At 43.0% G+C, this 69,749-nt stretch overlaps 7 protein-coding genes across 9 annotated transcripts in view; 2 read left to right on the top strand and 5 right to left on the bottom strand.

Annotated features, from left to right (window-relative positions):
* The window catches only part of LOC133447650 (transmembrane protein 182-like), a 12,141-nt gene extending 6,124 nt beyond the window's left edge, over positions 1-6,017 (bottom strand). The window contains exon 1 of the mRNA XM_061726375.1: positions 5,696-6,017. Within this exon, the coding sequence (XP_061582359.1) occupies positions 5,696-5,869 (174 nt within the window). The 5' untranslated portion in view covers positions 5,870-6,017. The remainder of the gene's footprint in view (positions 1-5,695) is intronic.
* Positions 6,018-6,248: 231 nt separating this feature from the next.
* On the bottom strand, positions 6,249-15,720 carry LOC133447649 (sodium/hydrogen exchanger 2-like). Of its 2 annotated transcripts, none has more exons than XM_061726373.1 (13): positions 15,433-15,720; positions 11,386-11,608; positions 10,441-10,681; positions 10,104-10,354; positions 9,795-10,012; positions 9,505-9,701; positions 9,324-9,413; positions 9,041-9,111; positions 8,731-8,865; positions 7,439-7,535; positions 7,192-7,317; positions 6,805-6,868; positions 6,249-6,662 (listed from the first exon to the last, which is right to left on the bottom strand). In XM_061726373.1, the coding sequence occupies exons 1-13, from the start codon at positions 15,677-15,679 to the stop codon at positions 6,499-6,501; spliced, it is 2,124 nt and encodes a 707-aa protein (XP_061582357.1). In that variant the 5' UTR covers positions 15,680-15,720; the 3' UTR covers positions 6,249-6,498. The 2 variants fall into 2 exon arrangements, with proteins under 2 accessions (XP_061582357.1, XP_061582356.1); XM_061726372.1 differs by having other exon boundaries at positions 6,251-6,662; positions 7,192-7,320.
* Positions 15,721-19,831: 4,111 nt separating this feature from the next.
* si:dkey-237j10.2 (uncharacterized protein LOC568721 homolog) lies at positions 19,832-21,657 on the bottom strand. The gene is made up of 2 exons (XM_061726371.1): positions 21,375-21,657; positions 19,832-20,749 (listed from the first exon to the last, which is right to left on the bottom strand). The coding sequence occupies exons 1-2, from the start codon at positions 21,532-21,534 to the stop codon at positions 20,040-20,042; spliced, it is 870 nt and encodes a 289-aa protein (XP_061582355.1). The 5' UTR covers positions 21,535-21,657; the 3' UTR covers positions 19,832-20,039.
* Positions 21,658-23,668: 2,011 nt separating this feature from the next.
* On the bottom strand, positions 23,669-38,759 carry sh3bgrl (SH3 domain binding glutamate-rich protein like). The gene is made up of 4 exons (XM_061725751.1): positions 38,493-38,759; positions 30,572-30,757; positions 26,753-26,833; positions 23,669-24,500 (listed from the first exon to the last, which is right to left on the bottom strand). The coding sequence occupies exons 1-4, from the start codon at positions 38,535-38,537 to the stop codon at positions 24,465-24,467; spliced, it is 348 nt and encodes a 115-aa protein (XP_061581735.1). The 5' UTR covers positions 38,538-38,759; the 3' UTR covers positions 23,669-24,464.
* A 939-nt stretch (positions 38,760-39,698) lies between these two features.
* LOC133447206 (non-histone chromosomal protein HMG-14A-like) lies at positions 39,699-43,065 on the top strand. Of its 2 annotated transcripts, none has more exons than XM_061725749.1 (6): positions 39,699-39,856; positions 40,813-40,845; positions 41,020-41,049; positions 41,724-41,768; positions 41,858-41,977; positions 42,066-43,065. In XM_061725749.1, exons 1-6 carry the CDS (start codon positions 39,842-39,844, stop codon positions 42,111-42,113), a joined length of 291 nt encoding a protein of 96 aa, XP_061581733.1. In that variant the 5' UTR covers positions 39,699-39,841; the 3' UTR covers positions 42,114-43,065. The 2 variants fall into 2 exon arrangements, with proteins under 2 accessions (XP_061581733.1, XP_061581731.1); XM_061725747.1 differs by having other exon boundaries at positions 41,721-41,768.
* Positions 43,066-51,496: 8,431 nt separating this feature from the next.
* On the bottom strand, positions 51,497-61,032 carry LOC133447205 (proteoglycan 4). Its single transcript, XM_061725746.1, has 3 exons — positions 60,804-61,032; positions 58,289-58,603; positions 51,497-56,142 (listed from the first exon to the last, which is right to left on the bottom strand). Exons 1-3 carry the CDS (start codon positions 60,816-60,818, stop codon positions 52,810-52,812), a joined length of 3,663 nt encoding a protein of 1,220 aa, XP_061581730.1. The 5' UTR covers positions 60,819-61,032; the 3' UTR covers positions 51,497-52,809.
* Positions 61,033-62,963: 1,931 nt separating this feature from the next.
* Positions 62,964-68,139, top strand: LOC133447392 (charged multivesicular body protein 1b-like). The gene is made up of 8 exons (XM_061726064.1): positions 62,964-63,078; positions 63,270-63,367; positions 64,085-64,231; positions 65,433-65,501; positions 65,603-65,710; positions 65,797-65,840; positions 67,263-67,335; positions 68,003-68,139. The coding sequence occupies exons 1-8, from the start codon at positions 62,964-62,966 to the stop codon at positions 68,048-68,050; spliced, it is 702 nt and encodes a 233-aa protein (XP_061582048.1). The 3' UTR covers positions 68,051-68,139.
* The last annotated feature ends 1,610 nt before the right edge of the window (positions 68,140-69,749 follow it).

Raw genomic sequence — 69,749 nt, 5'->3', positions numbered from 1 at the left:
TGTTAACTTTACATGTTCTGACTGGCTTTTACGTTAACTGTTTTCTGCTTTTATGTTTGCTTTGTTCCTTAGATATATGTTAGTGTTTCCCATCACAATTATTTAGCCTGTTCTCGTCACTTAATTGAGCTTTTCTGCATTTATTTCAACTTGTTCTGAGCATTTCAGTTATCTTCTTCTTTCCAACTGTGTTGGCATGCTGTTATGTTATGTTGAATTTATGTTAGACATTTTCTTAGCTTGTTGTCGGCACTTATGTTCTTGATCTTACTTAATTTATTCATAGCTCGTTTATGTATAGCCCCCACCCCCTACAGTTATGTTAGCATGTGGTCTGCATCTATGTTAGTTTGTTCTGTCCATTTCATTTAGATTGTTATCTGAATTTCTGTTAGCTTATTTCTTGAGATGGTGTTAGTTTGTTTCCTGCATTTATGTTGTCTGTGTTTATTTTAGCTTATTTTACAGATTTCTGTCAGCTTATTTCCTCCAATTATCATAACTTGTTCGCTGCATTTAAGTAGCCTATTCCTCCATTTACATTAAGTTGTTCTCTGAATTAATATATTTTTCCTTTAACTTATTTTAACATTTCACTCACAATTATGTTAGTGTCTGCCTTTACTTTAGCTTGTTCATTACATTCCTTAGCTTATTCCTTGCACTTTTGTTAGCTATTTTTCTTGCATTTATCTTAGGTTTTAAGTTAAATTAAGTAAATAAAGTTTTGAATTTATACCTTTTTTCCTTTGCATTCATGTCAGCAGTTTTCTTAAAATCATTTTAGCACGCTGCCTGCATTTATGTTAGTATGTTCCTCCCACTTATTTTTGCTCATTCTCTTTATTTAATTTAGCTTAATATTAATCTGGGTTGTCTCCATTTGTGTGAGTTTGTTCCCACAAACTGTAATAAATGTTTGATACATCAGTCATGTGACCACAGGTTTTATGAAAAGCTGCTTTGAAGCCTCTTTTTTCCTGATGCTGCTCCTACGGTAACACACCCACCTGATGTCAGTCAAAGTTAGCTGTTGTTACCAGCGGCCCCAAAAAACTAAACAAAATTAAAGCTGCAAGCAGCGATGAACGGGCCCTCGCACCCTTGTGCACGTTCAGGCTGCAGTGGAAGCTTGTATGACGTGCATGTAGATTTCTTCAGGCCTGGACATTTAGCGGATGACACCACCCACGACTCTCTATATAAAACCATTCAAAAGTTATGGCAGAAAGTAGGAACTATCAGATATCGACCAATCAGAAGAGGGGGCGGGGCTAATTTGCACCAATTATGTTCAAGGACTCAAATTCGAGTCCGATGACACCACCCACGACTCTTTATGTCAAACCATTCAAAAGTTATGGCAGAAAGTAGGATCTATCAGATATCGACCAATCAGATGAAGGGTGGGTGCGCTTTTTGCCGTCTATCGTCGCCACGGTAACGCTTTTGACTGAGAAAAGTAATGCGCGTCGTCGCAGGATCGAGACTCACATTTTGATGTACAGTATAACAAACCTGGGTGCACGTTGCGGTTTGGGCGAAGAAGCGGCCGAAGAAATGGCATAAATTGCGCCCAAATTACACGATTAATTCAAAATGACCGACTTCCTGTTCGGTTTCGGCCATGGCGCCAAGAGACTTTTCTTTAAGTTGCGACATGATACAGGTGTGTACCGATTTTCGTGCATGTACGTCAAACCGTATTGTGGGGCTTGAGGCACAACGTTTTCTAGGGGGCCTGGCTAGGCCTGGCTTGCATGCAACATTTGGTGACTTTTGGGGCACATTTAGGGGGGCAAAAAGGCCCTCATTTTGTCGGAAAAATAAAAATGAGAAAAACAAGGAAAAAAAAATTAATCCTACAGATACAATAGGGCCTTCGCACTGTAAGTGCTCGGGCCCTAAAAACAGCATCATAGGTGGAACCAGCACAACGTCTGCCGGTGCTTTGGTGCTGGTATCAAGTTGGTGAGTGGTTGCTGATAAATGGATGCTGGTCCATACTGGTGACCCCCCAGCATACCATACTGCTGGTCACCAATAATAACAACGTAGGTTGTATTGTGGCGCCATCATGACCAGCAACACCAGCAACCAAAACACAACACATGCTGGTGTGTCCAGACTACCATGCTGATGTCTGGATGCTGTTCACCAGGGAGGGGATGATGTGGACTAAATGTTATGATAATGAAAGCTTCTTTGTGTCTTTCATGCCTGTAACCAAAAAATGTAATGTAGGGGTTTCATAATAGCTTGTTCATTTAAGAATGTATTATATATATATATATATATATATATATATATATATATATATATATATATATATATATATATATATATATATATATATATATATATACAGATAATAAATAACAGTAATATAAATGTTTGAATAGCGACAAGCTAATTACAGTAATAGAGTATATTAATATGAATTAACCATATCATTTAAACTGACCTTGAATATAACAGATAATGGCCCAATTAGACCATTTGATGAGCCTATAAAATATGTTTTTCAATATTAAATTATAGACATATTAACACACTGTAAAACAAGCTCTCTACAAATAAGCTTAATATTCCTAAATCTGATCAAAAGTGTCTTATTTTAAACTAAAACTAGCAAAATAGTCTGAAGTAGTTTTCTAATTTTCTTTAAAAAAGACGTTTTTACTTTCTCAGAAATGAGTTTCACAGTGCAGAGCAGAACTGACCAGATGTAAATTACGTCACATTACCATGACACATGTCCACATTTTCTGCCTTTCGAATTGTCGAATCTTTTTATCTGTCTATGTGCCGCCCAGCCTTTTCCCATCTGGCCTGCAATCTCTTCCTGATTTTTTCTCCACAGGCCATTCCTTGAAGTAGAATAAAATAAAAACTACAGACAAAACAGTAACTGAGGATCAAGGATGACCTAAAAAAATGTATCCGTCCGAACATAACCAGAGCTATGATGGTATGTTCTCTTCTACAGCTGATCCAAGATGCAGCAGCGTTCGTGCTGACAGGAATCAGGAAGAGACATCACGTCTCTCATGTGTTGGCCTCCCTCCATTGGCTCCCCATAAAAGTCAGAATCTAGTTCAAGAGTCTGTTACTTGTGTATAAACTCATAAAAGAGACTCGATGGCACCTTATGTTCCTGATAGAGCTCTCTGCTCTGATATGTAATTTTGTACCAATGACCATATATCTCTGAATCTCCTCTCTCTGTTCTTTACTCTCTCTTTCTGGTCTCCCTTTTCCTGCTCTACACGGGTGTCTTCAGCAGGAGGGTTTCTTCCCTCCTAAAATGTTTGGCTTAAGGTTTTTCTCCCACTAGGGAGTTTTTACCTGCCAGTGTTTATGTTATGTTTATGTAATAATTGCTCGGGGGTCATGTTCTGGTCTCTGGAAAGCGTCTAGAGACAACTTCTGTTTTAATAGACGCTATATAAATAAAATTGAATTGAACTGAATTGCATTGGACCATATGTCCCCATTAATCACCTTAAATCACCTGTTTAAATTGAGGAATCAGTCTCATCAATACTGCATGAAGTAATTTTGGTATGAAGTGATTACATCTGCTAATGTAGTCTTGTCATGTAAATCATGTTTTTTTTAGGGTTATTTCTTTGACATTTCGGTGTAATAACATGACAGTTTATTGTTGTTTTTTTATAATCAATAATACTCAATTTGAACAGGAATTGTAACAATAATTTACTAAAATTGTCAGACTAGTTAAAACCTGTCAACTGTGCTTCAAATGATAAACAACACCGACAGGCAGGGATGACATTTTGTCGTTTTTAGGGCCTCATAACTGCAGGGCTTGGCTGTGCTTCCCCGTGATCTCATGTTTTTATACGTTCTCTCTCTTTTATAGATATAACATCTAAAACTTTATACTAAGTTTGGATAAGTGGCTGGAAAAGTTCAGCAACAACTGAAACAAATTAGGGGCAGACATTCTGACCTAGAAAACCGCTGTCATTGTTCAATCTGCTTTCATCAGAGTTAGACAAAGACAAATGTTACTCTTCAACTAAAAATGAAGCTAATCAGCAAACAAGCGTACGCCAAAGCAGGACGGGGAACACTGTATGTCTGCGTTAGCGTCCAGCTCCCATCACACCTGCACTGACCAGCAGTTTCACAGAGGCCCTGCAGCTCCATACAATGACATACTTTTCAAGAAGGGGGGGGTTTAGTGAGAGGACAGTTTTAGTTGCACTGCACAGGTCCAAATCTGTAGGTCCAAGCTCCTGTATTTTGAAGTGGGAACTTTAAATCAGGATGTCTCAGCTCCTACTGCAAGACTCCTAGGGCCTGATTTACTAAAGGTTTGCGTGCGTAAAAACGTGTGCAAACTTGACATCACCCGCAAACCAATGTGCAAGCTGATCTACTAACAGCGTGCAAAGAGGACTGCGCCTCTCAAATGAGCAAAATAGCACACGCTATTCATTTAGAACTTTTGCCCTGATGAATAATCAATATGGGGCGTACCCGCCAGAAATCGCTAAATACTGGGAGGGGAAAATGCAAATATGTCCATTTACCACACGCAATGAGATTTACCAAGCCTGAAAGTTTTTGCGGGGATTGTGATTGCGTCTGTATTTAATACGTTCGAAAGGAAGGTGCTAATCTGCCCAGCATTACGCAGGGATGCTTGTTGGTGCCTGATTTGAGGACTGGGGTGGGGATGGCTCAACTTGTGGTGAGGATTCTCCACATGCAAAAGGAGAAATATTTTATTTGAATGTTAAATCGAGTATTATTCAGCAAAAGGTTGCCACAGGAGGCACATTCAGTTTTTTATTTGTGATAATAAATAAATCACGTGTTTTCATGGAGAAAAAAGTGTTTCTCATTGTGCGCCTATACTTGTTCTGCAGTTGTCATACCCCGGTGTTGTGCCGTATTCAGCACCCCTGCCGTGAAAAGCACCCCCTCGTCTGACAAAAATTATATTCTCATTCCGTGTCACGTTCTGTTTAGCGTCCAGTTTTGTGTTAATGATTCATGTTTAAATGCGCTCATGGATTCCACAATAGTCATACTTTCCCACAATCACAGTCACAGATAACAAAAATCGGGTAAATGGTTATTGATGTCATTAATTAATAGCCTGCTTACTGTGTTGTCTTCGATAATATTTGTAAATATATATAATACAAACTCCTAAGTATGTGTTTGTGTGAGTGTGTATATATAAATATATTGAAGTGTCAGTGTGTTGTTTTTTTTCTTGGTCTACTTATCATTGAATATACGAGGGGGTGCTTTTCACGGCAGGGGTGCTGAATACGGCACAACAATTTGCCTCTTCCACTAATATCTCTAACTCCAACTCGTCAAATTTCCTTTTGCGCTCGCAAACCGTAAGACACGCAACACCTCATTTAAATACTGCGGTTTGCACCTGTTATCAATTGCGCACGCAATCTTAGTTGATCACCCGCAAAACACACAACAGCTCGTGCAAACTTTTTCAGTGCACACGCAATTTAGTACTCTTTATTTAGGATCTTAGTAAATCGGGCCCCTAGTCTTTTATTATATTTTATTTTAGCGTTTTCATGAATGTACAAAACTAGAAGTGTTCATTCTTTGTTTTGGCAGCGAGTGGGATTCATAGTCACTGTGTGCCTTTGCGTTAGTGAACACACACCACTCATATCTGTCCTACCTTTGTGCCGTTGGCATCTTTGTCTCTGTCCAATGTGGCTTGAGTGGGCCAAAAATGCACTCCACAATTCTCACTGGCTACCAGCCAGTAATCTGTACCGAAGGCCACGAGGAAACACAGGGTTCCCAGAACCCCGAAGATCCCCCCGGCCAAGGATGCAGCCCCTACTCTCATATCTCCAGCCTTAACCCTTCTTTAATGAATCCTCGTCCCGAGTGTCCAGCTCCTCTCTGGTGTCCACTGTGAAACCCTCTGCCGTCCTAAAGCGCAGTCCTAAAGGAACCCGTCAGGCGGTCCCAGCCACTCCCTGGCATGCTGGGAGCCGTAGGGACGAGAGGCTTCAGTAACCGAGGAGCTCAGACGTGGGGACAGGAGTTATTTTGGGAGGCAGTAAGTCTGTCCTCTTCAAATTACCAGCGGGTGTGCTGCACATTTGTAAAGGGGAGCAACACGCTCATTTGTGAATGAGCAGGCTTAAAATGTGTGCAGCATGTATCAGAATTGTTGACCCTGGATATTTTTAAAATTTAATACAGATTTAACTGAAGCTGCAAATGACAACCCAAAAAAGTCCCGTTGGAAATGTGAAACATGGTGCCAAGGAAAGCTTTATTTATGGGCAAACACTCAACCATTTCATTCATCTTAGCAGTTTTAGTAGATGTTCATGAGACTGATGAAACTCTTTATCAGGCCTGTTGTGCAATTCACCACTCCCAGGTTCAAAGGTCAGGAGTATTTTTAGTTTTTGGCAACGTATTATTTGACCCTCAATGTCTCATTGTCAAAGTCTGACTTCATTGCTACTTGTCGTTCTCCAGAATAAAGCTGATCTGTTTCTTTGGGGTTTTCTCTGCAGGTGCCTGGCGGTGTGGAAGGACTTCCTTTGGATCCCCTGGCCGAGTCCCAGCTGAGGCGGCGAGGACTGCAGGGTCCGAGAGGGCCGGTCTCGGACTGATGGAGCACACTGCCACAAGGGGAAAGGGAAGAATGCTGAATTTGTTGTACCGTCTTGTGTGAAAGTTGTCATTTTAACAGGGAAGACACGTTATTCTGATTATTCGACATATGATATCTCATCGGATACGATTAATTGCACACTACAGTACCTGTGTGAGACCTGCTGAGTCCTGCTCTCATTCGCTGACAGTCACTGAATTTTCCATCCTCCCCCTATCATAATGAAAATAAAGGGAAACGCAGCAAAGAAGACAGTTCTCCGATATGAGTCCTTATCTTTGTCTTTCCATCAGTTCATAGTGAACTCACTTTAGCTCAATGATAATTATGTCACTTAATTTCACTGTCATTAACAGAAACTCCCTCGCTTTCAAGATAAGTCGGCTCTGACAGTTTTTTTTTTTTTTACTTTTTTTAACTAGCATGGATGTATCATGTATCATCTTAAAATGACATCACTCAAAATCAAGGATTATTTGGGGGTTTCTCAAAAGAAAATGCACCTGATCTGCAAAATGTGGGTTTGCACTCAGTACCTGTGGCTGCTGTGCACCAGTGTTGTAGCTGCATCTCTCTCCGAGACTCTGGTGTCTGTGGAGGGGCCTCCTGGTCCTGTCCATGGTGACCTGCTGGTGCAGGGTGTGCCGGCTGTATGCTGGTGTCTGCTGGAGTCAAATTGTGCACACTGTGTGGAGCACGCTCAACAGTCTTATATGTGACTTTGGTACTGTGTACTTCTTAGCTGTTAGCAGGAATAATAAAGGAGATTTTTTTTAAATGTACCTTGTTGTCAAAGTTTTGAAGGTTTCTGGAGAGGATGCGCCTGATGCTGTCCATCTCCTCTGGCAGGAGCGGGCGGCTGTGGGGACGAGTGTCCACGCTGGAAGCAATGTTGGAATATTCAGGTTTATGTCATTTTAGAAGTTATTTTTTAGGTTTCAGACACAGTTTACTTAGTTTTACTTAGTTTATGTAGATGAGGCTATTGTTTTTATGTGTTCAGTATGTGTTGCAGAGTATCCAAGACAAGGAGCCACAAGGAGCGTGGTTTTGGACTCTTTCATGTCAATATGCACTGAAAATTATCACTAGTTTAGCAACCTCAGATTGGTTGTTTATATCTCTGCATTATTTGTCTATTTTTTTTGGCTAAATTACGGTATTACCATGTGAGGCCACGCTCGCCACCCATCCCTTGAAATACGGAATTGTTCCGTAATTGGGAATTAAAAGTTGCGTTCCGTATTGAACCAATACAGACACATATTATGCTCTTATTTATTTATGTAATAATATACAGGTGGAGGTCAGAAAATTTGAATATAGTGCAAAACAAAAATGAAACAGATATATATTATTTTCCACTACATTCAAAGTGAGATATTTCAAGCTTTTATTTGTTATAATTTTGGTGATTATGACTCAGTTTATGACAACCCCAAATAAAAAATCTCAAAAAATTTGAATATATTATGAAATCAATAAACAATTCAATCATCAAAATTATAACAAATAAAGGCTTAACATATCTTGCTTTGCTTTGTAATAAGACTATAATATTCATGTATTAGTTTCACCTTTTAAGTTGAATTATTGAAATAAATGAGCTTTTACACCATATTCTTCACCTGTAGTCTATATTCTACATCTGGGCTGATGGACTTACACATCATAGGAGGTTATTTCAGTTGCTAGTATGGTTGTCTGTGTGTACAGTCGGGCAAATTCAATGTTATTAAGGCACTTTAAACTTTAAATCAAAGTGTTTTTGTTTTTTCATATAAAATAAATACATTTCTATGCAGTTTAGAAGTTTTGGGGACGTCCCTTTTTTTTGGCGCCTGCGCTGCTGAAATCGGGGCATCCCTTATTTCTATTTCTGAAAGGTGGCAACCCTAGGTGAGGCCTTAAGCCACCCTCTTGTATAGCACTTTATAATTTATAATCTGTATATACTGTATTTACTACAATACTTTCTGTTGCACTTCTGGTTGGATGCCAAACTGCATTTCGTTGCTCTGTACTTGTACATGTGTGATGACAATAAAGTTGAATGTAATCTAATGTAATGTTACACTGCAGAGGCCTCGTCCTCTCCTCTCTGCTCCCTCCTCTCCAGCTCCTGGTAGACCCTGAGGATGCTGGAGTGGGCCTGGTGGTCCTCCCGGATCAGGAACCGGCGGAGATACTTCTTGTTGAACTGTTCAAACCTCACGTACACACGAGGTACACAAAAACACAACACGAGTGATGATATTATGATAACTTTGCCGCCACCTACTGGATGGTCCATGTCATTGTATTTAATATTTTTTTTATTTTATGAATACAAACTGCAACACACAAACACTCTCTCACACGCACACACGCACAAACACAGCTAACTTGTCTTTCCAGTAGTGCTGTCCCCAGTATCCAACCACGTCTTCTAGTCCTGCCATCAGGTGATCTATGAGCTGAGAGCAAACAATTTTACCAACATTTTATATCTGTTCGCCATGGTTTAGATTCTGTATGCAAACAAATGAATAAACTAAGTGCATTTTTTTTAGATATCTCTTTGCTGATGTTATTTGACTTACAAAATAAACAATAGGAAAATGAGGAAAATAAAACGTCTATAATGGGATAATTAAGTTAATTTCACTACATGTCGAGTCCTACTGACCCTGCTGTGGATCTCCTCACTGACAGTGGGCAGACTCCTCTTCTTCCTCTTCACATCCAGTAGCTCCACCAGTGGCTTAATGGTCATCCCCTACAAACCAAGCTCACCAAATAAAATAAAATATACTTAATGAAGTGAATAAACTACCTATATCACAGTCCACGTGACACAAATCCCCCACCTGCACAAAGACAGTGAAGAGGATGACCACAATGGTAGTTGTGATGAAGAGCCTTTTCTTTGGGAAGTCGTCGATTAGGAAGACCAAGGAGAAGCAGATCGCTCCTCTCAGGCCACCATAAGCGATGATGAACTGGTCTCTGAAGGTTACGGCATTCCTCCGAAGTTTGTTCACCACAGCAGTCAGCAGGAGAACCCCTTAGAGGCGGTCAACACGTTTGCATCAATGATCGATTAACGCTGAGACGCCATGTGGTTAAAGGTTCAACGACAGAAACTCCTCAAAGCTACCTGTGGCCCTCCAGACGAGGCAGAGGATCAATGTGGAGCAGACAAAGGGCCAGCTCCACATATGGACATCCTGTATGGTGGATACACCCAGGAAGATGAAGATTAAGGTTTCGCTCACGCTGCTCCACATCTTCAGGAAGTACTGGATGCTGGTGTTGCTGCGCTCTGAAACGTTCGCTTCTACGTACTGCTTCATGGTGACGGCAGAGGTGACGATACTACACGACGGAGGACAAACAAAAACCATAAGACAAGTTCCCCTACACTGAGCAAAATAACAGTTACGCTTGTCTTTAGATGAGCACTTACGCCATGATACCGGAGAGGTGAAGCATTTCTGAGGTCAGGTAAGACAAGTAGGAATATAGGAAGACAAAGAGCGGAGCAATGACTTGGGCTTTAGAGGTGAACCTTGAGGTGAGGGCGGCCAACAGGCCAAAGAAAAGGCCTACAAACAGACCTCCCAGGCCCACCACCATCACCCGGCACACCCCCAGCAACACATCCAGCCCGGACACTGCTGGCAAGCGCAGGAAGGACTCAAACAGCTTGTAAAGCACCTGGAATAGGAAAAAGTGTTTTCAATAACTTCTAATTTCATCAATGGGACAGCCTAACTGGACACATGTACTACTTCTGCTCTCACCACTGTAACGGCATCGTTGAGCAGCGACTCGCCAAACACCAAGATGTGCAGCTGATCGTTGACGTGCATCTCTTGAAACACGGAGAGCACGGCGACGGGGTCAACGGCGGCGATCAGCGAGCCAAACAGCAGGCAGTGGAGCAGGGACACGCCTCCCAGAGAGCTCGGAGCTACCAGGCAAACCCCGTAGAGAGAGAGGCCGATGCCCAGGACGTTCCAGAAGGTTCCCAGCACTGCATACCTGGAGTTGTACGGCACAAAATTGTCTGTTCACGACATGAAATGTCTGATTGATTATCCGTAAATCTAGGGAAATAAAAAACATAGATAAATACTTAAAAAGAAACAAAAACAATCTGCACATTCGTAACGGAGGCCGTCTGTGAGACAGCTAAAATGTCACGCAACAGGACAATGATCCCAACGACACCAGCAGGTCCACACCACAATAGCTGAAAAAGAGAATAACCAAAGATGTTTCAACGTCCACACCTCCACCCGTTTGAAACGTTGCAGCAGGATGTTAAGAGATCTGCGCATAAATCAGTCTCCACGAATCTTAATGAACAGAAGCAACATTCTAGAGAAGAATGTGAAAACATTCCTCCATGATGAGAAAAATATCACTTTTCCACACACTACTTATGTATTTTGATTTTGTTTTGTTAAATAAGTAACAACTCTTTATAATACACCAAATATTAGTTTATTATTCAAGTCTGTATTTACCAAATGTTAAAATGTGCCAAAGACTGTAGGCTGTTTTTTTTTTGGTTTTGTTTTAATATATCTTTGATGGCGTTGGTCATGTCAGGTCATTGTATTTGCAGCTTATTGCCATATGCATGACCCAACGTTCAAATCTAAATACTCTTTCTTAATCTAAATAAGAAAACACACACAAATACACCAAAAGAAATAGTGAAAGATCCAAAAGCAACCAACCAGAGAATGGTGCCAAGGTTTTCAAAGAACAGCCTCCCCGGCAGGAAGTATCCTGCATCCAAGACAATAGGGGGCAGCAGAAAGAGGAAGAAGGCGTCAGCACTCAGAGTAGGGGGAGCAGAGTGGCGGACCCCGTAGATAACCCCTCCAACCAGGAGGCCCACCATGATGAGGACACAGCTCTCTGGGACCACTGCTGGGATACGACCGGACCAGTGGAAACCTGGGAGGATGAGACCCAGACGGGTTGATAAGGATCAGTAAACAAGGATAAAAGGCGTGACCTTTCTAATTGATTTGTGGGCGAGCTACTCCTGAGCAGTTCGGGTGTGTTGTGGTTGTAAACTTTACGTTGTGTAGAGGGTTTTATTTAGCTCTAGAGAAAGTTTTGCATCTTTATTTACGTTCCTCATGTACTGGTTAATGTTTTGGCCCTCAGGCCTTGTGTTTTTTTGGTCATTTTTTTTGCGTATTCATTTTGACACAGTCCAAATGGTTGTGGTACTCATCTCAACACCATCATCTAACCGCCATCATCTAACCACCATCATGTAACCACCATCATCTAACCACCATCATCTAACCCCCATCATCTAACCACCATCATCTAACCACCATCATCTAACCGCCATCATCTAACCACCATCATCTAACCATCATCTAACCACCATCATCTAACCACCATCATCTAACCGCCATCATCTAACCACCATCATCTCAACACCATCATCTAAACACCATCATCTAACCACCATCATCTAAACACCATCATCTAACCACCATCATCTAACCACCATCATCTAACCATCATCTAACCACCATCATCTAACCACCATCATCTAACCGCCATCATCTAACCACCATCATCTAACCACCATCATCTAACCACCATCATCTAACCGCCATCATCTAACCACCATCATCTAACCATCATCTAACCACCATCATCTAACCACCATCATCTAACCGCCATCATCTAACCGCCATCATCTAACCACCATCATCTAACCACCATCATCTAACCACCATCATCTCAACACCATCATCTAAACACCATCATATAACCACCATCATCTCAACACCATCATCTAAACACCATCATCTAACCACCATCATCTAACCACCATCATATAACCACCATCATCTCAACACCATCATCTAAACACCATCATCTAACCGCCATCATCTAACCACCATCATCTAACCACCATCATCTAACCACCATCATCTAACCACCATCATCTAACCACCATCATCTCAACACCATCATCTAAACACCATCATCTAACCACCATCATCTCAACACCATCATCTAAACACCATCATCTAACCGCCATCATCTAACCACCATCATCTAACCACCATCATCTAACCATCATCATCTAACCATCATCTAACCACCATCATCTAACCATCATCATCTAACCACCATCATCTAAACACCATCATCTAACCACCATCATCTCAACACCATCATCTAAACACCATCATCTAACCGCCATCATCTAACCACCATCATCTAACCACCATCATCTAACCATCATCATCTAACCACCATCATCTAACCATCATCATCTAACCACCATCATCTAACCACCATCATCTAACCACCATCTAACCACCATCATCCATCCGCCATCATCTAACCATCATCTAACCACCATCATCTAACCACCATCATCTAACCATCATCTAACCACCATCATCTAACCACCATCATCTAACCACCATCTAACCACCATCATCTAACCACCATCATCTAACCACCATCATCTAACCACCATCATCCATCCGCCATCATCTAACCATCATCATCTAACCACCATCATCTAACCACCATCATCTAACCACCATCATCTAACCACCATCATCCATCCGCCATCATCTAACCATCATCTAACCACCATTCTCTAACCCTTACCATCTAACCATCATCATCTAACCGCCATCATCTAACCACCATCATCTAAACACCATCATCTAAACACCATCATCCAACCACCATCATCTAACCACCATCATCTAACCACCATCATCTAACCACCATCATCTAAACACCATCATCCAACCACCATCATCTAACCACCATCATCTAACCACCATCATCTAACCACCATCATCTAAACACCATCATCCAACCACCATCATCTAACCACCATCATCTAACCACCATCATCTAACCACCATCATCCATCCGCCATCATCTAACCATCATCTAACCACCATCATCTAACCACCATCATCTAACCACCATTCTCTAACCCTTACCATCTAACCATCATCATCTAACCGCCATCATCTAACCACCATCATCTAAACACCATCATCTAAACACCATCATCCAACCACCATCATCTAACCACCATCATCTAACCACCATCATCTAAACACCATCATCTAAACACCATCATCCAACCACCATCATCTAACCACCATCATCTAACCACCATCATCTAACCACCATCATCCATCCGCCATCATCTAACCATCATCTAACCACCATCATCTAACCACCATCATCTAAACACCATCATCCATCCGCCATCATCTAACCATCATCCATCCGCCATCATCTAACCATCATCTAACCACCATCATCTAACCACCATCATCTAACCACCATCATCTAAACACCATCATCCAACCACCATCATCCATCCGCCATCATCTAACCATCATCTAACCACCATCATCTAACCCCCATCATCTAACCATCATGTAACCGCCATCAGATGAACGACCTGGCCTCCCTCACTAGCCTGATGTATCACCATGAATTACTGTAACATAGTCATGAACAACTTTGTCGTCATTCTGATGAAGTTTTGCACGTTTGTCATCCAGCTGAAACACATCTCGTGAGGTGCTGAGTGTTCAGCTGAGGTGGGTGATTCAGCCAAGGAAAAGGATGTTTTGATGATATTACAAGGTCTGCTTTTACTGTAAGTGCCATGACGTTTTCAAAACTTCAAATTTTCAGTTTTAAGACTGAGAGAAAGGAAAAACCTACTTAAGCAAAAACTGACATTGCAAATCGATTCAAAGCAGGTTAGTTAAACTTTGGGTTGACAGTTCATTTTGAACACAGACTTGGTCACCTGTTAAACATGCTGCAGTCGTTCTGTTACCAACTCATGGATCGCCTGTTACACGTTTTCTTTTAAACGTTGGTGTGATACTTCACTACCGTGTTATACTTTCCCTACATCAGACTTTTGGAGATAAGTTACCCAGTTGTTAGATTTTTTATACATTTGTTTTCATTGGTCTGAAGCATTTGTCGTACTTTTTCTTTCTAAATGCACCAAAAGTGTTAAAGTGGACCTATTATGAAAAACACGTTTTTTCTTGCTTTAACATATATAAAGTGGTTTCCCCTCAGCCTGCCAACTCAGAGAAGGAGGAAAGCAACCAAATTCTGCAGTGTCTGTACAGCCGCCCGGATGAGCCGTCCAGTGTGATGTGGCTTCTACGAGCCGTTCAGATTCTGCACCCGTCGTTACGTAACGATTTACATAGGTTGGCCTTCGATGCGTGAAACCACGCCCACAACTAACTCCGCCGGCCGGAGCTTCTGCCATTTTTTAATTTTTTCGTGTATCGCGTCATTCAGGCAGCCAATCAGCACAGAGCCTCATTATCATAGCCCCGCCCACTCAGAATCCAGCATAGATAAGGAGGTTAGAGACTGGGATGATAAAGACATGGTTTAGAGGCTGAATTTCTCATTTATTTAGCAAAAACAATCAAAAGCTTGTTTTTAAGACATTCAATTTGCGCTTGCACTTAAACCCCTGTACACTTAATTTAGATTTAGATTAATTCCGATTCTTTTAATCACAACTAAAACTTGAGATGAATAAATCCCCAAACTATTTGTCATTCATATTGGAGGATATTATTGCATTAATATTTCTGCAAAGAGTTTTTCACAGAGACGCACATTTTCTTCTCCTCTTTCAGAATGAAATTGCTAGATGTCACAGTTGTTTTTGTTTGTTTTGGCTTGTCTGGTATGGACAGCAGTACAGATCTGCCTGTGCTTACCCAGCTTGGCCAGGGAGGCCAGCATGATCCACAGCACGATCTCAAAGGGAGCCTGCACATGGTGGTAGTCCACGCTGAACACCCTCAGAGCCCTGGGCACGTCCACGGAGAGACCGTCATCGCTGCTGTTGAAGCCCAGCGAGGGGGGCAGGTTGTGGGGCGGAGGGCGCTCACCATGAGGGGCCAGGGCCAGACATCTCACCAGAGAGGAAAAGAGAAGCAGAGGCAGCGTCCACTGTGTGGCCATCCTGCAGCCATGCTGGGACAACAGGACAGAGGCAGGCGGAGAGAATGGGACAGGGGTTAGAGAGACAGAGGGAGGGCCGGCAGAAATCACGCAGCTGCTAATATGCACAGGAATCCCTGAGCTAGCAGTGACATCTGACCAGCAGCACAGTTTCTGATCGCTGTGACATGCACACATTCACCGCCCGGTTCTGTCATTTCAGAGAACTGTACACCTTTTTATACGTGTTTCCTGAAAGCTTAACTTAAACTAACAATTGTATGCTTATATAATAACAATATACACATGGCATATAATGTTGTTATGTTATTGTGCAAAATGTATTTTGGTAAAACTCCAGCAAAGATGATTATCAATGAGTGGAGGCGAGGTATAGTTACAGTAAATAAGCTTTGCTTCTCCTTAGTCCATTTCAAGCAGCTTATCTTTATTGGTATTATCTTTATTTTTATTATTTGTTCGAAATAAAGCAGTCATTTATTCAATTAGTCAATTCATTCATTCATTCATTTATGTATGAAGTAAAAGGGGGAAAACAAACCAACCTGTAAGCATGGTGGGATGATTTTAAGTTCCTTTAGCACAAATATGGTCAAATGTTAATGTATATTATTTCAAATGATGTGGGATGTCTTGTTTTACACGACACTGGCTGTGATCAGGTTGTTCAACTTTCTTTCCTTGCCATGACTTGTAGGTGGTTTGCCGGCGGCTCATCCAGCTTCAACTCTCCAAAGGAGACGTGTCTTTGGTTTTTCATTTAAAGATTAGCTCGTCTAAATTACCTCAGCATTACCCGACATAATCTTCAGATAAATGCTGCAACAATATCTTGATGAGACTGCCACCTTTAATCCATTTATTACAGTAAAACCTTGCTGAAATTCTTCTTTAAAAATGTTCTTATACAGATCACGGGTAAAGCGCCTTATCAAACTTAATAAGGCAAATCTGTGATAAGTCCCACTGCTGTGTGAGTTGCTGCTGGAAGTTTGCAGGGGGCTTTGAAGGAAACCCTTTGTGTCTAATAAACGGTGGGAATAACCATCTTTGACTTTTCCCCCCCAGTAATAACTATTAAAAATGTAAAATTGAAATAAAAAACAGAATGCAATTAATTTAAATCTCATAAACCCTTTATTATTCACACTAGAAAACAGAAAACGTTGATGGTGCTGAAATGTACCACCCTAAGGAAATAAAAGGAAGGCAGTTTTGAATTTGACATAAGCGCGTCCTGCAGCTCAGAAGTTGTTGTCCTCCTACCAAGACATGCTTTTGCAACGAGTGAAACCATCTCGCTGAGAGATCCAAGGCCTTTTCTGAGTAATACATTTGGACCATCACATGCAGTTATTTTGTAATTTTACATTCATACACCGTGCACTGGTTCTGAAATAAAACCATCAGAATGAGATCAAAGTAAAGATTTTCACTTTTTATTTTAAGATGAAGCAAAGTGCTTAAATTCTCATGTGATCAAAAGTATTTGGACAAAGTAACTAACTATATTTTTAACACTTGGATAATTATCATTTGTGGCCATTGACTGTCTGAAGTCTGGATTTCAGGGATATTACCAAGTACTGTAGATGTCTTTAAAGATAAAGATAAAGATGGCTTTATAAATAAACATTGATTGATTGATTGATTGATTGATGTTTACTTCGTAAAGATGTTTTTCCAGACCTTCACTGTTGCCACCTTTAGTTTGTTCTTTTTTAAGGGTCTTTTGGCCTTTGGTTTTGTCTTCAGCAGGTGAAGACATGCTCTACTGCAGTGTCCTCAAACGCAGCGGCCCTGCATGTTTTAGATCTTTCTCTCTTCCAAAACCTGTGATTCAAATAAAAGAATCACCATCAGCTTCAACCAATCAGGCTTGTTGGTGCGAGGAAACGTCCGAGTCTCTTGTGAGGGCAGGGCAGGGCTCAGAGGCCACTATTGTTACTCCAAAAATAGTAAAACCCAAACTCAGAGCTGGGTCTCTGGAAAAGGAAACACAGGGAAGTCAAAACAGCAGCCACTTGCAGGAGAAGCGAACCCCCCCCCCCCCCCCCCCCCCAGAAAAAGCAGGACTATGTAGGTTCTTAAAAGGTACTATTAAAGGTACTATAAAAGGTATTATTAGAATAAGGGTAAAGCGTGTGCACAAGCGGCTTAACTGGATGCCCCGCCTACCAACAGAAAAAGAAAACTCAAAAGGGGAAGGCGATAGACAAAATAAGCAGGGGCAAGGCTGCACTGCAACAAAAACATGCAGGACAGTGGCCCTCGAGGCCCAGAACGCTGATCCCTTCGGGTGAGATCAGCGACCGACTCAGCCACTGAAGAACATTCAATGTCTTTGCCTTCAAAAGGCCTTCAGTTGGGTAAGATGTCTGTGGTTATCCGGCTGCACTGTGGTGCAGCTGGCTGAATATGAGCGGAGTACAGCCCTGTACACCTCACAACTCATGGAGACACTTCTGCCAGCAGTCACATCAGCACCAGTGATCACACCACTGGCAGCCGCTCACACCCATAACACTTCCTCTGCCATGTTTGACACACGTCTGGGTTTGTTTTGGATCAGGGGCTGTTCCTTTCCTCCTCCAAACTTTTCTCTTCCCCTCATCAGAGTCCAAAGAAACTGAACCCAGACCGCTGGAAGCTAATTTTAGATTTCCAGATGTGTAAGCTGCTCATATAGGCGCTCATGCACCCCCATATTTTTGACTTGAGAGATGACAAAAAGTGAGATAGCCCCTCCCCCTTTAGTGTGGGAGATAAGAGGTGTGTGGTTTCTGAAACAAATCTTGAATGTTTAAGTATGTCATGGTTACACTCTGAGGACCATTTTTCTGAAATTAGTTCACAATTTGTGGACAGTTTTTTTGCCGATGGGGAACCTCTGTCTGTCCACACCTCAGAGAGTCTTTGCCTCTCTGCATTACCTTTGTTAGACTCAGTTCTGTCGCTGAACTGTTGTCAATGAACTTAATTAGTAGATGTTCTTTCAGGTGTCATTTTCAGCACCACTTCCTTGTCCAGCCTTTTATTGCTCGTCTCTTGTAGCCCGGCTGCTTCATGAAGCGTTGCTGCCCTCACATTCAAAATGAGTTCATACTAATTTCACGCGTTCAATATTCAATATCAGGGTGTTTAAATCCAAGAAAACACACTGGGGCTGTGGAAAAAGATCAAAACATAATGTTGAACAGGGCTGTTCAAATGAGACTCCTTGTTTTGAAATTTGAGCAGTATAATTACATTAATTTAAATGGTTGGTGGAAAATTAAAATTCACTGCAGTTTTTGTTCGTGTACTTGAGGTCAAATATTATCATAAAGACATATACCGGTAGAGATTTGATATAAATCAGTTGCTGGTGTCAGTTATTATAGTTATTAAAAAAAAAGGGAAACTAACAGTGAAAAAATAACCCTGTTAGAAATAAAAACGAAAGATTTTTATAAAACCAAATAAAAACTGAAATTAACAATGCAACCCTGCTTAATAGAACTGCAGTTTTTTATTTTTATTTTTGCAGCTTTATCTTTATAATTACTCTTCTTTTTTCTGATTCTAATTACTGGAAATAAAAAATAAAGGATTTTTGTTACTGTGTGGCATTGGGGTTAAGGGTTAGGGTTAAACTAAACTAAAACTGCAGACGTGCTTGTTAAACTAACTACATCTAAACTAAAATGATCAAACAAACTGAAAATAAAAACAATTGAAAAACTAAAAACTAGTATAACATCCTTGATTTGCAAGTATCTGGACTGGAGGATGAATGTTTGGTTGATGATATGAGCTCCTCAGACAATAATAAACCAAAACACAAAATAGTCTTATTTCTCTGTGTCAAGGACATCATCTTTAATGCAATATCACAAGCATGGCTCTTTATGTCATGGCCATCAGTGGCTGGAAGGCTTCAATCAATATGTGGCTGCTGTACACAACAGATGTCAGAGTAAATAACATAACTGACATCCTGACAATCCAGCTTGAAATCGTTCTTGTTCCACACTTCAGGAGGACTGAAGGAAGTCAGCGTGCACATTTAATACAATGACATGGAAGAATTGGCAAGCATGTGCTCATCTTTAAATTGATTATCAACAGGAGAGGAAAAAAAGAAGAAGCTGGAAGTGAATTAAAACACCTACCTACAAAAAAGTATAATACGTTTGAATTCATGCTGGTGTAGTACCAGAACTGAACAGCAGATGGCGTATGGAAACAGCTATGTTTGTGGCATCAATTCATTAAGCAAGTAAACAAGGCGCTGCATAAAAATAGCACAGATACAGTAAATTACACTTGTTTTTACATCACTGTCAAGCACATAGACGTAAACTCTTGTTGAGAAAATTTAATACTTTGGCGGGATGTTTCCTTGCAGATGAGGATTGTCTGGCTCTGAAATCCTCAGCACTGGGGAGCTGAAGGTGGACGAGCAGGGAATTAAGTTCTGGGTGTGCATATAACTAATTTCACTGCTGCTGTCTCGTCTTGAACCTTCTCCCTGACTGACCTCGAGTGAGTAGGGTCCTTGTGACTGGCCGGGCTGCGGCGGCGGCACCAGGCCGTGCAGGAGGCTGTTCCCCAGGTGAGAGTTGCATCGAGCTAAGTTGTCAGTCAGGTGCTGCATGTAAACCTCCTCCAGCTGCTTTTCCAGTAGCCCATTCAGCACAGAATTGGACATGGGCTCCAGCCCCGATCCGGGCAGATCCAGGCTGATGTTCACGCTGGCCCCCATGACCAGATAGCCCTGGTCTGGAACGGAAAGAACCTGCTCTCTCTGTGGCTCTTGCTGGACTTGTGGTTGAAAGGACTCCCCTGGGAGCGTGTGTGGCCCGTGTAAGTCGTGCTGGCTCACAGAGGCTCTCGGGGGGTTGTGTGGGATGCGGCCCGGATCAGCCACCTGCAGGTCTGGGTACTGTTGCAGGAGGCTGCAGTCTTCAATACACACCGGTTGCATGATGGTTACGGGTAAGCACCTGGGGATGAGGAGGCCTGGAGCCTGAGGCGTCACCTGTAGTTCCTGGGGTTGGTTGGGGTCTGGCACTACCTGGTTTGGCACTGATTACAGAAAATAGACTTGTCATTCAAATTTTAAAAAGCAAGCTTTGCTCATTTAGAAATTATTCCTACCTGAGACCAAATCTTTCACTCGTTTTTGTCAAATCAAATGCACAAAACATGATATTCTAATTCATCATTAGCAACAAAGTATTGGGTGAAAGTGCAGAAAAAGTTAACTATGTATTTTTTTTTGCTATTTTTTACCGTGCAATACTTATCCCGGACTATCTGTGCAATATTCCACTACATGTGTATATACTACCATCTGTAAATAGAATCTCAGGTATTCACTATTCAAATGCACCTTAACCTTTTTTATATTTTTTATATTATTTATATTTCTTATATTTCTTATTGTTTGCCCTATTGTTCTTATTTGTCTTGCACTGGAGAGGTGATGCTGCTTTCAATCTCACTGTACCCAGGTACACTGACAATAAAGTATTCTATATTCTATATTTATGTTAATACATTTTCTGATAAAAGAGGAAGCATCTCAGCATGAACTTTGGGAACTCAAAGATAAAGTTCCAACATGTGGCAAGCGCTGAAAGTTGTAAGCGTCACCACTTCAGATGGTGATTTATAATATTAGTTAGCGTGCAGTAATGAGGTTATTTACCTGCTTCAGATGACTTGACCTGCAGGTCCGATGAGCTCGAGCCAGGGTTGAACTGCTGGGAACATTGACTATCCGTCGGCCATTTCTTTTGACTGGAAGCGGTGTAAAACTTTCTCTTCTCTCTGTAACACAGTAATCTGAGAAAACCTTCAGCCAACATGATGCCAGGAACCGTGCTCTTCTCTGCTAGCCTGCTTCTGTCCTCTTTTTGGTCCTTACTCTTCTGCCAGCCGGAGATAGTGATGGCACTGTGAGCCTGCAAACGTTTGTTCAGCCTCGCTGCCCTGTTTCACTTCTGCATCTGACAAATTCCCCCTCCACCCTCCACCCACCACCACTGACTTCCTTCATCTATGAGTGACTAAAAATCACTGTACTTTCCAACAAATAAAGGAGGAAAGCACATTTCTAAACAAACTTGGAAAAGTAAACATAGTAATAGTTCACTTTTACAACTTTAGCTCTTTTAGTTATTTGAATAAAATCATCTGACCCGTTTAGAAAACCCCCTCCTGAGAGGAACTCAGCATTTTCATATTTATTAAGTGTAGTCATGTGCAACATACATGTATACAAAACCTCAATAAGATCTAAAATAAATAAATAAATCTGTGTACAGCACATGCACTCGGTGTGTACTGGAAGCACGGCTTCTACTGAGTTTTATGGTGGTCAGAATGAGGGTCTCTGTTTTTGAGCTTTCAGTGAATAATCCTCTACATCCTGGTCAAGAATCATTCTTCATGCAGATTTAACAATAGCACTCAGATTGTCAATATCGTCAATGGAATAGTTTTGTTCTTTACACAATTACAAGATCATTCAAATTTTTGAGTCATGAGGTGATCAAAAAAGTTTTTGAAATCTCCAAGGGAATTAAAGTCCTACAGTGAGCTGTTCAGTCATGTTATTTTAAAAAGGAAACTTAAAGGGAACTGTGATTACAGTCAGGGCAGCACAGCACTGTCCTCCTTTACTCTTTAACCTCCGTCTGCAGTCCTTTGTTTACCCAGATTATCTGAAATCCACATAGACAGGTGTTGCACTTCTTGATAAGGTCCCACAGCTGTGTCTCAGGGCAAAACATCATGCTGCACCCCCCAATACCACTGTCTTACTGCATGAGCTTTTTTAACTTATCTCTCAGGGATTTCAACATCCTTGTAATGACTAAAATTAAATTAGCTGACACTTTTGCATCATCTTTTTCTGTTGTGTGTGCTTGACTCATCCTCCTCCTCATTTTTAGAGGGGTTGTGTAAAGTTCTTAGTAGCTGGTGTCTTATCTGCTGCAGATGTTGGTCACATGTCCTGTCGACAGAACATTTCAACATCTAAAACAGCTTAAATCACAAAAATGCCTTTGTGGTCCGGGCAAAAGCTGTACTTAGAATTGTACATTGTGTCACTTTCACATTACTTTCACATCAGTTATTAAGTGGTTATGGGTATGAAGAAGGCATTGTGGGTAATCAATCATATATCATGTATAGATGTATTTTCAGAGAGAACAGCAGACGGTGGGATGATGCTACGTGGAGGTCAAGCACTTATTTGGTGCTACGTGGCAAAAATCCAGCTATGAAATTGAAGTTTTAAGTGCTTTAGACGGCAATAACGTGCTCTTCTCAAAGCAGATCCTCTTTGCTGAGCAGGAGATAAACTCTTCCCGATTCCCAAAACTGAAAGTACTCTGATCCCAGTTAAATAAAAAAATAAAATAAATAAAAAAAACACACTTCCATGTGAGTTCGGGGTTGGGTTGGGTTCTCTGGCTGGATATCCTGCACCCACTTAGCATGAAGCTTCCACCACTGTGCTTCATCTTCAGGAGCCCTGCTGTTTTCATGCTTCGTCCATTTCTCTGTCTCGAGGATTCTGTGTTTACAGGAAATGTAAGTGACTTTATTCTCCAAACCTGATGCATCCCTCTCCTGCGTGCAGGTCTGGGCAATGCTTCTTGGACTGCCTGGCTCCATTTGTATTTAACCTCGCACGACAAAACGGTGCCACTTCCGAGTCAACTCTTCCAGTTTCAGACATGTCAGGGATAATTAATGAGCATCTGTTCATGTACGTTTCAGTTTCAAAACAGAAATGTTGTTTCACCCGTCCATGTAACGGTAGTGAATGTCAAACAGATTTGTTTGCGTTCGTGTGTCAAAGGTTTTGCCCGTTCAAAGAACAGTCACTTTATGTCAACTTCAAATCATTTATTGTACATAAAAAATAAAAGTATGTCACGAAGAGGCAGAATGTATTTCCTATTAGGCTGACTGCAATGAGGGTCGTGCTTGTTGTCTTATTTCCTTTTTATTTCAGGGAGGACTCGTCGCAAGAAATACAACACGGTGTGAAACAGGGTTCTTACAACAGAAAGGAATGACTGTCGCACTTCCTTAAAAAAAAACAAAAAACAGCAAATAAAAAAGAGAGAGAACTTCCCTTATCTAGCCATTTTGGCATCATTTTCAAACATTTATCATCTCTTAGAAAACAGTTTGCTAGCAAAATAGCATTAAGACATTATCAAGTAAATAAAACACAGAGAACAGGATTGTAATAGAACATTTCTTCCAAAAAGTGCTGCATTTCCGATGCGATCCGACATGAGCACGACGCTTCCAGAATTTAAGACGTCTACTGACTGAACCTGTCACATTACAGTGACGGTGGTCGTGTTTTGTTACATTACTGTTAACAATGAGTTTACAATACTTTGGACATTTGGTCGTGCCGGATGTTGCGCTCGCTAAAGAGAAGCTACACGTACATGCTAACGGAAACATGTCATTAGGCCAAAAGGTATCGCAGGCGGAGGTTAACGGGAGGTGGAAGCTGTTTTTCTCCAACCACGGCGCTCTTCTGTAGTACCTCCTATGACTGTAGCTGGGAAGGCACAGCTGAAGGATAATCACTAAAAAAACACAACATATTGAACAAAGGAAGTGAAAAAAATGGCCCACATATTTTTTTAAGCTGAGTGAAGAATTGCTCCTTTTTTTTCCCGGGTCTGTTCTGGGTGGATCGGGGTCCAGGTGTGGGTTCTGGGAAGGCCAGAGGTCTCAGGTAGAAACAGTGTAAAGGATGCTACTGCTGGGCTTTCTTCGCTAGAGCCTCGGCCTCCTGATGGCGGGGAACGGGAGAAGAAGGGGGAGAGTGTGTTAGAAGAAAATGGAGGATATTGGTTTTTATACCACCTTCCACAGTTTATTGGGGGGGGAGAAAAAAAGAAACACTGTTTCTATGGTAACCGGCACACCTCTGCAGTTCTGGTTGTGACAGAGAGGAGGTGCCAGTATGCAGCGATGAGAGAGAGGAAAAAAAGGCTTGTGGAGGGAGGATATCATGAACAGATGTATTATGCAATGTGTTGGTTTTCTGTACGGAAATCCCACCGGGGAAACAAATACATAGACAGACATATATCTATGCCTATTTGTAGAGAGAGAGAAACAGAAAGATATCGAGAGAGAGAGAGAAACAGAGAGAGAGCAAGAGAGAGAATGACAGAGTGAGAGATAGAGAGGGAGAGTGAGAGAGAGAGAGAGAGCGAGAGAGAGAGAGAAACAGAGAGAGAGCGAGAGAGAGAGGGGTCGTCTCTGTAGTCAGAGGGAGAAGAGGACAGTTTCAGAGAATACAACCAAAACTAACCAGCCTCACACCCTCGGTCCTTCTCATATTGTTTTGTTTTCTCCCCCGTACATAAACATTTTAAAGGTGACCTATTATGGCATCTAATACCTATTTTAAACAGGCCTTGAATGTCTTAAAAACAAGCTTTTGATTGTTTTTGCTAAATAAATTAGAAATTCAGCCTCTGAGCCATGTCTTTATCATCCCATTCTCTAACCTCATTATCTATGCAGGATTCAAAAAACAAAAACAGACAAAAAAAACTCAAGACCTGGCTATTAACAAATCAAACATGTGACCACATGTAATCAGTTAATTGTGTATTGTATTATTGTTTATACTATTATTTTGGATTGTGTTGTAAATATTGTGTTTTACTTTTAATGCTTCTGTTTTAGGTGTAATGTTTTATAACATCTTGCCAAAATGACTACAGTTGTGAATTAGCCAGTTGGCTAAAACTGGCGGATTTACAGTAATGTTGATTAATGTGTACTGTCCTTTTTTAAATAAACTGAAACTGAAACTGAGGCACTGTGCTGATTGGCTGCCTGAAAGACACGATACACCGCTACGAAAAAATGGCGAAAGCTCCGGCCGGCGGAGTTAGTTGTGGGCGTGGTTTCACGCATCGGAGGCCAACCTATGTAAATCGCGGGCCCGTCGTTACGTAACGACGGGAGCAGAATCTGAACGGCTCGTAGATCCACATCACACTGGACGGCTCATCTGGGCGGCTGTACAGACACTGCAGAATTTGGTTGCTTTCCTCCTTCTCTGAGTGAAAAAACGTGTTTTTCTTAATAGGTCCCCTTTAAATATCCCTAATTGCACCAATCCTGGGGATCAGTCTACTCATTACCACTAGGGGTGGGCAAAAATATCGATATGGCAATATATCGCAATACTTTTCCAGCCGATTCAATATCGATATTCAAAATTTGAATATCGATTTTTTTTTTTTTTTTTATCCCCGATTTTTTTCCCATTATATCACCCAGTGCTCCTACCTAAGTGACAGTCCTGGGCATTGCCACTCTCTACCAACCCTGGGAGGGCCCTGCACTGAGCTCCGGTTTTATTTCACGTTTTATTTCATTTTATAATTTATTTTTTATATAACACAATTGCCTGTCCTTAAAAAATGAAAAATAATGGACAGAGGTTTATTTATTTATGGATTTATATCTATACTGACTGATCACTGTGCATGTCCTTGGTTTTAGTACCCATCTTTCTTGTGTTTATTATCATTTGCCACATAATTAAAGCAACCTCATAGTAAATTTAATGTTAATTTCATATGATGTAAATAATATGAAAAACATATACAAATATGTTGTAACTTTAGCTTGTATAGTTATAATAAAACATTGTTTTGACTCAGTTTGTCCCATGAATTGTCACTATAATCTGATGAACGTACAACTCGGATTTTAAGATCCATCACTATCATCTGATGTACATATATACAACTTGGATTTTAAGATGTGTAATGCATTTTTAAATTTTTCGGTGAACTATGTAGAATATAATAATCGGGATATCGCATAATCGGGATATCGCAATGTGTATCGTATCGTGGCTCAAGTATCGTGATGCGTATCGTATCGTGAGGTCCTTCCCAATACCCACCCCTAATTACCACATAAGAACAACCGTATAAGTTTGTTTCGTATGAGTTGGGGGGGAAAGTCTAGTTCCGAGGCAGGACGGGTGTTTTACCACCTTCAGGCTCTTACCTTCGAACCTGGAGGAGCAGTCAGTCCAAGAAACGCATACACTGCGTTGTCCTCTCGGGCGTCGAAGAAGGCCTCGTAGTTCTAGAGGAAGGAGGATCGATATCAGATAATCAGTTCCCTGCACTCGCATCTCAACAACATCCCTAGGAAGGATCATGTGAATCAGTGCCCTGAAGCAGCGACGTGAACAGCTGGAGCTGTGTGAGGGAACGTCTCCGTGGTCAGAGGGAGACGAGGACAGTTTCAGAGGATACAACCAAAACTAAACAATATCACATGCTTTACCCATCAGTCCTACTCATAGTATTTCCTTTTTGTTTTCTTCCCACACAGACATTTCAAGCCCTACAGTTGCAGCAGTCCTGGGTATCAGTCAGTGTCATCCTGCATGTGAACATCCCATCCAGCCGTCCGTTAGATCCACAGCACGATCCCACATACACTGCATGCATCCTAAACACCCTCCGCACTTGTAAAAGGAGTCAATTAGCGCGGCTGATTTAATGACTGGTATTTTCTTTTAGTTTTGTAGATTAAGTCTGAGCTGGGCCACACCCTGGGTGAAGACACGAGTGTGAAAGAAATCATTAAACACTCATGCAGTGCAGATCCGTGCCCTGTGGGAAAGGCAGGGCACATCATGAAGAACAGTTACTGGACTGTTGAGCTGTTAAAATCTGCTTTTCACCAGAATCCTCTCACAAAACTGCAACATGTCAGTGATGGAGCCGCAAACTGCCCAGGGTGGAGGTGGCATAACCCCGACCATGACCCAAAATAGGATTAAAGAAGGTATAGACTGAGAGTGCCCAACATTTTGTGAAAGTGCTACTAACTCTGAATTAGTTTAGATTTTCTAAATTGACTCAGCAAGCAAAAACAAAAACAATACATTCAAATAACTACAAATTTTGTTGAAATGTTCCCTTTGATAGAGCTTTGTATTAGTGGAGTTTGTATTTTCTATGTGTTTTCACTCAATATCTCCAATTTTCCCTCATCACTCAGTTTCCCTTTCATCATCCGACAGTTCGACTAATGCCCGGAGCAATCATTTCCTCACCGTTAGGTTTGAAAGCAGCGGAGGCCTTGTTCACTAGTCCAGAAACTATGTGGCTGAGAGTTCGGCTGGGACGCGTACCTCTCTCAGGCTTGCAGTCTCCAGCGCTCGGTGATCAAAGCACAAGAACTGCTTGTATTTCTGATGAGAGGACATTTTCTCACATAATAGACATTAATAATCCTCCTGTCCAGGTGCCAGCAGCCAGTTATAGTGCTACTTGAGTTTATAGTTTACAGAGAAAATCCAGACATATATCAAGAAAAAGACCATCATTTGAAAGCTGACCATATTAAGAGTTTCAAAAGTTGAATTATTTGACGTTTGGCCACATTTGATTTGAATGTTTAATGTTATAAAATTACATAGGATCATCAATAATGTATGAGGAAGCCCCGTCCCTTTAAACATGAAGCTGTTTTTAACTACAGGTAACAATAAAAACTGGACGCTTAAAGATAAGACAGTAAATAATGTCATTTCTAGTCAGCGTTGAACTAAGCTAAGCTTCTGCCACCAGTTTCAACTTTAACTGTGAAACATTAAGATATTTCCAATCTTTACATCTATTGAGACTTACATCTCAAAACAGCTCCTTGAGGTACTGCTTAACCCTTTACTCTCTCACACTGTATCAATAACCTGTCATCATCTTCTCATGCAGCGCAAAACAGGTTCATAATGACAATGTTGCCGTGAGCAATGACAGGAAGACTGTTTTCAGGCTGATTAGGTGAAGTAGGGATGGGAATAGAGATTTTTATGATTCCAATTCCATTTTCGATTGTCATTTAGTAAAAAAGACAACAATGAGGTAAATGGTGCTAATATGATAGGCAGTGTTCGTTAGTTAATTAGTTACCTGCAGTATTGGTAGCCAAGGACATGCTAACGTTGCTGCTGCTGGGTTAAGAATTACTGACGTTGGTCCGGAGCGGATAGACAACGGGACATTCATTGATTATTAGCGCATACCGTGTGCGCAAATGTTTTAGCATGTTGGTAGTATTTCCTCCGTTTGACGAAATTTTCACTTGGTATTGCAAGTTGCCCTGTCGTTGTCTTTTTTACTGAAATGTAACAAGACTTTTAAGCATTTGTATCGGGGGCCATGTTTACTATTGACTGCCGGCTTACAAACGTTGCGTAGCAACGTGTTTGATGACATAATTTGTGCCCACTGGAAACGAAAAGAGAATTGTTTGTTCCAAAGAACTGAAACACTGGGAACCGGTTCTGAAGAAGAACCGGTTCTACATTCCCATCCCTAGGGTGGAGCGATAGTGACATCCATATACTCATCAAATTCTCTTTTATTTCCATAAGTTTGCTTTTCTTCCGGGCAGCATGGTGGCTTAGTGGTTAGCACTGTTGCCTCACAGCAAGAAGGTTCCCGGTTTGACTCCCTGGCCCGGCAGGGTCTTTCTGTGTGGAGTTTGCATGTTCTCCCCGTGCTTGCGTGGGTTCTCTCCGGTTACTCCGGCTTCCTCCCACAGTCCAAAAACATGCGTAGTAGGTTAACTGATGATTCTAAATTGCCAGTAGGTGTTAGGGTGAGTGTGTCTGGTTGTCTGTCTGTATATGTGGCCCTGTGATGGACTGGTGACCTGTCCAGGATGAACCCCTGCCTCTCGCCTGAAATTGGCTGGGATAGACTCCAGCAGACCCCCGTGACCCTGCAAAGGATAAAGCGGGTATAGATAATGGATGGATGGATGCTTTTCTTCCTTGCGTTTAAGATGACCTAGTGAGATTTAAGAATAGCACCTGTCTCTGGCTCTCAGGTTTAATCATCCGAACCGTACTGTGATGTGTTTTGGAGGTGATTAGTCCAGAGCTGTCAGCAGTCCACTCGTCTGGAACAAACAAACAATTGAGGCTCTATGTTGCTCAAAAACAGCATGAAAAAGACGAAATCTCCTTCCCTTTTCCTGGTCACATGTACCCCGATCTTTCGTGTTGTTGCTGCATTCTTGGTTTTCTTAGCAGAATAAACTAGTCTAGACTAGTTAATCTATAGTAGACTCTAGGTAAGGTTAGCTGGAAAACACTGCTTGAAAAGTGTCTTATCTTCATCCATACTGGTATAAAACGCAGCCTCTCAAACGATGGACTGTGAGCTCTCTCGGTCAAGTGTGAGCAGGTTTTTAGGACAGTTTAAGGACCAGCACCTGGATCCTCAACTCTCAGTCTAACCTGAACTCACACGTCGGCAGGACTGGTTTGAACAGGATATGAGCCAGCATGTTAACAACTTACCCATCCTCCAATCACAGAAGATCATGAGCATCAATTCTCATTGCTGTCTGGCCTCCTCTATTTAAGACCAGTACTGACGAACATTTCCACTTTTCAACCAGCGAGTTTCTTAACGTTGTCTGTCTGCTGTGTAGCTGTGAGTTGTGTAATGCCCACAGGATTCATGATTTGCTCCGTCTGCTGCTGCTGAAAGCTGAGTTGTCAGGATACATTTGAGAAACAACCCAGAAACCAAAACAAAGAGCCACAACAAAATAAATGTAATTATTCTGTGTATCAGAGGTGGTCTGGCGCATGATCTTGTTGATAAACCCTTTTCAGAGGTTACAAATAAAAAATACTGACAAAGCCAGCTTAAAACATCCGTATTTAAAACCCCCTATCTGTGATTTGTGTGCAGTGAAGACATGCATGTACGCAGGAGTCATGGGATCGTTACAGCTATCAGAGTAACCCTGTGAACGACCTTGAGCCAGTAATTCAGTGACTGATTGTCTCACCCCACAATATTTGGTCTCATTAAATATCTGGGGCGGCAGAGGGTTCCCGGTGGCGGGCCTGGACTCCTCGGGCACATTCTCCCTCATCCACTTCCTGTTCGCCTCGTTGGCCGCGATGTCACACTCCTCAAACTCAATCTTATTGGCTGCCAGGAAGCCCATCACATCCTGCTGCTGCTTTTTAATCTGCATGTGGAGGAAATAGAGAGAAAAAAACAGAAGGGGAAGTTGTCAGTCGCGGCCAAGTGTTAACTTCAGAATTATGATTCAGCAGAAAGGCTTCTGTTCGCCGTACTATCATCAGTCTGCTTCAGAAATGAGGAAATGTCTACAGAACCTCCAGATAGACAGAACCGTGGGATAATGAAGATGTTGCAGAGTGGATACAAGAGTGCAAATAACTCTGCAATCAATCTGGTGGGTTTGTATGTGTATATGTATGTATGTGTGTGTCTGTGTGTGTGTGTGTGTCCATGTGTGTGTATGTGTGTGTGTGTAACTCTGGTCCAATGAGCTCCCAGGGGGCGTGTGCAAGAAGGAGGATGGCCCTAGAAGGCCAGACGGAAACCAACAGCTCCTCTGGGACTCCAGAGGAGGTAACTGGTCAAACACGAGCCAAATAAGGTCTGCTACACGAAGACGCACACACAAACCCAGCCTCGACTGCAACCACACACACAGCTTCACACACCTCAAACCAAACTACACCACATTAGCTGCAAAAGCACCACACGCATCTATGTGTCACCTTGCTGCCAGCTCCAGGGGCTCCTCCCAGCTTCACGGCATGCAGATGAGACAGGTGGATTATTTAAAAGCCATCTGTTGAAACAACACTGGGGCATGGAAATGAGGAGGCTCACAGAGCTGGCAGATTAGAGCCGTGGCACAATTTGAATCAGTTAATGGCAGTTGCACTAGAGAGGGCAAAGTCCTAAAACCTGCCCCCACTCTCTCTCACTCTCTCCACCTGCTCAGCGGGGGTTGAAGCAACCGACCGCAACACCCCAGACACTTAAACACTGCTTCTCTGAGCACAGGTAAATGTTTCTCTGGAAGAATCTGCACAGCTTTCAACGTCCCGTCCTCCACTCAGTTCCCATTTGCATCTTACGAAATCGACCCACTTGATACTAAACTGCTCTGATGATGATGGGACTATTTTCTCTTTCACTTTGCCACACTGGCCACAGCCCCAGCAAGCTCGCATTGTACCGCTGGCAAGCAAAATTAATTCATAAGACCCACTGGCCCCCTGCCATCTGCCCCCGGCTCTAATTGCACAGTGGGAACTCCCAGCTTTGCCCATTTTAGATATTCTCTCGTGTCTTCGGCCTTGAATTGAGCCCCTGGTGATTTTAACATGGAGGACAACACTGTCCCTGGCTTTGAATGCGGTCATAAACAAGTGCTCTTCTCCTTCTGCCAAGAACAATCAACTCCTTATCTATTTCTCTGGAATGCCACAAAATGAGTCCACTGTCGTTCTGGAGTGAGCCGGTATGAGGTCTGGACCCAGACAACGGGCAGGACCTGCAGGTTTCCAGCATGATATCCATGACTCACGCTTTGTCTCGCAGTCTGTGTTGTTCTTAGCTACAGAATAGAGCATGCACTTGTATGCAAATGTAAGCTTAAACGAATGTCATGCAAATGCCGGACATGGAAATGTGTCCCTGATTCGTTTCTTTTATCCTGACCGAGACCAGGTACCACCTGGACAGGCTTGCTGTGTGGAGACAAAGGTGAGGCGTCTATCTCTGCACCACCTTGGTTCACCCTGACCAGTCTGAGCATCATCCATATATCTATTTAATGGCTTTAGACTTTGTAGGGATGTTCTTTGGTCCTGATAAGTGACTTTGGTCGTCAGCCAGTACCACAGGCTGGTGAGTGGGTTAGACCGTGTGCCCTCGGTTTATCTCTAGGGTTGATTTCCATCAGATGTTGTAAAAGAATTGATATGAAGTTTATTAACTGGTGTTAAAGACTTGTCATATCAGATGATACTGTCACCTTTGTGCTTCGTCATGGTTTCCTTTAGTGTTGTGAGAAGGTGAAAGTTTCAGTTACGTTATGAAACATTTCAACATCTGTTACTCCAGGTCCGATGACATTTCAACAGATGTTCACTCATGGCTTTTCCAACACCCTGACATGATCATTGGTGAAATTCCTTAACTCATATCGGTTGCACATCTTGTATATGGCAAGTTAACAAATGTTAGCATGCTAAAGGGCTCGACAGTTATGAAGAGCATGATAAACACTGAAACAGCTTAACATGTTGGCACCGTGACAAACCCTTCTCACAACTTTCCTTTGACACTTTCTTTCATGGGAGCCGCATCATTGGCTGTAGTTCCTTTTCAACAGCTCACGGATGTTGCTGGAGGGACAATACACAGTGTCCCTCACAGCGCTGATAGCTGCAGGCACTTAATCAGCAGGCCAGAGGCAAAAAAATAAAATAAAGTTGTTCAATGTCACAGTATTTCCCTCCGTCCAGACTTGCATCAGAGACTCTGGCTCTGTAAAAATCTCTCCAGCACATTCTCAGTGGGTTTAAGATACCGGTGTCACCATCTATGAATATATTTGTGGCATCAGGGAGGAAGCATAAAATCTACTCATGGAGGAGCTTTGTCATTCAGTCATTTCAGGTAGTCAGCTGACTTTTTTCTGGGGCGAGCATGATGTTGCTGAACTTAGCCTTAGAGGGGACCTATTATGGTATCTAATACCTATTCTAAACAGGCCTTGAATGTCTTAAAAACAAGCTTTTGATTGTTTTTGCTAAATAAATTAGAAATTCAGCCTCTGAGGAATGCCTTTATCATCCCATTCTCTAACCTCATTCTCTATGCAGGATTCTGAGTGGGCGGGGCTATGATAATGAGGCACTGATTGGCTGCCTGAATGACGCGATACATCGCTACGAAAAAATGGCGGAAGCTCCGGCCGGCGGAGTTAGTTTTGGGCGTAGTTTCACACATCGGAGGCCAACCTATGTAAATCGCTCCTGTCGTTACGTAATGACGGGAGCAGAATCTGAACGGCTCGTAGATCCACATCACACTGGATGGCTCATCCGGGCGGCTGTACAGACACTGCAGAATTTGGTTGCTTTCCTCCTTCTCTGAGTTGGCAGGCTGAGGGGAGACCACTTTATATATGTTAAAGCAAGAAAAAACCTGTTTTTCATAATAGGTCCCCTTTAGCCTTAACTAGCTGAAGCAAGCCACGGTCTGCCCCCGCAGGTTTGAAGGGTGGACACCCTAGACCGTAAAAAACAATGGACGAAGCATTAGTCATGTGACCCACTGGTTTCTCCGGAGCAGTGCTAAAGCCTGTTTGTTCGTACTGAGCGCAGCCGTGTTGCGTTTGAAGCTGACGGGAACATCCCCACCATACAGTATGTCAAGCAAAGTTAGCCTTGGCTACCAGCCGATCCCCGCCGTAATATTTCCAGAGCTGCCAGCTGACACTTACAGTGGAATATATTCACACATGTCACGTGTTGTGTTGATTTGATGGAGAGATCAAAGATTACTGCCGCGTTTAGCGTTCAAACTGATGACTGCTTTGGCAGCCGGACAATTAAGGATGAGGAAGTGATAATGTCAAGCCATTGGCTGAGTCGACTGTGAGTTATTGGAAATAAATGTAATGCTTTAAGTTCTCCTGGGTTGGTACAAAAGCTGTAAATATGTTTATTTTCTGCACTACAGTTGGGCAACATGGGAGGTGATGGAGATGCCTCCAGTGGCCAGATGAGGAAGTGCAACAAATCTTAGCTCTACATGAGCTTCAACCCGGAGGTCGAGTGGTTGGTGCTTGGTAGACACCACGGTGGTGCATTACTTTGGGACAGGCTCAATGTGGTCCCATCAGACCACATGGCCTTTCTTTAGCACTCCAAAGTGCAGCTTATGCTCCCTAGAAAACAATTTGCTTTCTGGTGAGTCTAAAGAACTAAAAAGTATTTTTCTCAAGGAAATGCTATTTGACTATTAAACATGGCCTTGAGTTTTACTGTTTTTTTTTCTTTTTTGATCAGATTCCAAAAATGTAAGTGATCTCAGATTACAGCTCTACAACCTCCTTAGATAGTTTATTATTATTATTATATATTACATTATTGATCCTATTATTATTCTTGGTGCAGACCAATCATTTGAACCTTCTGATATAAAGCTACATCCGCCATTTTAAGACATGGTTGTTTAAATAATGAAAAACCCCTCAGTTCTTGCCGGCTATAAAGTATCAATCACTCTAGTACTTTTCCAGTTGGGGGAATTTACCTCCTGTCATTTTAGATGAAAAGTAAAAAGTAACGCAAAAGAAAACAGGGATAAAACAATGAGCAACAAATATCCAAACACAAATAAGCAGAACCTGTAATTCTTTTTCGTGTCCAAATGGCAGCGGACAGCTGCAACAGGTGGCCGAGCGTCTGCTATTGCAGCAGGGTGTTGGAGCCTGCTGTCTTAATACAATTAACTTTAACTACCGCTACTGAAATGTTGCTATTTCACAATTAAAACCCACAGACACTTCGTAATTTCAACATTTCTCAACTAAAGGCCCCAATAACATGCATCTGGACACGCCTTAGGCTTCTCCAGCGACCAAGGCTGGTCGCAGTGACAGCCAGCAGGGTGGAGTAAGTAAGTGACTGGATCTTTATCTGGAGATCCAAGTGTGATTCCCAGGATTGCTGGGATTCCATCCTCTTCAGTGTTATGCTTTTAGTTTCACTGCAGCCTCTCATGTTGCAAATGAGCACAGATGAATGAAAATTTCTGACAAACTAGACGCTTAGTCAGCCACAGCTGTGGGAGGAGGAATTTGCATTGTCATGCAATGTGGTTTACATTTCTCAACGTCTTGTGAGAGCTGTGGCCGGCCGATGATATCCGATTCAGAGCTGATCAATTCTATAAAAAGAGGTCACAGCGCTAATAGCTGCTCGGCAATGTCAGTCCATTTCAGGCATCGACTGACTGGACTACTGTATGTATGCACAATGCAGGCTTAGATCAATAAGGTGGAGACTGATTGAGTCGCCTCAGTTGACCCGTTAGGGTCAATTCATGTTTATTTCAATCAAGCTGAGAGTAAAACACATTTAAAGTACATTTGTAAAACAATGTTCTCCACAGATAAGACCTAATAACCTTTCTTCTGTGTCTGAGGCCCAACATTTGTATCCGCCATCTGGGCTTAAGGAAACGTGAATCAACACCAGCCCTGTGTGTTTGTGAGGGATAAAGGTTCGCCTTGATTAGATCAGGCCTGATGTTCTGCTGAAAACAGTCGCTTACTGGAATGTTACCACCAGCGGCAGCCTCCACCCAGTCCGCAGCTCAGCCCTCGTTACAAAAAGACTCTCTGCTCGGACTTTGTGCCATTCCTGGAGCTAAAACAGCAAAAGGAAAGAAAAGTGAAAATAACTCGAACTAACTTGTTTGCTTTGTTGAATCCAAAGCAGAAGGAAGTCCAGTGACTGATGGTCATAAACATGTCATGGGCATATCATAACCACTACAGATGCACAATCAGGGCGTTTATTGTGGAAATGAGGAAGTTGAACAACAAATTGGCTTGCAAGTGTTTCGCCTTCTTCAACTGACATTAATTCCCTTTCTGTTCACTCTCAAAAACATAGACAAGGTCTGTCTGCAGCCACGACTTGAGATTTGCATGCATGCATTCATGTAAATATTTTAGTTTTTAACACAAATGGCAACAAATAGTAATATTCCACACACAAATGTTGGACTTTGTAGTCTACGCAGATGTTTTCGGACTGGCTGCATGGTGTGTTGGAGCGTACAGTTACATTTGTCTGATCTTGCCTTTAAAAAGCCATTGGCAGTAACTCTAGATGTATCTCTGGAGAGTCCACAATGAGCCGCAACACAGTTTCCTCCAATGAGTCAAACGTTGGGTGTAATAACAATGAAGGCTGGTCTCGTCCAGTTTCAAGAGACACCACCCTCCATACTGCACTGGCACAACTCCATATGATCCTCATCCTGAAAACAACACCATGGCTCCTTTCTGCAAGCCGTTTCAAAGCTCCTATCCTAATGAAATAAGTGGGTAAGAGCATACAAAGTGTGTGTGTGAAACCACAAAACTCAGGCAACCTAGAGAAATCAATAGATCTTTAAAGCGTAAATCTTCTCCCAACCCTCCACAAGTATCTTTGTTGCCAAAATCCAGCCAACTTAATCTTGGTCATTTAATCTATGCGCCACCTCTTCCCAGTCTCCTTCGATGAACTTTGTGCCTCAGCTACATCTTTTCAGAGAAGGTTACGTGGGTCATGTGTGTGAGTTTTCTTTATGAACTAACATTTCAATATACGGATCCCTGTAAATTGATTAAAGTCTACATCAAATCTGTGAGCACCACTTGAAAAGAATGTTAATTTGTAAAGTCTGCTATTTGTCTGCCCGCCCTCGTCACTTCCTACATTGTCTGTAATTAGACCGAGATGATCAAAATCACTGGTGGTTCGTGAAAGCAGACACTGATGCAATCAGTCTAGACGTTTGGTGAAACCAGGGCTTTTTCCATCTACAATTTACCACTTCCGAGATAGCAAAACTTGTAGATATATATTTAAAACCAAAACTAGTGAACACAGACAGACATTGCAAGTGTCATAAAGACAAAGTATATGGCACTTCAATTTGTCTCACTAAACAGTGCACAGTGATGATATCGTGGGTATAAGGAAGTGAGTTTGCACGGCATGGGAGTGCATCAGCTCATGCACTCATGCACTACAGATCAATGAGTGGTAATGCATTTCCCCAGACAGACTCCAGCATGATGATGGCATCACTGCCTCTAGATGCCGTCCACTCTGACCATACAAGAAACTCTGACCCTGTAAGGTTGTTTCTCAGCGTCTGCAGACGTAATTTACAATAAAGTGAAAAAAAGTCTCTCTGTGCTGCCCAAAGAGGAAAGCATAAGAGCTGCACAAACAAGCTGCTCAGTGGGGTCTAGTTCTAAGTCACACAAGAGGATAATACACTTTCAATTACAAGACTGTTTTTGCGGGCGGAAATTAATGCATTCAAGAGTTAAAAGCTTTGATTTCTGAGCTGTTTTTGTCAGAATACAGATGCATGAAAAAATGATTTTCTTGAAAAAACAAAATCACCCCAAAACTTACATTTTCATGAGTTTCTGCTGTAGTCAAATTGATGCAGAGCTTTAGGAAGTCCTAAACACTGATCCGGGGCTGCAGTTGCATGCTTAAAAAGGGGGCCCTAGAGAATTGCATCATCATCATTCCTCCCTACTCTGGAAGAAACTTGGAGGTCTAAAGCTAAAGGTCACGCAGGCTGCATAACAACGAAGAGAACATTTAAGAGTGCACTTTTGAGCAAATCAGATCCTAGGGTGCCCTCTTATCAAATGCCAAACTTCCTGCCTTGGCATCAGGTTGACCCCACACAATTTTAAACACATTATTGATCCTTTTTTTTTCTTTCCTGCATACCATTTCTGTTTGCAGTTGAAAAAAGCTTACAACGATCACTCCAGGAAGCTGTGTGCGAGACCGCAGCTTCGAGAAAAGTGAGCCCGTTACCATTCAGCCCCCCCACAAGCTTCCTTTCTCTGACTTTCTGGGTAACAAAGTTAAAACCAATGGAGAACAGAAGAAAATGCATTTAGAAAAAACTCTCCAAAGTCACAGAGAGAGAGCAGGACTGCATGTTTACTGATGAGTCAGAGAGACCACTCCAGACTGAGGGTGACAGCTTGATGGGCATCAGTTGGCCGAGTTCAATAAAAGTTCAGCTACCCCTCCTATCAAACCCTGGATCATCTACATAAATCCGAGCTGAAAGAGCTCGGGTTGGACAATCCACGCCTTTGTCTCATTCCTTACCGAGGTGGATCCGGAGGACGATGCAATGAACACTTTGATCACCATGTTATCCCTGATGCTGGCACAGGTCCGTATACAGCGTGCTCGGCGCGCCCTGCTTCCCTTCGCAGACCCTTTGCTGGGCGAAGCAGCAGCGGGACGATGCAGACGAGAGCGACGAGGAGACCCTGCAAAAGCTGGAGAAACGCGTGTGTGTGTGTGTGTGTGTTGCAAGCCAGCGCAGACTATCTCCACCAATGCTCCTGATCTCGCCTCTGGACTGAGCCTCGCATTCCTCCTCCTCCTCCTCCGCCTCCACTCCGCCTCCCCGCCCCTTCAGCCTCTCTGCGCTCGGCCAAAGCGCACACACACACATACACACACACACACACACACACACACACACACACACACACACACACACACACACACACACACACACACACACACAGTGGCGATAGGCCTGTCAAGATGGCAACACTTTCGAGGCGACATTGTCTGCATGTGTAGGCACAGAGCCTTTGTCTGCAGGCCAGACTCTGGCCATTGTTCTGCAAGTGTGTGAGCATGCACTGCTGCGTTGTGTCCGAGGTAATGCATGCAGGATGAGGGGCTGAATATATTGATTTTTTTTAATAATAAACTGATTTTTTTTCTCTCTCTTAGAGAGCTTTTTGTGTAACAGGACAGCTTCTCCAAGTGCCGTCTTTATTAAACGGGCTTTGTGGGCCCCCTGCAGGCGTCTGTTGCAGGCGACGCAAGGCTTTTATTTCCCCCCCCGAAACGATTTTATAAAAAAGCCGACTGGCAAATTAAAAAAAAATAATAAAATGTGTCGGGAGAGGAGTTGGGCGCCATATTGGAGTGAAACGGCGGAGTGGATTTGTGCAGAAATGTCTCCCCGCCGGGCGGCCGCCGGCCGGAGAGGTGCGCTCCCGCTCGGACACGAGCCGGCGGGGACGCACGGTGTTGCTCTCTCTCTCCGTGCGGGTTGCTCTCTCTGGTTTCCCCGGCCTTTCCTCCGGCCCCGCGAGGAAACCAGAGAGACCAAAACGCAACTCTCCCGTCCATTCCCGCGGCCGTCCTTTCCCGTCTCTGCCTGCAAGGAGCCATTCGAGCCGCGAACATCACCGGCTCCCAAATTCCAAGTGTGTTCTGCGGGCCCCGAATGGCGTCACCTGATTGGCCGAGCAGCCTATCAATCACGGCTTTGGCCGCACCCCTCCCCCCATTCAACCACTCGCCTCTCTGTTCCAGTGTGTTTACTACACTGCCGAGCATAAGGGAGACACTCGTCTTCACATGCACTGAACCCACTAAGAAAAACAGTTTTTAGTTGTATTTTGTAAGAACACCTCCAAGAGATCAACATGCCCAAGAGAAAGGTACGTATTCTCATGATAACAAAAATATTTTCACGGGGATATCAGCCATTAGTGCATTGCAAAGGATTGTGAAGACATCCCTCTGAGACATTACTTAATTATAACGCAGTGAATAATCGTTATTCGTCCCTGGTAATTTTTGGCTATTTTCTAGATATAATCTAAATTTTTTGTGTGTGAGAATGAATATTTTCCTGCCCGGGCACGGCCTTTAAATCGCGTCTTAGAGTGCGAGCCGCTGTCCTTTTGGGGAGTCAGAAGTCTTGGTCTCCATGCAGTTAAAGCACAAGCAGCAGCCATGCTTTGCAGCTCTTGTCCACCTTCGTCGCCGACCTATCGAGAACAAACGCTTCGCTTATCGCCGTTCCGCCACCAAACCGGCCGCAAGCCCCCCCAGAAATTTCTTTAGTACCTTTACTTTGCATTTTGACCGCGAAAACAAACATTCGCCGTCGCGTTTCGATAAAATTATATATTTTCTCTCTTTGTTCGTAGTCCCAAATGGCTGCGATGGCGCGCCTGTGCCGCGTGGGGGCGCCCGCGAGCCCCGGCAGGTCCCTCCCCCTCCACAGACTCTCCCGCGCCAGCTTTCAAATCTCAGCTCCATGCATTGAATGAGAGAAAGAGATGGGGGAGTGAGAGGGAAAAGCAGGGCCTGGACCCTCAAAATGTGGCTCCAGAGACCCACATGGCCATGGGCTCGCAGCCCACTTGTGAAATCCAACATTATTCCCACACTTCAGGCCCTTTAATCAATTAAATCTACCTGTTTTGGGACTATTTTTTTATTTTCCCCTGAAACTAAAAAGTCTTTTCAACAAGTCTTCAACTAACTGAAATATGCAGCAGACCCGTCTGGCAGCTGTTTGCTGTACATATAAACACCAGTTTAAACACGGGAGGGTTATTTTTGTCAATTTATTCAGATTTTAACCTGTTCTGTTTGTGTTTTGCAGTCACAGGGAACAGAAGGCGGAGAGAAGGAGGAGGTAAGAGGGGACCTTGTGGAGTCACTTCTTCTGCATTTGATTAAAATTTAATCTCAGTGTGGGGTGAAGGAGTTGTGTTTTGGGGAACGGAGAGCATTTTTGCATGTAATTCAGATGCATACTGTCTCAGTCGAAATAAAACCCTAAATGATGACCGTCTTTGCTCTTTTTCAGCCCCAGAGGAGATCAGCTCGGTTATCGGCGGTAAGCAGACACGCAAACACTCATTAACCTCAGTAACGCCAACAGGTGGCATTAGGAAACATAAACTGTGTTAAAACGGTGAAATATATGTTGATATCAGGAAAAAAGCATCATATTGCCTTTAAATGATTGGAGAAAATCATTTAACATAATTTGCTTACTATTAAATCTTAATTATAACAATAGAGAACAGGTAAATGTGTTGTTTTAAATACCAACACTTGAAAATAACTTTATAGCAAATATACAGCATATTGGGTTGCGTTAGAATGGTCTCATAGGTGATAAAATAGCATATTACGCCTTTAAAACTTTGATTTGGATTGATTTAAGTTAATAGAAATGGTAGAAACGCCTCCACCTGCAAAACTGAGTATCTTAGCGTATATAGCCATCAAAGTGTCACTTTAATTACTTTAATGTTGCTCGAAATTGCTAAGCATCCTATTTAAACAGATGCAAATACCACAAAGTCTTCAAATTAGGATTTTACACAGATAAACGTCTTTTCTGGGAATATTTCAGACTTTTTTCTCTTTTTGACCTTTTTAAACGTGTTTTTTTTATACAAGTACCTGTGAGATGCACACGTATAAGACAGCCATGCAGGAAAAGGTCACCGCCATGTTCAGCCTATGCAGTGTTGAGCATTAGTTTTGTGTTTTTTCCAGAAGCCCGCCCCACCTAAGCCGGAGCCGAAGGTGAAGAAGCCGGCAAAGGTAAGACCTGAACCTGCGCCGCGAAGGAGGCGACGTGTTTCAGAGCTTCAAAAACCCAAACGCCTCACTCTGCTGCTTCTCCTTAACAGAAAGAAAAGGCTGTGAACGATAAGAAGGAGGACAAGAAGACCAAGAAAGCGAAGGAGAACGCCGAAGCAGAGGCGAACGAAGAAAACCACTCTGAGAACGGCGAGGCCAAGACCAACGAGGTGAGCGGGGAGGGGGAGCAGAGAACCGCTTCACCGTCCCTGTACGGTGCAGCCGCCCTGACCTGTGTTTCTGTGTCTGATCCTGCAGGTGGAGGCAGCTCCCGAGGAGGCCAAGGAGGAGGCCAAGTCCGAGTAGCACCACTGCCCACGCTTCCTCCTCCTCTACAACCACCTCTCCTCAGATCCCTCCCAACCAACCAGCCAGCCAGCCCTCCCCACCCCCAAGTCTCTCACGTGGTTTCCCTCCAAGGCGTATTGTTAACAGAGGAATATTTTTATCAATGATTTTATAAGTATCCGTACAGATTTTTAGCACAAAAAGCAAAGCTGATTATGGAGCGCCTTGCAGATTTGCAGTGGTCATATCAAGTGTCTGCAAGCAAGATAAACACACTAAAATCTTTTTTAAATGGCATTTCATGATTATTGAAGGCTTGTTTGGTGTAGAAAGCGCATCCCTGCCAGATTGGCTATGTCGTGAGTTGTGTATTAGTGTGTTTTTTCCCCTCCTTTCCCCGCTCTGCCCCTCCCTCCCCTTTTCTTCCTCCACGGATTAGACTCTCCTTCCCCGACAGTTCGGCCTTTATCCATGTTTTATTAACGGTTCAGCCATGTTAATGTGGGTGATTCTTTTAGACCTCTAAATGTGCAGTGAGTTTCCCTTTGCTTCTGTCTCATGGTCTCGTTTCCTTTCTCTCTCTCTCTTTCTCTCTCTCTCTATTTTTTTCTTTTTTTTTTCAAAGAAATTGTGTTTTAAACAAAACAAACAAACAAAAAAAAAAGCGTGTTTAAGCGTGTTGTCCATAAGAAAGAGGAAGACGAACATGTGAAACATTCCGGGAACAGCCTCCAACCCGTCTCCTAGACGACCCTGCGTGTAAAACAGCTCCTGCTCCATCCAGGCTGTGTCGGCGTCAGCTTTTCTAAACACTCTGTTTTTGGGTTTTCTTTCTTTATTTTGTTTTCTTTAAAAAAAAAAAAAAAACAGTTGAATTTGGATCCCTCCTCTGACAAATGCAGGTGTCTGGTCCCTCTCTTATGTTCTGAAATTCTCTTAATAAAAAGAAGTCCTGGGAATTTTCCTCGAATCAGCGTCTCCAGTTTGCTTCTTTAAGGGGAATCGGGGTTCGAGTTCACGGAAACGCATATAGAGGGTCTAAATAAAGGCAGCACACGTTTTGCAGGTCGACACACCCGTGTATCATCTTGAAATTCAAATCTGTACCTCTTTCATGACCTTTGCCGCCGCTATTATTAACCGTAGGATCTTTTATAAGAACGGCTTCAGTGTTTTTGCAACGCCTCTTCCTGCACGGGAACTTGAACTACTGTGGTGACCTTTGACTTGCCAACGCAGGTGTGTCCTCGTGACGCTGCTGCTGCTGCTGCGTGACTCCTGACCGGGGCGAGCCGATTCCGCCCCGCTTTCGTGTCGTTACACATTCAAAACTTGTTGATCCTCTGAGCTTAATTTGTCTGCATCAGTTCAGGAGTTGAACCTGATTCATTGGCTATCTCTGTTGCTACGGGCTCAAATGGAGGCTGGGCTAGCAACAGGCTACGACACTGGTCCGGCATTCCCTGATAGGGAATGAATATTCCAGGGAGACATTTTGCTCTCGCCGTCTTGGCCCTTCCAGATTTATGGCTTTTGTGAACCACCAGAATATTGAAGTGGAGGAGGACATGTATTCAACAGCTGACTGAAGGCCTCTCTAAAACCTTTTGGGGAAGCTTGTACATCTTCTCCAGGAGCAGACGGCTGTTATCCTCCCCCTTCATGCTCCAGTCCCTCATATTAAACTCCTCATGAACTCATGCATGGGTTCTGTGACCCACATTTACCTCAATCCTGAAGCAGAAGATCACTGGCTTATTGGATGCTGTCATATCAAGAGAGCTCCATGTTTACTTGAAGCATACACGGCTGCATATGCATGCCGCCCTACTCGAGAGGGGGTAAGGAATTGAAAGCAGTCTACTAACACAAACGCTGTGTGAATAGACGACTCTTATGTGCATTTCCCTCCAGCACCAATAGTGCGACTTGTCTGTCTGCTTGCAGCATTTACTCAACTCCTCATCTAATTTTGGCAGCAGGTAATAATGCACAAGCCCCTGCATTTGTGACTAATATGAGAAAGTGATGCGTAATCCCCTCATGCAGAGCTTTTATCGGGATATGAGATGCGCAGCTCGCTGCAGCAGGGCCCCTTGTTGGTCCCGTCACAGCAGCGGTGCACGCTGCTTTAGTGGTGAGTAACTGGCTGCATGTTTTAACACGGTGCACGCTCGTGTCGGCCTCTCCTCCCGCCGTGGTGTGCAGCAGATTCAGCCCCTCTGACCCGCATTGTCATGGCCGAGCGCCGGGCTCCATTTTGTCGATATTTGGTTGCACGCAGGTGGTTGTTGCATCTTTCCGCCGCTAGATGTCGCCCTTGTCCCACATTTGCAATCCTGCAAGCAGAGGACTGACGTCCACGTCCCCCTGGTGGAGCTTTGATTAACCTCACATTTTATTAACTGATATAATAAGGATGTTACGATTTTTCCCGAGGCATATATCAGAGTGGTGTTAACTACTGATAGAAGACTATAAAAGATGACTCATACGTTTCTAAAAAAAATAATCATCAACTTTCAAAGCTTTGAGGAAAGTCTCCCAGCTCTTCTTTTCATTCCACGCTTCCTTCATCACACCTTTTAATCTCCTGTCTCCTTCATCTGATTAATGCATGTACTGAGATGATCAGATTTATCAATCCCTGCCCCTGCTTTCTTTGTGTGAGAGCTATTGATGAATCCCAGCGTTTTGAGGGGATACTAATAGCTATACACTTTATTGATCCATCATAAAGTTTCAGATCTCAGCCACGGTGGCTTCTGCTTTCTGCACAGCTTTTCTTTCATCTATTCTTGTGATAATCCTCAGCTCCTTCACCTCTAATGATCTGTCCATTTATCCTATCTCTGGTGATCGGCCCCTCTGACTCATTAACAGCTTTGATACGAGGACACAGACCGGCAGCTCTCTCCACTATCTGGCTTCCGAGAGCCCATCAGCCTGTTTTATGTTTTACGACTGAAATAACTGTTTGTTTGCCTGCTGCCTGTTTGTCTGACCCTCTACCATTCATCAGCCTCTTCTGCTTTTGAGCCGTCTAGCCTGGGTAGTCACAAGAGAGTTTCCCCCCAGCAGTTCTTCCTGTCCTCTCTAACTCCCCGTATATGGATGAAAATAGCTGCCCTGACCATTTTTAAACATGCCCATCCCACACCACAGGTTTCAGCCCTGCAGCTATGTCTACCGTCTGTTTTTGTTTTAAAGCCAGACTGAATGTAGATTAATGTCGTCTTAGTCATAATATCCTCCTTACTTTTAATAGCAAAGTGAAAAAAACAAAACTAGAAAGTTGCAACCAACCATTTCCAAAGTACCCAGAATGCAAAATTATTTGAAGTTGCCATTTGGTGGAGGTTTTGTTTTGTTTTTTATTTTGGATCCCCATTAGCGGACGCAGAATGCCAGCTAGTCTTCCTGAATGAAGCTGCTCTGAGCTAAGATGGTGATGTAGCAGCAAAGGTGAGCACTTGACTGAATGACTTGTGGTGAATGCTTTTTTACTTGGATGTGGAACCCTAAAACTTCCTGGTCGAGAGCTTCCACTGGAACGACCCCCCGAGGCTGCACTTCCAGCTCTAAAGGCCGGAGAAGCTTCAGGATCCAACTGCTACTTGCATCAGCAAAGGAAACTCAGTTCATTGCAACCGTTTGGTCTTATTTCGGTCAGACATGCACATAGGGTTTATTTTTAATCACTTTCCGACTTTGCAACTGGAAGGGGTCAGTTGGGATGTGACGTCACTCCGAGAACTGTGACTCTCGAGGTCAAAGAAATGCACCAAATCCTCACAGATGCAAACATTCAGCTAATTCTGTGGTTCATAATAGTTTTTCCTTCTTCACTTAGACAAAGTCATACACATAGAAAGTTACTGTTTGCTTTGTTTTTGTCTGGGGGTGTGTTGCTTTGCTTTTTACACATTGTTGCAGCAGGGAGTCCACTGGAGCGTGTTTAACTCGGGTGTAGCATCATTCCCAGTTCTTCCCATTTCCAAAATCAAGGGGATGCACGGATACTTTGATGGTGAAGTGACTATTTAACAAAGTGGCTTGACTTGTTAATCAGGATTTAAAGAACCAGGTCAGACGTTTCAACTGGAACGCCTCCGATGTCGGAAGTCAAACTTGAAAAGTCTGAATCTATCCAGACTCCAGAATCTGTCACTACCGCTACTCAAGTCAAACGTTCTCCCTGTGTGACAGGTCTGTCTCATCTTATTCCCTTTAAGTCAGACGTACACCTCGCTCTGTTTGCTTCTTCTACAAAGATGTGCCCGGGCTAAATGTAATTTGCAGTGTGGATATGAATCAGTGGGAGTTTGCCATGGACACCCCGCGGCAGCACTGCTGCTCCGCTGTTTTAAAAGGTCGATTCTTCGGGCTCGGGTCACTGTCATTATCGTTTACAACCTCTGAGGTAAATGGAAGCACCAACATGTATCTTCTTACTCCTCTCTCTCTCTCTCACTTTTGACGTGGCAGTGACATCAGACCCTTGTTTATATGCCATCTAGCACAGTTAAGACTTTAATCCACATGTCCCCTTTGGGAGTTCAGTTCACTCTTTAACTTATGTCTCCATCCTTGAGAGTCTGCACTTTAGAAATGATTCACAAAATACAAATATAATCCTTTTGAAAAACAAAAATGGGGGTGGGGGGGCAAAGAAGGAATAAACAGTGTCAGTGGACATAAATGCGTTTTCCTCATTCATCCATGTGTTGTGCGTGGATTTAGCATTTTCAGTCCTCGTGGACTCTGCTCTCTCATCCATCCCTGTCCGCTCTCCACACCTGTGGTCAAGGACTGCATGTTTGCACACGCCTGCTTGTGCGCAGAGCCTATAAAACAAAAGCGTACGTGCGTGCGTGCGTGCTCGTGTAGGTGCGACAAGGCGTGCGGGGGCAGTGGGTTATTCTCTGAGAAAAAAAAACAAAAAAAGGACATGAAGATGACCTTTTACGAGGATGTGATTTTAATCGTGTCCTGTGAACGCAGATGGGCGGGTTGTTGTGGAAAAATAGCGTCATTGTTGCGCTCGTGCGTAAAAGCAGGAGGGACAAAGTGCACGCACACCGTAAACAGGTAAAGGCTGATTTATGGTTCCGCGTTTACACCAACGGAACCATAAATCAGGCTTAAGCTGTCACATTTTTGGCGTGAGAGAGTCGCATACCAACCCTTCCAGACCTGTGGACCTCGGCGTCGCCAGAAATGAGCAGACGTTTTGTGGCACTGCGCGGCTAATAATAACGCGGCTGTGCGAGGACGCCGCTGTCTGGCTGTCTCAAAGCGTTTGCGTCCCCGTGACGGGCTGCTCTCCACGGGGGTGGCGAGCACCGCGGCGGAGGGATGGAGGGATGGAGGGATGGAGGGAGGAGAGCTGGATGCAGATGTGGAACTATTCTCTGTGCACGCAGACAAGATGGGAATGAGTGGGCGTCCGTGACGTCAATCAGTGTAGACACACGCGCAGCGAGGCGCTCCTTTCCCCTTCCGATCCCAGGCTGATGCACGCCTCAAGCATGATTTATGGTTCCGCGTAACCCTACGCAGTAGGCTCTGCGTTGGTGTAACGCGGAACCATAAATCAGCCTTCAGCGCAAACAGCAGCGCCGTGGATCACACAGGCAGAAACATCTGCACACACAAACAACCAGCCCACCAGTAAGCGCAAACACGAGCACTCGTGACACACCTGCCTCTTCATCTCAAGACGATATGAGAAGAAAAAAAAAAGTTGATCAAGTCTTTTAACCCGGAAAATGAATGTGTTGCATGAGCTCATTCAATTAAATGTAGTTTCTAAAGGACATAATTAACTATCATCCTTTTTGAGTTTGAAGTAAACAGACTGGTGGAAACGATCTGCGCGTCTCTGCTTCATCCCAGAGTAATGAGACAGGACTTACAATGAAGGCCAGTACTGAATTATGGTTCTGTACATACAAATTAGCCCCCAGGGCGTTTACCCATGACATAGTGGTCAGATAGTGGCCGTGCTTTTAATTCCTTAACTTACATTTTAAAGCTGGAAAACTTGTATTTCTTTAGAAAACTACGATTTGGAAAACAAAAAAAAAAAAAAAAAAAAAAAACCGAAGTTCAAAATTGTAACACTAATAAAGCTTAAGTTATAGCCTACTGTTATAGCCTACTGTTAGTCTAATTTGTATTTCAGAATGTCAAACTTTTCTCTTGTATAAGAGAAAATAGTTTTTTCTGAAGTAAAAAGGTAAAATCTTAATTTGCATGTTAACTTGTAACTAACAGAATGTGATAAAAGTGAACAGAAAGTCAAAGTTTAAACATTTTGTTTCACTGACATTGTAAACTTCAAGCCCCACTGACATTACTGACATTGCACGTATTTTCTCTTCATCCTAAACTCAAAACTCAATGTTTCCGATTAATGCATTGGATTTCACTTTATTTAAAAGCCAAATAATGAATAATATCTACTTTCCTGATTAAGAAGCGTGAAGGGAGAGGATTTGCAAACACAACTGCATGTGCAGCTGCTGCGTCTGCCTCAGCGAGCTGCCTCTACTCTGTAGATGCGCCTCTCTCCGTCCGCCTGATTGATCACCTGCCATGCAAACGTGAGACTGTGTCACATGGCTGAAATTATGAGCCCCAATGCCGCATCTGATTTACATAATTAACAAAGTGCGGTCTCGGTGACCCACAGGCTCCGAAATAGATTCAGTACCATAGAGAAAAGTAGACCTACAGGAGGCACAGACACGATCGTACCTCACTTTGATTTGCATCAGCGCACAATTTGAGTTTATGTAAGGTGAGTCAAAAAATGATAATGGCACAATCTGAGCATGGAAATGAATCAGATAGCCTGACGTCGTTTGATCGACGGCTGTTATTCCTCAAGGTTTTCTGATTCGGGACCCATGTCAGGCACGTATCTGGCAAGTTTGCCTTTAAGAACTCATCCATCCATGTCACAGAGTCGTGACGACACAGACTTCTATCTAGAGAAATGAAAATCTATTTTTGAAACACTCCTCGCTGCCTCCCCAATTTTGCTTTTAAGGATGAATTAGCGGATAAAGTAAGAGTGCATCAATTTTCTGGGGGCGACATGTGTGCGTGTGTGTGTTTCTAATTAGGGGAAGCTGGGTGTGTGAATGTGGTAGGTAGCAGCTACTTCCTTGCCAATTACTCCATTTCTTTAGAGCCCCCCACCCCCCAAAAAAGAAAAGATTTTCTTGGCTGTTTTGTATCAAAGTATTTATCCTTGTGTATCCTCAGCTGGAGGATGACTGAGTCATAGCAGGGAAGGAGGCAGAGGCACATGATGAGTATGGGCGAGGAGAAGGCAGCAGATGTGGGTAGCAGAGGGTGGAGGAGGTGGTGGTGGAGGGATTAGTGAATGAAAAAGAAGTTATGAATGGTGGATACTATGAACCCATTTTAATGCCTGGCTTTCATCGGGCACAGGAACAGAACATATGTCTACAAAGGAACATAAATACCTCCCAAATGATTATAGCTCCTGTCACAGACTGTGCCGGTGTGCTTGGGATGTGTTTTAATTTCAAGCTTTCCACCTTATTGGCATTTAATAATCATAAATGTTGAATTACTGGCGAGTTGCTGAACGACTCTGCTGAGTGACAGAAAGAAATTAACTTTCAGGAATACGATCAAGGGAGTCGAGGGGAAATAAATTGGCCAGCAGTCATAATTATCTTAATGCACACTTCAAACGGACTAACGTGTTTTATCTCTTAACCCGTTAGGACCTAATGCAACACATGGCTCTGCCTGTTCAAGTAGAGGCTGTGTCAGGTTTTAACGAGTTAACCCCACACCGTGCCTGTCAGGCGCTAAAGGATGAAGGAATATTAAGTGTTTTGTGTTTGATCTGCTCAAACTGAGAGTTTGGTCAGACATAAGGCACCGGTCAGAGACAAAGACAGAGACGGAGACAGGGAGGAAGGCATATGTGTGGATGATGCACTTTTATTATCTCTGAGTCTGAAAATGTTTGCTGAGGATGGACGGGTGGGCATGCCATTAGGAAAATTGATGCGCCTGCAGCTGTGTGTGCGCACATGCACTGCCATGTAAAAATATGCGTGCACTCCAGCTCTGACATCACTGCTGCCGTCACTGCAGCCACCTCTCAGTGACTCCCTTGTGGCTGAAGGCCTGACAACCTCCCACGCTCTCCCCATCAACTCCCCTGCTCCTGCTCCTGCTCCTGCTCCTCCTGCCTGGCTTTGCCCCCCCCAGAGCTCTCCCACTCATTGTTGTTCCTTTGTGAGCTCTAAATTTCTCATCCATCTGTCTTTCTGTCCACTTTCCCTCTCTCTTTTCCATCTCTCACCCACCTCCTTTTTCTCTTTGCTTGTTTTCATCTCACTCCCCCTCATTTGGTGTGTGGGTCTTCCCTGTCTTCCGTCATGCTCTCTGCGCCCCCACAGTGCTCCCTGTCTTTGTCTCTATGGAAACCCCGAGTGGACGAGAGTGGCTCAGAGGTCTGCGAGACACTGATACAGACCCCACTAGATCACATGCTCTCTTCCCTACCCAGGCAGGAGTGTGTAGGCAACCTTTTAAACGGCAGTGCAAGCCAATACTAAATGGAAGGTGCAAGGCAATAACTCCTAGCTCATGTCCCCTCGTGCATGACCTATGATTGGTGTGAAGTGGGCGGGAAGGATGAAAGTGGCAAGAGACCAAGGAGGAAGCTTTATTGTTTAATTATACTGTAGGTCTCCTCAATTATAAGGTGGAGAACGGGACCACCTGATGCTGCCTCTGCATCCGAAGCATTCACTCTCCCTCACGCACGCATACGAATCCTTTCCCTCTTTTTCTTTCTCTCTCTCACACCCAGCGAGCCATATTCTCCTCACATTTACACATTGTTGAGCCTGCTGTGTTGCGTAGCCTGTGCGTCATCTGAATCCAAACACATCTGAAGGACAGGTGATTTGTGATAAGATGCCTGACCCAGACAGAATTTCACAGCTTTGCCTCGCTCTCCTGGGCACCGGTGTAATTTGACAGTCGTGCTTAAGTGGATCATGGCAGAGCGCGCAATCATGGGTAGGATGTGTAAGCTGTGCAGCGTGTCACTTTTGGAAATAGCGCAGTGGGAGGAGTATCAATTTCCAATCCAGTAAAAGATAAGAAAAAAGTATTTTTTTCTCTTTAAAGTCATAGTTTGGCTTTTTTGGGGGGAAATAATGAGTTTCTTCCACATCTGAAGTTTTATTGAGTTTATCCTTTATTTTATCAAAATGTACATGGATAAACAACAACAAAAGACTACATTAAAGAGGACATCAAAACGGGCAGCAGTAACAGGGGTTAAACAACTGAACACACACCCAGCCCCACCCCACGCTAACCCTCCCCCCCAACTTTAACACCCACAGTGCAGTGAGAAAAAGACACGCCGATGATGTCTCACATTTAGGCACTTGATTTCCCTACTTAACCATCTTTGGTCATAGTTGCTGTTGCACGACTTTAAACAGATTATCTGAAGTTGTTTCAAGTTGGTTCTGGCGCGAATCAGAGAGGAATCCTATAAGTTGAAGTCTGTCTGTTTAGACATATCTGCATCTACCTTGTTTAGAGATGACCCAAAGATGCTTGGAACCTGACCGCCTCCACAGAGTAAACGTTAGCATCAAAGAAAGTAACACCAGATGTTACAATACTTCACATGATTACAGAAATGACTACACAAGGGAAAGGAACCAAACACTACATTTGAACACAATTTACCTGAAAACAATGCATTGCATTTGCACACAATATACTGTAACCAATATACTGTACAGTCTACACCAAAGGCATTGTTGTTGATATTCTTCATTAGGAACTAACCCAACAGTTTAATCCTGGAAACTCGTGCAAAAATAGATCCATTTCTAATAAATTAAAAGCATTTGCTTTGACTTTAAATGAGATCTATTTAGTCACTCATGCATTGTCTAACTTTGTGTGCATGAAGTATTCCATGTTTAGTTGTGTGTGTGTGTGTGTCTGTGTGTGTTTTTGAAAAATACTGCACACGCAGATAGACTCGTCCCTCCCTGTATTTTTTCAGAATACAACCACTTTCAAGAGGAATAACAAAGTTACATGAAACTGCTTGAGAAGCATAGTATTCACACAGTATTTGGCAGTGAGAAAACAGTCCTAACGTATCCATGCACAACATCAACCACAGGCAAGGTCCACATTCTGAACAAACCCAATAAGAACAACACAGTAAGAACATGGAAAGAGTATACAAGAATTTAAGAACCTGGAAGTTCATTTTCATGTGTGTGTGTGTGTGTGTGTGTGTGTGTGTGTGTGTGTGTGTGTGTGTGTGTGTGTGTGTGTGTGTGTGTGTGTGTGAATGTCAACAGCACAACTGGTTTCCCAGGGAGACCAAAGAGCTATGACTCATGAAGTGCATACAGCATTTTTCTGGAATTTGAACAATATTGGAAGAATTATTATTTTCCCACAAAGCCCAGATAATTATATATAATCGTATTAGAACCTTATAGACTCCGGGGGTTTTATGTAAAAACCCACTCAATCCCTCCCCTACAGGTCTATTATAGACCAAACAGTTAATCCCTGCATTATAGTTTCCATTCTCCAGCTCTTCCCTCGTGGTAAGAACAATCTTCTTGCTCAATCGTGTGTTTTGTGTACGTGCATGCGCATGGGGGTGTCAGACTAGTCCAGTCTGTGGGTGCAGGTGTAAAGGGTAAGGTTGGTATAACAGAGTTGATCCTCCTTGGGGTAAGTAGTAGCTGCAGTAGCTGGGTTCTGCCAGATAGGGGGCGCTGTGCTCAGCGAGGTACGGGGCAGGCTGGTAGAAGCATGTCACATGGTCTGTGTTGGGAATGATGTTCTGCTCTCCAAGAACCTTCAGTGCCAACACAGTGATCATGTTGAGTGTTTGACGGCGCTCATGTCCCATCAGACACACTGTGCTGTCATCTATCACGCGACGCAGCGTCATCAGGTACTGGTACTTGCTCCTCTCCTCGCCAATGAAGTGGTTCTTCAAGTACGACAGGATCTTCCTCTGCTGCTCCTGAACGTCAGGGAAATCGATGAAAAAGCGTGAGCACATGTAGCGCTCAAGTGTCTTTATCTGAGTCTCGCTGGCCGGCCGGTAGTCCCTAACCAACAGGTTGCTGTACTTCAACAAGCCCCCACCTCGGATCTCCTCAGGATTTCTAGTAGCGATCAGACGATAACGAAGGTGGTCCATCGCCGCCTCAAAGTCACCATACATGCTCTCTGCCAGGACCTCAACAGCAGGGACTGAGTCTAGTGGTTGGGGAGTGTTGCACTCCCCAGACATGTATGTGGTTACCTTAGGGGGCTCTTTTTTCTCAGGCACAGAGTTGGATGGCTCAGTGGCTTTCGGAGGGTCAGTTTCCCCTAAGTCTCCAGATGGGCAGTGAGGCAACACATGGGAGGTGGAGCTTGGAATTGTGATTGGAAAAGAGACAGGCTTGTCAACCTGAGGCAATGATGAGATATACTCGTGTTCCTTTTTATCTTCCAGGTCCAACTGAGGGACTCCTGCATGAGGGGAGGGCTGTTGAACCTGTTCATTATCCTCAGCACTGAGTATCAAAGACTCCATGTCTGCAGTTAGCTGCGGTGCACGGTCCTCCAACTCCACAGGTGGAGTAAGGCAGAGCAGGGGAGGGCTGAGGCAGGGGGAAGGTGGAGTGATACAGACTGGAGGAGGGCTAAGGTTGAGCATAGGGGTGAGGTAAGGAGGTGAGCTCAGAGAGGATGAGGTCGGGCTGAAACTCAGAGGGGGAGAACTAAAGCTGGTAGCTGGACTCATGGGGCTTAGCATTGGAGAAGGCGGTGTTAGACATGGAGGAGGGCTAGGGCTGGGGGGTGAGGGGGTGAGGCACGGAGGGGAGAGATTTAACACAGGAGGGGTGACACAGAGGGAAGAGGTGGGGGAACTTGGTGCATTATCTCGTGGACTGATGTTTGGGTGATTAAGGTTAATGTTTTTGATCTGCTCTTCTGTTACAGTATCACCATCAGTGGTGTTTACAGGTTCTTCCCTGTTGGAGCTATTCGTATCAGGCTGTGAAACTGGGGTTGTCTCTGCACCGAGAGGTTCTGACTGTTTGAGTTCAGAGAAAATGTCTCTGGTGGAGGACTGGCTTGGCTCATCAAAAACATCTGTGTTTAGCGTCTCTTTTGGAGTTGTTTCGCATGAGCCCTTCATGATTTTCTGTGACGAAGCTGTCTCCAGGGGTAAAGCCAACATGGGATCCCTAGCTGGGGTGGAGATTATGTCAGGGGCTGGATCAGGAGCGGACGTAGCGTCGGGGTTGGAAGATAGTTTAATGGAAGGATTAGGATCCAGCGAAGGAATTGTCCTATCAGTTATAATAGTTGCTGGGATAGTTGTTGGGTCTGAACTGGGATGTGCCGGGTTTGGGTCAAAGGCGGTATCGGATTCAGGCTCGGGGATAGGGTTAAAATCTACACACGGTGGAGGAAGTAGTTCGCTTTCTGATAATGGGTAAGGGTTGGAATTGGGTGCAACCTTTCGGCACATTCTACGAGGGGGTTTGGGAGACGAGTGTTTGAGCACCACCATGTGAGACAGTCTTTCTGAGACCTTACCAGAGGGAGGGGAAGAGGTCTTTTTATCACAAATAAGGCTAGGTGGTGCAGGTAAAATATCCTGAGTATCTGTAGGGCTGATGGCATCAAGTGAGTTAGCGCTTTTCTCTGAGTTATCTGAGTGTTGTGTGCTGTGGCTCTCCTGTGTATCCTCTTTGTCAGCAGATTGTGTGTTGCCAAGTGTAAGTGTGGAAGAGGTGGAGCAGGAACAATCAATACTCTGTGTGTCTTCTACATGTTTTTCCTCCAAGGCTGAAATCTGTTCTGTGATTTCACTCAGTTCGGGGACATTTTCCCTCTTTGCTTCGACATCCTCACTGTTCTCTGTTTCTGCTTCTCTTTCATCCTCTAACTGTGTCTCTGTCTTTGTAGATGAAGATGTGCTAGAGTCTGGAGGAGACACAAGTGGAGTTTTATCTGCCTCATTGCTTCTCTGATCCTCTCTCAAACTCTCAGATAAGTTTGTTTTATCAGGTTGCTCCTCTGCTAGGATTAGACACTCTGCCTGGGCTTTTTTGGGGGCGTTGAGCGTATCAGAATGTCCCATCTGCCCTGTGAGTTCTCTCTGTTCGCCAGGCACATTTGCGTGGCTTGTCAGTTCTCCTTGGACAGAGAGTTCCTTATCATTTAAATGTGCTGGTTGTTGGCTGTCACAGAGCTTTAATTGGTCTGACTGGTCTACCTTTATTGAGGGTTCAGTCTCATCTAAGAGATCCGGCTCGTGTCTGAGTTCAGCCAGAGCTGGGGCTTCAGCTTCCCCAGAGGCTTGTTTCTTTTCTGATGAAAGGTGCGGAGATGTCTGATTGGTCTCGTTTAGCTTTTCTTTCTTCTCAGAGACTTCTTCCATCCCTACAGATGGTGCTTCATTTTTCTCTGTTGTGAGTTTTGTCTGGCTTGAATCTTCAGCTTCTTGTGAAAACTCTGTCTGAGACTCCTTTTCGTGAACTTCATCCCTCTGTTGTGTCCGGCTGACCTGAACCTTTTCTTCCTTCGATAAGTCTCTGCTGGGGGACTTCTCTGTTTCCCGAGGAGTCGTGTGACTAAGCGCAAAAGAGGAGTCTTTTTTCTGACCATCCTTGGGCTGGTCCTTGAGGTTCATTTTGTGCTGTGAGTCTTGCTGCATGTAGGACTCCAGGAGAGGATCCAGAATGATCTGGAAGGAGTCCACGCTGAACTCAAACTGCCGCCTGAGTGTGCTCACAAACTTGAGCTCCAGGTTCTTGCCACTGTTGTTTAACAGGGAGATGAGGCTCCAGCGGTCATGTTCGTTGAAGACTTTGACCATTTTCTGGACATAGGCCTCCTTCATTGTGGCGCTGCTGATGCGCTCTCTGTTGACTCCCACGGGGAGACACTCGAGCAGGCAGCCCAGCACTGACTCTTTGATCACCTGTGGGGGACAAGAGGTCAATAACGTGACAGCTACAATTAACAAGAGTACACTTTTATTTGTATCATCAAACTGAATATTGTCATATTACTTTGGCTCAGCACTCCTGGTGAGTGTGTTACATTGTTAAAAGCACCATTAGCCTTATAATAAGATGTCCTGCAACTGCATGGTGGTTAAGGCTATACCAGGGGTCGGCAACCCGCGGCTCCAGAGCCGCATGCGGCTCTTTAGTGCCGCCCTAGTGGCTCCTGGAGCTTTTTAAAAGATGTTTGACCTTTTTTTTCTTTTTCCTTTTTTTCTTCTTTTTTTCTTTTTTCCTCTTTTTTCTTACTTTTTCCTTTCCTTTTTAATCTCGATATTTCAACTTTTTTCTCAACATTTCGACTTTTGTCTCAACATTTCGACTTTTTTCTCGAACTTTCGACTTTTTCTCGACATTTTGACTTTTTTCTCGACATTTTCAACTTTTTTCTCGACATTTTGACTTTTGTCTCAAGATTGTACTTCAACATTAACTTGACATTTCGACTTTTTTTTCGAAATTTCGACTTTTTCTGGACATTTTGACTTTTTTCTCGAAGTGCATAATGAAAAAAAAATCTTCCCCCAGTTATAACTAATATAGAAACATGCAGCATGTGTTGCCTTCATTCTAAGGCTTATACAAGACTTTTCATGTTTTGCGGCTCCAGACATATTTGTTTTTTGTGTTTTTGGTCCAATATGGCTCTTTCAACATTTTGGGTTGCCGACCTCGGGGCTATACAGTAATATTATCATATATAAATATAGCACCAAAAAGTAACTATTCTCATCCCAGACATCTTAAATTTTTAATGCCATTTTAGTGCAGCGGCCAGTGTGGACAGATATATATGATTTGTCATCTTGGGAAGCTTCGTGTTGTATATTTCTATGAATTTAAACCTCCGTTGGCTCCTCTAAGCATCTCTAAGCAGCTGTGTCCTTGTGCGGTGTGAATCCGGGGCTCACAGTGTGAGTCAAGAAATACAACTTCATCTGCTGTTTCATTCACAGCAGTCATGTTCTGTGGAACATACGAACACACCACACGTCTGTATTCTTCCACTCAGCCCCTTTTTTCTCTGTTAATGGCTTTTCCCAGAAGATCTGTGACCTCAGTCACTTGTCATTTTGTGACACATGTGAGACGGATAGCTGAATGACATGTGGATGGAAAGGTCAGGAGGAAAAATACTGTGTTATAACAGAAATAAATAGCTGTCATCTGTCTTGGATGTTGTTTACAATTGTACTGTAACTGAAATGTGAGATTTGAGGCAGTTTTCTTCTATGAACTGCTAAGCTGAGTGAGCTGGTGACCTCTTGTTCAAAATCTCTTAACGCCCTCAGGATGTTGATAACGTGTGTTTTAAAAATGGGTTTCCTTTAAGTGTTAAGTCTTAGCTCTACTAGTTGAAAAGAGTGAAGTAAAAAGTAGAACATTTACAGACGTCTTCAACATGTATGTGATACATGTACTGGAGTCATGTCTGATGTGTTCAGTTGTCAAGAGGACCAGGAAGTCTTTGAAGAAGTGGAGTAAAAATTTGACGGTGGGCTGTAAAGTCACAAGAATTTACAGAAATTTGAAAAGGTGCTTCCTATGTTTCCTAATATCATAACAACATCTCAAATGCCATTAGTCAGATTGCATAGTTTGACCCACCCTAATAAATAAAATACAAATTTAAACCTTAAACTGGGTGTTCTTCACAGGTTATTTGCATCTGGTTGAAATGCCTGATAGTCTAACGGCCCTCACACCCTGACGGTAACTGATTTCCAGCAAACCACATCAAATATTGGAGGAATACCTACTTTGACTGTGGCATGCCTGGTTTTAGGAATAATAGCTTTGATTGAATGTTATAAACAACTAATACGACAATCGTACATTTCCGGTCTACATTTTATTTTACTGTTTATACTTTTTATTGTTTATACATTTCATTAAATTTTATCTCTTATATATTTGTTTTTATATTTGTATTGTGTTGCACCAATCCCCATAACAAATTCCTCGTGTGAAAACTTGGCAATAAACCCTTTTCTGATTCTGATTCTGATTCTGATCCACAGTTACTTTTTTGGGGTAATAATAATAGTATAAAAACTGCACCTGGAACTCCTCTTGACTGGGCAGCTCCACTCCGAAGATGACGTCCAGGTCCTTGTAGCTCGTTCCGTTGTCTCGGACAAGGACATGGCTGGCCGTGGAGCCGTTCAGACGGACGTCTCTAACTACGATCCCCTGGTTCTGAAGCTTCGCTCGCACCGCTATGATGATGTCACGGGGACGCAGCTCCAGCGTGGGAAAGTTCCCACGGCCATGGATTGGAACCACCTCAGAAAGAACTTGATGAAGAACTTCCACCTGCTCAGAGCTCAAACTGTGAAACCTCTGACTGGATTTCTTTTCAGACATGCTGCTGCCCTGGAGATGGATTGAGGATGACAATAAGAGTTTATTATGACTCCTCATAAAAAAGAAAAAGTGCTACATGTTTAACTCTCTAGGGCTCGCTGTGTATCATACAAGCATCCTCAGCGCTCGCTCAGGCGTGCAGGCACGCGCCCTGCCAGCACGCGCCCTGCCAGCCCGCTGTCTCCCAGTGCCAGCTTGGTTAACAGCCTTTCCACAATGCTAATATTTCTGCCTTGTTGATGAGCTGACACATGGATTAACCACAGACATGTGCTTAGAATGAAAATGCATCCACTGTCCAAGTACAAAATAGTGTTTCATTATTTATTTCATTATTTAATATCACAATGGCAGGATCAGGATCTAGTTGATAAAAACATACTTCTGCTCATTCAAGATGTTTTAATTAAGATAAATGTAATAGATGTAAAGCCACACTCAAGGTTTGTTTATTAGACAGTTTTTTCTGGTTTTTTTTCACCAGAGGAGCAAGAGTTAAGCTGAATGAGTCATCACCGGGAGACTGCATTAATCCCACCAATGTCACTAATTAAAGATGCGCATCCGTTTTTTTTTTTCCCTTTCTTTTTTTGTCAGCATATGATGTGTCTACATTATAAACAATTACTCTCATACATTCATGGGATTGCAGGCATGCTTTAGTCGAACACCTCTTAACATGGTAAAACTAATTGGAACTAAGTGGATTTCAAAATCAGACAACTGATTTTTTTTGTCTTTAGTTTTACTTTCCCATGCATAATTCTCTTGGCAGTCATACACGGCACATTTGGAGCCATACTTTTTCAATGAGTCTTTACAAACTACATACATCATTTCAATGAGCCACGTAATCATTTCCTAACTAAATGCATCCTCAGAGGCTCTGTTACATGATTGAGTGTTTGAACATCCGTGCTTGTTGATGTGTTTCAGAGAGTGAGCGCTTAGGTTTTAGAGAGCAACTGTGGTTTATACCAGCCCATTATAATCTATTGTTTGCTCTAATCAATAGCTGTCACTCCGCACCACAGCTGAATAATGCTGATTGCTATGATATACCAATACTAGCAGGCTAAACACGGGGATACTAATGAGCAGTAATGGATGTTTTCTAGTATTGGTTTGAAATACCAGAAGGCTATAATCTCTGACATCCAGAAACAATCTATTCCAGGCAGTATTCAGATATAAACTCATCCATGTTACATGGATTTCAAAGAAACTCTAAAAAACAAACAAACTCAAAGACAACCCTACCTGTCCAGTTGAAAATAGTGGAGCATGCTTACCAAAAACAAAGAAGTTGTTTCACAATACAAAGCTGCTAAAGAGAGCTGTGGGCAAGACATCTGAATCCGGCTTTAACAATCCCAAGTTGCAAAGTAACATGCATCCGGAGGTTATAACTACAGCTCCAGGTAACGACTCTGATCATATTCACAATGAAACAATATGCTGAGGAGACAAAGAGCCACTGCAGGCAATGTTTTACAGCTGGCCCCTATTTTTCCCCCTCCCCTTTCGCACTCTTCTGCAAACTTGCAGGCTGAGTGACTCATCCCAGCGTGTTGGCTCAGCTCGGTTATAATCTATGGCCACTGAAAAGCCTAACACAATCTGAGGCTCATGCACTCAACTCCATGCAAAACATACACAAATAAGGGTTAGTGTACACAATCTGTACTGTGCATATATATATATATATATATATATATATATATGTATATATATATATATATATATATATATATATATATATATATATATATATATATAGACTATGCAGAAAACTACATTCAGCTGAAGTGGGCTCTGTCTATTGATATTTTTTCTATTATGGTAAGTCTTTTTTTAAACTTCTCTATAAGTAGGCATGCCATTGGTGGCAAGAAGTTAGTATTTGTTGTGTAACAATACTTCTAAATTATTCACAGAATCAAGAGTGCTAAAACAAACGTGCTCCCAATGGCAGGTGGATGTTAAGGTTCAGAATAACATACAATTACACAGTCCATCATTACTCAGAATTGACTAGAAAAGAGCTGGACTCCTGCTGTGTTTTAGGCTGCTTTTCTTCCCTCTAATCACCCAATCTCACACTTTAAGTACACCTGAGATGCCAGGTGGAGGCAATTAGCAGCAATTAAGAGGCTGGCAGGATAACGGGCAGTAGCAGGAGAAACTTCCCAGAGGTGAGGGTTCTTACCTGTTGCTGTGGCATTTGAGGGAGCGACCTGCTCCTGGCTTTGTCAGCGGAACTGGACCTTGATATCCTCCGCTAAAGAGAGGTGTGGGAAGAGTTGGTCCCGTGTTGAAGGAAGATGAGTTCCTCTCTATCCACGTGTGTGAGACCCGGTGCTGATGCGACTCCGCTCCGTGTGAGGCAAACAACGCAGCCTGAGCTCGCTCTCATCCGGGCGCTGTCCAGGAGCGTGGTGCTGAAATGAAGAGTGAAACGAGTCCTCACGCTCTTGTTTTCTCCCCCGGCTGCCCGGAGCGTAACGCAGTTTCCATAGCGACCTGCCGTCACTCACTTATGACTTGTGTGTGTGTGTGTGTGTGTGTGTGTGTGTGTCTCTGTGTGTGTGTGTGTGTGTGTGTGTGTGTGTGTGTGTGTGTGTGTGTGTGTGCGCGAGTGTGTGTGTGTGTGTGTTTGTATTTGGAGGGGTGTGTGTGTGTTTGGAGGGGTGTGTGTGTGTGCGTGTGTGCGTGTGTTTGTGTGTGTGTGTTTGGAGGGGGGTGTGTGTGTGTGCGTGTGTGCGTGTGTTTGTGTGTGTGTGTTTGGAGGGGTGTGTGTGTGTGTGTGTGTTTGGAGGGGTGTGTGTGTGTGTGTGTGTGTGTTTGTGTGTGTTTGGAGGGGGGTGCAAGTGTGTGTGTGTGTGTGTGTGTGTGTGTGTGTGTGTGTGTGTGTGTGTGTGTGTGTGTGCTCACAACAACGATGGTGGTGAGAAAGAGGGCGTTTACAAGTGCCAGGGATAATTCGTCACAAACCCCAGTAATTTATTTATTTTATCTTAATTTAGTTTTCATAACTTTAGAATTAAAAGCTGTTTCAATCTGTACTATACACTAACACACTGACTCCACTCTGTCTCCAGAGGATAGCTCAAGTTTTTCATAAAACTGAAGGCTGATTTATGGTTCCGCGTTACACCAACGCAGAGCCTACGCCGTACCCTACGTCGATGTAACGCAGAACCATAATTCATGCTTGAGTTTTCATAACCAGCTGACCATATTCTGTCGTTTCTCGGAATATTTTGACTTCCCATCCACTTCAGCCCCCCATCACGGAAACATCATCACATCTGATGCCGTGTGTGTGTGTGTGTGTACGGTGTCCGGCAGAGCCGGTATGAGTCATCCATCTGCTCCTCCCGCAGACTCGCTGCTCACACACACTGGGACCTTTTTCTATCTGGGCGATGATCCCTTTCCCCCCTCCTCCTACTGCTATTGTCCCTTCTTTTAACACACACAATAACAACAACAAATCACTGTTTCTTTTTCCAACTGTGGTGGCAGCGACTGATGTCTAAAAAAAGTGAGAAAGACCAGCAGCAACACACACACCTAACCGCACCGAATGGCTTTCTTTGTAGAAAAGGTCAATTTACTCCCTCACAAGAGAACCACAGGTGACGTCACTAGACGTGTACTACAGCCTGCCGATACCGGGCACGCACTATTTATAGCCGGGATGGGGCTTGTCTGCTTCGGACACGCGCGCCCGTTAACTCCTCCGGCAGCCGTGACGTCGAAAGCGCGAGCACATCACGATAAATCGTGATCATGTGTGACGACGGTTAAAAGTATGCCAGAGGTACCAGCGAATGAGGATAGTTTCCGTTTCAAAGTGATTCATAGAGCACGGCTCTTGTCAGTTTCAGGTTATTTATGCATCATCCAAAAAAAGCACAATAAATAAAGCGTATCAGGCATGGTTTAATGTTTGGTGGTAAATTATTTATGCATAAGACAGAGTAGTCATCGCAAAATACTTGCCTCGACATTCTGCGCATGCGTGCTCTAGAAAAGCACTTTTTAAATATTTTTTTTTAATTTACTCGGTAAGTAACACTTTGTTTACATGTTAAAAACAAACCAAATAACAAATAAATAAAAATAATAAAACAACCACAACACAGTTTGACACCGAGACGTAGTACTGAAGTCAAGCGAAGGCGGAAGTACGCACAACCGAAGCCTCTTGCCTCTACGCTCTTCGCTCTCTGGCGAAAACATCACATCAAATGATTGTGGACAATTAGTGATTGGCTTATTGACGAGTTGATTTTACTTTGTATTTATTATTTTTGTCTGAAAACCACATTTGTCGCAGAAAAAGCCTCCCGCCCTGTGTGAAATGGAGAGTATCCTTTGCCGTGTGCTGCGGGAGCGGTCGCCCGGCAGCGATGCCTGGTTACAGCTCGGGGCTGCGCTCTCATCTCCGCTCGATAAAAGAAAAAACAACGACAGCTGTCCGCCTCGCCTCGCACATTTAATGACCCTGGTTAATCTTTCACCTGTTTCGGAAAACACCTTTGTTTCCCCATCCTCCCTTGACACAGGTTCAATCAACTAAATATCTCAGGGTACATCAGTGTGTCCCTTACATTTTAACTTGTGTTACCAACACTGATATAAACTGTCCCTTGACTACTTTGACCAGCACACCTGTTCAACCTTAAATTTGCTGCAAAGGAGCTACAGCACAACTGTAAGAAGTGTGATAAAGATGAAAAGGCAGAGAAAGCCAAAGTGAAGCAGGTTTGTTAATAAACTGGTCTCAGGGGTGCAGATCTATGTCAGGATTGGGGGGGACACCAACGTGATTTTAATTTTTAGGTTTTTGCCAATATGCAACTCATACCATGCCATAAATTGGTAAAGGCTCGCCAAAAAATACTGCACAGGGAATCATTTATTGTGCTACCTTTCTTGTTTATTTGTCCTAAACAGTCACTGCTTACTTAACTGTTATTCCTAAATCATAATTTTAAGGGTTTTGGGCATGTAGTGTCTACTCATCTCAAATTCTTCTCACAATCTTCCTTTTATCCTATGGGACTACTTTATGCACGATCAATTGATATATGGATGAAATATGGAGCCTTAAACAAGTTGTTTAAACTAACTGATCATCTTTTAACACAGTTATGGTGGTAAACAGTTCTAAAAAAAAAAAGGACTCATTGCTACATCCACTGTGCGTTTTGAGGTGTACAGAATACACCTCAAAACGCACAGTGGATGTATTATTTTTTTAGAAATATATTTTTAATAAATATTCTACATACTCAACCTTTAAGGCTGAAAATACATTTGTTCAATTTTGAATAATTTAGGGTATTTTTATTGGGGGGGACAATTCATGTTTTTCAGTATGTCCCCCCCGTCCCCCCCGGGATCTGCACCCATGACTGGTCTTATCGTCTGCACAAGGCTACAGTGATTCAGTCATGTGCACCTGTCCTTCTGTTTCAGGCCCTGCAGAAGGGCAGCCTGGAGGCGGCCAGGATCCACGCTGAGAATGCCATCCGTCTGAAGCATCAGTCCCTTAACTTCTTGAAGATGAGTGCTCGGGTGGATGCTGTGGCCTCTCGGGTCCAGACTGCTGTCACTATGAACCAGGTCATGTCCAACCCTGACCCTACGGGCAGTTTACTCAACCACAGTACTTCTTTATAGATTTTCCACACTTGGACTGTGATGGTAGAAAGATGTTTTGTCTTGACGGAAAGAGGATGGAATCGGTGCCATATAATTGCACTTGTACAACTTGGATAAAGGCATGAGTCTCCTCATACCGTATACCGTTTTGAAAACTAATTCTGATTTGAGAAAAAGACCTACATTACACAACCACTTCAGAATTAGCAGAATGGGCTAAAATTAGAAAATTTCATTAGATATGTGACAAACCATATGTTTTATTTTTCTGATCTTTTTTTTCCCCTGACAAAAAAAGATGATTTCAAATCATTTTGTTGAAGTTTTCAGTAGGCCAGAATGGGGCAATTTATCAAAAATTAATTGAATTGGGATTCAGAGGATATAACCATGGCCCTTATTACTTTTCTTTAATTCTGTTTTCACATTAAACTTGTGTACATATACACTCCTCTTATTTTTGAAATCGAAAACATTTTTAGAAAAGTATCCCAGTTTTAATAGTTGAGCATATTTACAGCAAAAGCCTTGTATGTTCTCGATGAGGGAAAAAATAAAACTAAACTTAAATAATTGCTCATTATTCCTAATTGAGAATAAAGAGCTCAGTTAATCATGGTATCAGTTTCAGCTTATACCAGGAAAGATACCTTTTCATAGAACAAAACTTAATAAAAGTCTTCAGAACTGATGGGAGAGTTGGAGCTTGTATCGTGGAAAACCAGCTCTGAGTGCATCTGTCTGTCTTATTAGACGTTAAAACAATGGTATTCATAATATCATTATTCTCCATAGTTTATTCAAGTAAGGCTTGGTTCATTTTCCCAAGATTAATCATTAATCCTTGGCCTATTGGGGTGTATTTAAGAATCAGACTTGGATATAACAAAGGCACTCGTTTAAAGAGTTAAAGTGACACCTAGTGGACATATATGGATACAGCTTGTCAAACTTTACCATGCCATTTAAATTTGAACTCATGTGTCCATATTTTATTATTATTATTATTATTATTATTATTATTATTATTATTATTATTATTATTATTATTATTATTATTATTATTATTATTATTAATAATAATAATAATAATAATAATAATTAATGACCATGAAAAGATTAAAGTGGTCTCAACAATGTATTTAATGTAAATTATTCCCAGGTCTTAAAATCCATGACTGGAGTGGTCAAGTCAATGGAAGCCACGCTGAAAAGCATGAACTTGGAGAAGGTACACACACAAAAGCAGTCATCCATATACAGTACACGACACATAACATCTATTTTCATGCATTTCTTTTTCTCCCCTCCTGTACCACGTTTTGTCCACAGATCTCTGGACTCATGGACAAGTTTGAAAGCCAGTTTGTGACCCTGGACATGCAGTCGGCTCAGACGGAAGGAGCAATGAGCAGCACCACCACTTTGATGACGCCTCAGGTATGAGAGCTGTTGAATTCAAGCCTGAAAAATGATTTCACTCTTCAAGAAACTATGCTGTAATCTTTATCTGGTTGTATCCCTAGAATGAAGTGGAGATGCTCTTACAAGAGATGGCTGATGAAGCAGGGTAAGATCTCTTCTCACACTGAGATGAATGACAAAAAGGATGAACTTTAGTGCATATGTACTCATGTAAACTTTTGTATAGATTACCTCCTCCAACCGCATCGTCCTCACCTTTGTCAGACTCTGAAAAGACAGCCTCAAAGTGGATTTTCAAGGTTATTGTGCACACTAACATAACCACACACATATCTTTGAATGACACACTTTCAAGGTTTCCTGAGACCCAAATACTGACCCAATGAGCCACACGTTTCTCCACAAAACGGACAGTAGCTAAGACGTACACAGATGCCAGGCGGCGAGGATGAGTATGCAAAAAATACACTTCCTGATTGGATAACTCACATCACATCACCTATTAAACTATTAAATATGCCCTTATAAAATTGCCAAGTGGAGGCAACTTCTGCAGACGTTGGTTGTCCCCTCTGTTTAATAACTTCTCTGAGACTCTGAGCTCATGCTAGACACCTGATGTGTGTGTATGTGGTAGTTGCTGTCTGTTTTGTGGCAAAATGTGCGGTTGATTAGGTGAGTAAGTATTTCTCAGAAATCCTCGAAAGAGTATAATTTAAAGATATGTGTGTAGTTGGTTTAGGGCAGTGGTCCTCAACCTTTTTTCAGTGATGTACCCCTGTGAAATATTTTTTCAGCCAAGTACCCCCTAACCAGCGCAAAGCACTTTTGGTTGTAAAAAAAGACCTAAAACAGAGCACTGTGCCATCAGTAACTGATTTATTAAAATTAAAAATATTGCTGCTATGCTTCAACCACGACTCCATCGTTGGTCCAAGTGATGACAGGTGAAGCCAGGTGATTGACAGGTTAGGTGGAACCATCCTGGTGTGGGGGAGACTGCGGTTTTAGGATAATAAGTTGAATAGCCTACTCCTGAAGATAAAATTCATTTTATGAAATTAGACTTATATTTTCCTCAATTATTTATGAAATATTTATTTTTAAAGGATTTTTGCATGGATGCTACTTTTTAAATATATGTATATTTTAAAAACTCACGTACCCCCTGGAGTGCCTTCACGTACCCCCAGGGGTACGCGTACCCCTATTTGAGAACCACTGGTGTAGGGTGTTCAACAATCTTGAGAATCCAGTTTGAACAAATAACAAAGGTTAGGAGGAGGATGCGGCCGGCGCAGTTAATCTATACAAAGGTTATATGATCACATGGTTACAATATGCATGTCTTCAAAAGCAGTAAAGTATACCTTTGTATTAAAAATACTCATGTCTTCATGGTACTGACTTAACAAAATCTAGGATTACAAAGTTTTCACTGTTTTAAAGTTTGCTTTGAAATACAAAAGCTTGTTAGTTTAACACAGTGATTTTAATGATTTTCATTTCTGAGATCCTAACTTATTTATTTATTTCTGTTCCATGGTTATTTGTCCTCATCTAAAAGACTGGATCTTAACCTGGAACTTCCTCCAGGTCAGACTTCCTTGCTGCCTTCAACTACTGCATCAGCCGAGCAGGTAACACGTCCACTCTGTTGAGCTGCTGAAATCCTGTACTAAGCATGAACGAGAAACTTCATTTTCAGGACTACAGCAGATTTCTCCTCAGGTCTCAGACACTCTGAGTGTAGTAAAAACAAACTATGATGCAACACAGCAGAAACGATGACTTTCTAGATACGTTGTAGGCATCAAATTAAGAACTAGCATGCAGTACATTTAACAGATTCAGTTCTTCCTACGTTTTTTTTTTCCTCTATCGGGCTTAAACTATTTGCAAGCTTTTGCATTCTGGTTTAACATAAATTTTTGTGTCCTGGGTTTCATGCAAGAGGCTTGTAGGAACATCACAGGTTGTGGTGGTGATGAGCGCTGCCTCTCTGACGAGACTTTTCCTAAGCCGACTTAAGACACTTACTAATCCTGCAAGGATTTACAGTGATTTCTGCCAGTTAACAGTTACTAATCTTTTAGTGAAAGAAAGACTTTGTGGAATTTGGAAACAGATTAATCTTGTAAACTCACAAAACTTAGCATTTCCTCTTTTAGCGTTAGCTCCTTTTTTTCTGTATTCTGGTTTTGGGAGACAAAGATTTTCACTGTGGAGGCCAGAATAACGAACATATCTGTGCTTGGGTTTACGTCTGCGTTTGACTGACTCCTTTGTCTTGTGGGCTGTGGTCAGGACGAGCTCTCCCAGAGGCTTTCCAGGCTGCGGGACCAAGAGTCCTAGAGACGCCGCAAGAGGAGAGGAGAGGAGACACGGGGAGAAAAAGTGCTAGATAAAAAGTGCAACGTGCCTTCAGGATACCTGTAAGAGAGTCCAGCAGCGCTTTCTAAAGGGTAAAGAGTACACGATGAGAAGAGTTAAAGAAGAAACATATTTATTATCTAATTGCATAATAAATATTTATTGACTGGCATTTATTTTTAAATGTAAATATATTGTTTCATGCATGACTAAGGATATGAGGTATCTGGTTATGTTACTTTTCTACTTTTCTTATCTCTTCTCCTGATGTAGCAAAAAGCCTTCAAATGCATTATTTGAAGTCCTTTTTCCCCTTTTTTTTCAACTAAAGAGGGCTTATAGTAAAACGTTTGCTCTTCTTGACTTTCTTCATAGAACATCAGCTGCTCTGAAGGCTCACGCACATGTACCTGCAGGAGCAGAACGCCATTAAAAAACAGTTTTGTGCATGTTGTTTGTCACATCTGTTTTAATTTTTGGGGGATATTTGCAATTGTGTTTTGGGTTGAAGTATGCACCTCACAACACTCGCTCCTTCCATCATCGTGCCCCTCCTCTTTCTCTCCTCCAACGGGGAACAGATGAGAGGTCAGAGGTTTCACCTGTAGAGGAAGTGGCCTTCTGCCGCTCGCATGCCAGTGCCTCATTACACACACACACACTCGCAGTTCCCCGGGTCCCAGGGGGTCGGCCCGTCTCAGCTGGGAGCCATTACAGGTGCTGTCCAAGCACGGAGATTTCTCCACATGTGCACACTGGCATCCCTGTAGCTGACGGGAGTTCTCCAGAGTGACGCCCAGCCACCTCTGACCCTTTTTTGTGTCCTTCCTAATCATCATCAGCACACACTTAACTGCATTCGCAATCATCATCAGTGCCCTCCAGATTGACACGAGCCTCCATTCAACCCGCTCCGGGACACTTTGATGAGCTCGTTGTCCGTGGCGTGTTTGAGCGCATGTACACTTATTCATGTTGAGGACAGGAAGAATTTGCAGCTGACCCCAGCGGTCCAGCAGCTGCCACTCATTCCTGTGTCGGGTTAAATGATTTGAAATTAAAATTCCACGTAACTTTCCTGTAATAACCACAGAATCTGTTTTGGGCATTTGGCTTTAAGCCTTGGTGGCTACGGCCTCATGTTTCAGCGTGATTAAAGCTGGGAGAAACTGCCATGCTCCATTTTTCTGTCCGCTGTGTTCATCCCTACATGTGCAGGAACACTTCCAGCAGACATGTGCAGATGTGCAGGCGGTAACTCATGTATGAACAATGCTCTGGGTGGACAGCAGTGTTAACATAAACATATCAGCTGTGCTTTGTTTGCTACTTCTCCAGCTCAGCATCTTCAACACCACCGTCAGCTGGTTTCTAGAGGTGTCGTACCTGCTGACGGGCAGAAGCAGGCGGTTCAGGTGGGACCACCAACCCACCTGACCCGCCTGCTCCTGCGCAGGTGTGAAAGCAACGCAGAGCTGCTGGTTCTGAAGCTCCAGTCGCAGCTCGCAGGATTCTGACCTGCACTGGATCTGTAGATACGCTCAGACAGCCTTGAGCTGGGGATCATCAGGACAAGGCGTCCAGCTGAAGCCCAGAATTTAGTTTAGAGGTAACAACTGTACGATCCATGACCTCATTTGAAAGAATGTTCCAGAGAGAGGTAAATTGACAATTTTTGTAT

The sequence above is a fragment of the Cololabis saira genome, chromosome 7 (assembly GCF_033807715.1).
Source record: "Cololabis saira isolate AMF1-May2022 chromosome 7, fColSai1.1, whole genome shotgun sequence".
Lineage (NCBI taxonomy): Eukaryota > Metazoa > Chordata > Actinopteri > Beloniformes > Belonidae > Cololabis > Cololabis saira.
This window is presented reverse-complemented; position numbering and strand designations above follow the sequence as displayed.

What these genes read in the sequence shown, in the direction of transcription:
- LOC133447649 (XM_061726372.1), bottom strand. Translation starts at nt 15,679, where the DNA reads ATGGCCACACAGTGGACGCTGCCTCTGCTTCTCTTTTCCTCTCTGGTG. An exon ending in GAGGACGAGGCCTCTGCAGT is followed by an intron (nt 7,536 to 8,730) that starts GTAACATTACAT and finishes CATTGCTTCCAG; the next exon opens with CGTGGACACTCGTCCCCACA. An exon ending in CTGGTGCACAGCAGCCACAG is followed by an intron (nt 6,869 to 7,191) that starts GTACTGAGTGCA and finishes TCATTATGATAG; the next exon opens with GGGGAGGATGGAAAATTCAG.
- si:dkey-237j10.2 (XM_061726371.1), bottom strand. Translation starts at nt 21,534, where the DNA reads ATGTTGGCTGAAGGTTTTCTCAGATTACTGTGTTACAGAGAGAAGAGA. An exon ending in GGTCAAGTCATCTGAAGCAG is followed by an intron (nt 20,750 to 21,374) that starts GTAAATAACCTC and finishes TTCTGTAATCAG; the next exon opens with TGCCAAACCAGGTAGTGCCA.
- sh3bgrl (XM_061725751.1), bottom strand. Translation starts at nt 38,537, where the DNA reads ATGGTGATCAAAGTGTTCATTGCATCGTCCTCCGGATCCACCTCG. An exon ending in CGTCCTCCGGATCCACCTCG is followed by an intron (nt 30,758 to 38,492) that starts GTAAGGAATGAG and finishes CTCCACATGCAG; the next exon opens with ATTAAAAAGCAGCAGCAGGA. An exon ending in CTGCTCCTCCAGGTTCGAAG is followed by an intron (nt 24,501 to 26,752) that starts GTAAGAGCCTGA and finishes CCCCGCCATCAG; the next exon opens with GAGGCCGAGGCTCTAGCGAA.
- LOC133447206 (XM_061725747.1), top strand. An exon ending in AGGTGAAGAAGCCGGCAAAG is followed by an intron (nt 41,769 to 41,857) that starts GTAAGACCTGAA and finishes TCTCCTTAACAG; the next exon opens with AAAGAAAAGGCTGTGAACGA. An exon ending in GCGAGGCCAAGACCAACGAG is followed by an intron (nt 41,978 to 42,065) that starts GTGAGCGGGGAG and finishes CTGATCCTGCAG; the next exon opens with GTGGAGGCAGCTCCCGAGGA.
- LOC133447205 (XM_061725746.1), bottom strand. An exon ending in CCAGTCAAGAGGAGTTCCAG is followed by an intron (nt 56,143 to 58,288) that starts GTGCAGTTTTTA and finishes TGTCCCCCACAG; the next exon opens with GTGATCAAAGAGTCAGTGCT.
- LOC133447392 (XM_061726064.1), top strand. Translation starts at nt 62,964, where the DNA reads ATGGAGAGTATCCTTTGCCGTGTGCTGCGGGAGCGGTCGCCCGGCAGC. An exon ending in AAGAAAAAACAACGACAGCT is followed by an intron (nt 63,079 to 63,269) that starts GTCCGCCTCGCC and finishes TACTTTGACCAG; the next exon opens with CACACCTGTTCAACCTTAAA. An exon ending in AGAAAGCCAAAGTGAAGCAG is followed by an intron (nt 63,368 to 64,084) that starts GTTTGTTAATAA and finishes CTTCTGTTTCAG; the next exon opens with GCCCTGCAGAAGGGCAGCCT.